Source organism: Sinohyriopsis cumingii, chromosome 18, assembly GCF_028554795.1.
Source record: "Sinohyriopsis cumingii isolate HCF-2022 chromosome 18, ASM2855479v2, whole genome shotgun sequence".
In the NCBI taxonomy this organism is placed as follows: Eukaryota; Metazoa; Mollusca; class Bivalvia; order Unionida; family Unionidae; genus Sinohyriopsis; species Sinohyriopsis cumingii.
In genome coordinates this window covers 82,420,922-82,488,466 of record NC_142978.1, presented here as the reverse complement: position 1 = coordinate 82,488,466, position 67,545 = coordinate 82,420,922, and the positions used below count along the sequence as shown (strand labels likewise).

General features: G+C 36.9%; 2 protein-coding genes across 3 annotated transcripts; one reads left to right on the top strand and one right to left on the bottom strand.

The window, feature by feature from the left end:
- The first annotated feature begins 5,576 nt into the window (after positions 1-5,576).
- Positions 5,577-14,442, top strand: LOC149777170 (uncharacterized). Of its 2 annotated transcripts, none has more exons than XM_089942786.1 (3): positions 5,577-5,666; positions 12,263-13,609; positions 13,947-14,442. In XM_089942786.1, exons 2-3 carry the CDS (start codon positions 12,278-12,280, stop codon positions 14,022-14,024), a joined length of 1,410 nt encoding a protein of 469 aa, XP_089798912.1. In that variant the 5' UTR covers positions 5,577-5,666; positions 12,263-12,277; the 3' UTR covers positions 14,025-14,442. The 2 variants fall into 2 exon arrangements, with proteins under 2 accessions (XP_089798912.1, XP_089798911.1); XM_089942785.1 differs by having other exon boundaries at positions 5,587-5,666; positions 12,260-13,609.
- A 20,015-nt stretch (positions 14,443-34,457) lies between these two features.
- Positions 34,458-55,996, bottom strand: LOC149777169 (uncharacterized). Its single transcript, XM_089941869.1, has 2 exons — positions 55,636-55,996; positions 34,458-48,839 (listed from the first exon to the last, which is right to left on the bottom strand). Exons 1-2 carry the CDS (start codon positions 55,917-55,919, stop codon positions 48,560-48,562), a joined length of 564 nt encoding a protein of 187 aa, XP_089797995.1. The 5' UTR covers positions 55,920-55,996; the 3' UTR covers positions 34,458-48,559.
- Between the last annotated feature and the right edge of the window lie 11,549 nt (positions 55,997-67,545).

Below are 67,545 nucleotides of genomic sequence, written 5' to 3'. Positions count from 1 at the left end.
TTACCGCATACATGTACATATGAAACCTCTCTCAGGTCAATATAGGACTCACGGTACTAATTCAGTTCCCAGAGTAAACCTAGGCAAACACCTGTGACTTAAGCATGTGCTTTTAATGGCACAACAAGAGTCAGGTGCTGATTTCAGTAATGAATTTTCCAAACTCAGGTCTATATAGCGACTGAAATTCTATCAATAAAACAATGTCTCTGTTTTTATTTCACTTACAACTAGGATTAGCTCCCAAAGACTCTTTTAACTCAAATCTAGCTTTCATTATCAACCAGTCCTGGCCAGCCAATATATATATATATATATATATATATATATATATATATATATATATATATATATATATATATATATATATATATATTCTCTATTGATAGACTGGTTCCCATTCATCCATATCATTGGTACAGTGAGACTGGGGTCGAGTAATCAGCCCCACTACCGTATTGATAATGACTGGTGATTTACGGACTAATATCTCCTATTCATTATGATTTACACAAATCGACATCGGTGTACATTTTATACACTTACTAGTATTTCTCGCAGCTATTGAGCTACATTCGGCTTAAGGATTCTTTTGGAGATATGTATATACAATTTCCGAATAAAATTATATGTTTGGCGACTTGTAAACCCACGTGGAACAGCATAACCCTCTGTCCTGTTGCCATTTTCAATATCGCGCTATATATGGCTGCTACCAAATATCGGTAAGGGTCTAAACCGGACGAAGGTGTGTTCAGGAAATATGTGTATGCAGCAAAATGTGCACATTTAAAAAAAGGTGACATCAAACCCATATACTGTCTATCAGTATTAACACATATTTGGAGGTTTGATTTACCGTGAGTCCAATACGCACCTATTATAGTACTTATTTGCCTTGAAGTAATGTATAGGCGATGCGATTGTTTTTCCCCGTTGTTATAAATGACCAGCGTTTTCCAACTTTCGTGAAGTTTATCCCTCCGACTGCATCATCCTTGTCCGTTCATTTCACGACAAAACGTGGGGCACGATAAACTTTGACAGCTTCGAGATCAATATGGAGCAAAACAGGGTTGCATCTTAGGTCCAACACTACGGCTTCTTCTCAATATTTCTTAACTATGCCTTCGATACGTAAATCGAATGAAAGGTGCGTGGTATTTCCAGTAAAGTAAATTGGTTCACCATGGTATTTGTTTCTGTCGTTCATACCAGAGTACTTTTTCGCTGTACCGCTTCTTAAGTAATTTCCATCAGTAAGGAATGTACGGAACTTCCTGAGTAATCTTTTAACAAATGTTATTTTATGTTAACAATATGTTTTTATTTTTCATTTCAAAAGAAGTAAAAGTAGTTTTACCTCGTTTTTAGAAAACATTTGTATTTGTCACAAATTAATTTTGAATATTACCAATATAATTACTGTTATGATCTTTTCATCACATTTTGACACGTGCCACTTATGACAACGTGATAGAAAAATTCGAAGTTATGAAAAATATTTGTGCCAAATCTAACTTTTTTAACAAAAATTCGGATTAATATTTTTAAATTTCATTTTTTTTCTTTATTTGATAGCGTGGGTTGATGTGTTAAGTACATGTATTCACTTGTAAGACTGCAACTGATTCGAAGATTTTGAGGAGAGCAATTGCTTTCTCCTTGAATTTTAATTTCTCAATTCCACTAAATATGTTCTCGTTTGTTGAGTAAGAGTGTTTTATGTTTTCATGTCTATTGGCCCTGTCTGATAAATATATTGTTATGGTGTTCGCATCCCAATCAAAGTTTCCATGTCTATAATATCAATTTTGTAGGTGGTAAAATGTAGGCTTCAGTGTCAACACTTCCTGTTTTTGTCAGTATATTCTCTAATGTCAGCACGATGTCTATCACAAGCGTATCAGCTCTAACTTAAGCTTAATCATCCCACTGTAGTTACAATTTATCGATTATACTTTATACATCAATGAACATACACATTGCAAAAACAGCTGTTATAAAGAACTGACAATTTCGTTTTCGTTAAGAGAGGGGGAGGCTGCGATTTTCTTTTGAGCTGAGATATTTTATTTCCATCTATCTCAAGAAAATTATTTTTTTCCAGTAATGTAATGGTTATAATATAGTGCTATTTGGCTATAAATCATAGCTTGGTATTTTTGCAGCTATTGACAGACGGACGCATTTTAGAATTAAGAGTAGCAGCCTCAGCCTCAGAACATTAACTTGTTGGTCCCTAATATGGAATTACGTCACAATTAATACTTCCAGTTCAGTACCCACGAATGTAGTTCTAGTCTATTTTTAGAACATTTTTTCCTCTCTCATTTTGGTGGTGATAGGAGAGTTTTATTTATGCATTTTTGGTAGGGATTTAAAGGTAACTGTTTATTCTTGATAATATGAGCTCAGGGTATTGTTGTCTCTGTGTATTTCGGCGACAGTGCACAGTGAGTAATAAGGCCTTGGTGATGATCCGGAAGTGAAATCTGTGTTCTGTTTACATGCTGCTATGTTGACAGTCCAGCATCTCAAAAAAGAGCAGGTCAACATTCGACAAGAACTTCACCGTGAAGTCATTTTTTAAGGTATTTTAGATTAACATACGATTTGCATTGATTGTCACACAGTGGAAAGGTCAGTACTGGGAAACAAATGTAGAGAACATATAGTAAAATTAATTGTGTTCTATGTCCATATAATGGCGCTATAGCGTGAATTGTATCGCGCTATCTTCAGAAATACCGCGGTATTCCTGCTCTAGATGGAGTGTGCCTATACACAAGGTCCGAAGGAAAGTTGCACAAATTCACCATTCAGAAAGCCAGGATCAATCGACGGCACAATCCTGTTCAGAGAACTTCTGTTCGCAGACGATAACGCTCTAGTCATTTCCAGAACCATATGGACTGTCTTTCTTATGGATAAATCATGTTCTCCTTCAATGTCAGCATTTAAAAAAAGGTCATCATGGCACAAGGCGTCGCATTGCAGCCGCCGATCACGTTCGATATCATTCAGTTGAGATGGTCAGCAAGTTCTGCTACCCATGCTCTACAGTGACCGACAACCTATATCTTGACGAAGCGATCAACGCCCGTTACGATGCCACCACCTTAGGCAAACTCACAAAACGTGCATGGGATAACATAACATTAAGACTAAAAGGTCTGCGTCATCATGCTACTGCTATATGGCAGCGACGCATGAAATACCAAAAGTTGTCAAGGGAACAAACGTATCCGTTTTCATCTCAGCATGCATCGCAACTTCGATATTTCTAGGAAGGGCAAGATCATCAACGCTTACGTCCTTGCTCAAACCAATCTCCCTAACACCATGTGTACTCGTTAAACATAGACGGCTGTGATAGCTTAGACACGTGCACATGATCCAAGATGGATGTATCCCAAAGAACATATTTTACAGAAAAGTTTACAATGTCAGGAGAGACGAGCAGGACGCCCAAAATTCCATTTTTGTTTTAATCAACACTTTCGTGTGACCCTCTTAGCCAACTAAGTTTTTTCTGACTCACTAGCAAATATGAAAAGTAAGGATATTAAAAAGATTAAACTGAATGTATTATTTTGAGTTGAAACTATTTTCAAAACACTTTAGAGGGTTTTAATGTTTGAAGTGCTTTATTTATTTATTTGTTTATTTAACTGTTTATTTATTTATTTTTTTATTTTGTTGCGTTTTATTAAAACTAAATGTACTATATATAACTGAAACTATTGTCAAATCACTCTACAGTGTTTTGATGCTGGGACGTATTTTCAAACTCTAACACCGTAAATACATGACGTACGCTCATATTCCTACATGGTGATTAAAATCATGTACAAATAAATTTAGATTCGATATAGAAAAGTTGGTAGCACCCCGATGCTACTTGTTTCAAGCTTTGGTTCTGATCTGTGTTCCAAATTCACTTATCGAGAACTTATTACGTGCGACAAACAATCAAGTAAATATTAATTCTTAAAATTCGTTTGTTCATCTTCACTGTTGTGACAAAGAACTACATGTATATAAAAATATGTACTAACGGTTATTTGATTTACACTGAATAATTTAAAAACCGTATTACCAAAGGAGCAGCGAATCAGACTTTTAATGTACCTATTTATTAATTCATAAAGTTCACTTATTATAGAAAGAGTGCATCTTGACTTTATGAGACATGTGTATATTTCAGTATTGAGAATAATCACCCATCTTTTCATGCTTTATGATGAACCATGCAAATTGCATTTGGGGAAATATAAAGATTCGTATGTACAGCATTTTGTCCCTATTCTATTTTCAGAGTAGATTGGTAGAACTTGGAAAGTATCGTGGAAATTCCAATTCTATTCTTGAAGTAACATCTTGTTATACTATTTAGGCATTGTTTTGTTTATATAACACTATAGTAGCTCTTCCAATAAACTCAACTACACTTTCTGTACAGTGATATTGGTTTTATCTAAAATGAAAGTGATATGAATTTTTTTATTCACCCATGTTTATATATCTTTACATTTTCAGTTGTTTCACCTTTCCAACATGTAAGCTTACAAAAAGTTAAATCAGTTTCAAATATAATCTTTTCAAATCCATTTTCTTTACATACACCGCAAGAGGTGTGTGTGTGTGTGTGTGTGTGTTTGTGTATGTGGGGGGGGGGATTTTTATTGTAGCTTTTTAAAAAAATCAGTCATCGCTACGATGTCTGCAGTGTGGCAGTTTGTAGTTTATAGATGTATATATGAAATATCAGTATATCTTTTAGACGATAGGGTATCTAATTCCTAACAATTGATATAGCTAAACTAAAGTGAGCTATATAAGGCTATTCGTTTCTTTTACACCATAACACGTTTATGTGTACATGAACATAATTTTCAAATAACGAACTAAGTGCATTGTTTTCCCACGTCGGATATATTTTCACTTCAATCAGCCATTTATGCTCTGTTTGAATGAACGCATTTGAAGCACATTACTTCCATATGCTATCACTCGTCGCAACGGTGAACTGGGACAAAGTAGATAATATATGTGAGCTTACTCACATTACACTCTAGACGTATTTTGCAATATGATCTTAAACAATGAATTCTTTTTTTTTTCTCGTCTAGTGATATTAAACTTCTTTATGAATTAGTAAACATAGTCTTCAGATTGGTTCTGTACATAACGGAACTAACCAAATCTGTATCTCATATTTTCAACATACTGACCCAGTGTACCTTATCGTTTACTGAGTAATCTTATACCCTAAAATGAAATACTTCGATCGATGTTCGACCTACAATATATCGTATACACTCGCTTATAAGACGAATCCAAATGCAAAACGTTCAGACCCAGATCTGCGGCATAATGTTCCGGCAGATCTGGATCTGTGAGCTTGTTAGAACTATCAGTAGAACGAATAACATAGACCACGATCTGCATTTGCATTACGCTATAGATCACAATCTTTATTGTTTGCAGTTTGACTCGACTTATAAGCGAGTACAAACGGTATATATATATATTTGCACTACGGAACTGAAATCGATATATTCCTGTGTCAAATGCATAACACTTTCTCTGAGTTTTTTGGTTCATACGGCGCTACACTGTGAAAAGTGGTTGTTAGCTATCATCACAGCGTTTCAGCACAGGTATGTTTACTTATCTATGGTATCGATTTGTACATTATATTTAAATGAACTGATTTTATAATCTTAAAACTGCGTGCACACTTTAGATTTTGTACATGCATTTTTGTTTAATTTAAGGGTGGGGGAAATGAAAGTTTCATTCAAATAGGGTTCTACGTAGACAGAATGTATGTTGTATTCATTGAATACAGTTACTGAAACAAAATAATTAAAGTTACTTACGAATCTAGGCCAAGGATGTTAGTAACGAATCCTGTTCAACCACAGAGAGCTATAGAGCTTGTATAAATGCCACATAAGGAATGCCCGACTACAGTCGAACCTTAAGCGTTCTAAAAGTTTGAATGAGTTTTTTTTTTTTTTTTTACAGTTTATTATTAAACCTGGAGAGGGTTACGCAGACTGATTGATTTTTAAATTTTTGCTGGAAATGGAACTACAATTTCCGGTACTATCTGGCGACACAAAAACGAATTGCGCGTGCGTTTTAGTATAGTGTACTAAATTGAAAATATGGAAAGTTAATAACAGTTACACAAAATTTCTCAAATTTTTTACTCAGAATGAGATTTTGCATTATCTTCCTTTTGGATATTTCCGACAATGCTTGAATTTTGTTAGACGTATATATAATGAAAAATATCACTTTAGTTTCAAAATTGTATACCTGGTAATCCAATTGTTCCTGTAACACTAGTTCAGTGGAGGAAAAACTATCTTTTCCAAATCAAGTAAAAGGAAAATTGTTGAAAAATCTCATTTTGAGGAAGAGCACTTGTGATATTCAGTGAAATTAAGACCAGAACTGGATGAGGAAACTTGTGTTCTTTTTAAGGAGTTTAACAAGGCTGCAATGTTTGGTTCACATGCTTTCCCAGTACAGAGAAGACAGTTTTGATATTTCTATGAACTATCTAACATGTTTTCTCTGTATCAAGAAGACAGTTTTGGTATTTCTATGAACTATCTAACATGTTTTCTCTGTATCAAGAAGACAGTTTTGATATTTCTATGAACTATCTAACATGTTTTCTCTGTATCAAGAAGACAGTTTTGATATTTCTATGAACTATCTAACATGTTTTCTCTGTATCAAGAAGACAGTTTTGATATTTCTATGAACTGTTCAACCTGTTTTCTCTGTATCAAGAAGACAGTTTTGATATTTCTATGAACTGTTCAACCTGTTTTCTCTGTATCAAGAAGACAGTTTCAACATTTCTACATAAACGTTCTTTCAAATGATACAGTATCCCACTTTTATACGGGCATGCCCACTTCATACAGGCCACAAACGACAGTGGTAGTGGGGATATTGTATTAATGAAACAAAAGAGCTGGTGTCGTCACTACTAGAAAATGGTATCACCTCTCCCCTTCCCTTCCAACTTGATAGTATAATTTAACATTATAACACATGACAACACACACACACACACACACACACACACACACATATATATATATATATATATATATATATATATATATAGTGAAATTAGGACCTGAACTCGATACACACACATGGACATGCATACACACACATGGACATGTATGCATATATACATACATACATACATATATACCCCTGACAATGTAATACTATTTCGTCTTGTCTAACAGTGTGACGCTCGTCCACAGTTATTGGTATATCCAGGACTCTGTCATTATTGATACGTTACCACGACATAGCGAAGACTTCAGCAGATGTTTCTGTAAATATCCAGTTACGTTTAAAATAAATATGTCGGTAAAGTAATCTGAAAGATTAATTGATAGTGTTTCCTTAGATTGGCATCAATGTTCATGTGATGTAATTCGTTTTAGTTCTAGATAACTATTTAAGGGCTCTATCATTATAAAGACTGTTGATTGGCTAAAACAATTCGAGGGTTATTGAATTCTAACCCCCAATTTATTTCAACCAATCTGCTCTTGTCTCGACACTATTTATTTCAACCAATCTGCTCTTGTCTCGACACTATGTGATTTTTAAATACAGTAAAATTGGTATGTAAAGAGTGCCTAAATCCAAGGAGAATACAACTACATCTTTATGGGAGACTGGCAAATTAGAGACACGAATTTTGAAAACAAGAGTTATACGTCACATTGGAGGAACAGTGATTAAAATCTCAATGTATTTGCAGAAATAAAGTCAACTTGGTGCTAACTTTTAGATCTGAACAATAGAGATTAAACTAAAACAAATACAATAAGATCAACACATTACCCTTGTACTGCGAATCAATTTGATGCAAAATATTGGTTACCTTACTTGAACAAAGTTAGCATAGCAAATAAAGTTAAGGAGATAAAAGTTTACTAAATTGAAACTCAATTTTCACTTACAACGTTCAGCGTTTTGTTGACAAAGCTTTAAAGTTTGATAGCGATGACTCTGTTAACAAATACTGAACACTGTGTGACATGAAATTTGACACAATCAATTCAACTGGACAGTTTGGATGGCAAAATCATACCTTGTGTATGGATGGCTAAATTTGGTTTTTGTATTTGGTTTATACAATTTGAAAGATAAGAGCGTTCAAGGATTAGTTAAATCTGTTTACAGGTTTCATATTTACTTTCATATGCAAAACTGTTGTATTCTGTTCCTTTATCTGGTGTAAACGTTTTTGATGCAAGTAATAACAGGATATATTTGAAATCATCTGACTTTGTCTGGAACAATTTTAGCGTTCCATCTCATTATAAATGGAAATATGACAAAGATATAAACTGATTAGTAACATAAAATGATCCCTTTTATTATAAAAAATAGTTTAACTTTGTAGAAAATAATAATCTATCATGCGACAGGTGAGCTGATAACTAGTGTTTTCTTTTTTAAGGTTAATATGCCATATAAAATAATTAATAGTAAAAGAAAACCAGATTTATAAACAGGTTGCAAAGCAACGCATTTTCAGAAATGTTAATCCAAAGTATATAACCCTAGGTAATCTGTATTACTTTACCTGATATTATCAGATATTATTAGAAAGGCAATGGCGTTCATACGTTTAGGAAAACAAGGTTACCATACAGATGAAAATATGATGGCAAAATTTCAACAACGCGGAACAGCTTCGAAAGCAAAATTTTAATATATTGTTGGTGGTACTTTTTTTCTTCTTTCTTTCTTTTGTTATTATTATCAAGTAATATGCTAATAAAATTAGATAATAAAGTTAGATAATATCATCAGATACAACATCTGTTTAAATAAATCCAAAGGTACGTTTACACACAAAGTATGCCCTTCCATCAATAATAATGCAGAAAGCAATGACATTTCAAAGACTGACCAACAGTCAGTAACAATATGACCTGAAAAGATGTAAATAACAGAAAGAGAACATAAACTGAGTAAAGTTTATGTTAAAGAATGAATGAAAGATGAATAGTCGTACTATAACAGTATTACAACGATTCTCGGACGTATAGATGACCCATAAGAAGGTCAAGAAACAATATGTATTTCGGAATAAAGCATTATTTATAATGATACTAATGGTTCCATGATATAGTTTACTTTTTAAATTAGCTTTCGATTCTATAATTGTGTTAATTGGTTTGTTTAAGTCTCCAACGAAAAATATACATGCACTAATGCCACATTAAGTCGAATAGCACGTGCAGCCTGATTAAAGAGCCAGTGCAGCTGTTGCACACTGCCAATAATTCTAGATAATGCTGTTTTTGTTATTTTCATTTGTTAGGAGGAATGATTTTATTTTTGCTTTATTTGTTTTGATTTGTTTGAACTGTTATTTCTTTTCATTTGCTCAAGAATTATCACTATGAAATCATTATTAAATGAAATATAACTTATCAGTAGTTCCTTTTTGTTGGTATCATTTAAAATGAACAAATGACTATCATAATCAGGCAAGTTGTGAATAAATACTCGCTTGTATTTTGGACGTTTAATCTTCAAACTGCATTCGTTACGTGCTGAACTTCTTTATAATTCATGGTTACCGATCCTTTGGATCGACCGATCATAAAAACAGTACAATTGGAACGTGTTTATCTGTTTTGATTATACGACACGTTTCACTTCGTGTCTAATGAACAGTTGCCATGTTTGTCCAGCATGAGTCAAATAGTTAATTACACCTGCAGTTTAAGTTTCCTCTGGCATAATAATACTCTCAAAATTACGATAAATAACGGCGGCATTAGTATTGATTGATTTTTACATGAACAAGTTATCATTGTAGTAATATAATGTTTCTTGTTCCGATAGTACTTCTGGCTTATGTAAACATTCAAGAATTTCTTACAGATATGTTCCTGTCTTTCATATCTGTTGATTTGGGATAATACTAATCCTAAACATCCGTTTACAACGTCATTGTGGCACCTTCCATAGTTGTATTCATTAAGAATGTATGTATAGGGTTTAACGGCACGGCAACACTATAATGACTCGATAATTCCGAGCTGAGTTCTAAAAATGTAAACATAAAATGAATGCAAAAGAAAAAGAAAACTTTAGGGATATAAAACCTTCAAAATTTAATATAAACATGTCATACTGCAAGATAAATGATAAAAGCTAAAGATGCTAAAATTCTGTAAAAGATATATAAAACAAAAGATTAAAGAAAAAATATAGAATCTTTCAAAAACAAGGATAAACATGTTTTATATAAACTACATATCGTAAAAGAGTCCAAGGTTTCTAATATGGTACATCATCATGCAGATTTTAATTCTAATGTGGTACACCATCATGCAGATTTTAATTCTAATGTGGTACACCATCATACAGATTTTAATTCTAATGTGGTACACCATCATACAGATTTTAATTCTAATATGGTACATCATCATACAGATTTTAATTCTAATGCGGTACACCATCATGCAGATTTTAATTCTAATATGGTACACCATCATACAGATTTTAATTCTAATGTGGTACACCATCATACAGATTTTAATTCTAACGTGGTACACCATCATAAAGATTTTAATTCTAATGTGGCACACCGTCATACAGATTTTAATTCTTATGTGGTACACCATCATACATATTTTAATTCTAATATGGTACATCATCATACAGATTTTAATTCTAATGCGGCACACCGTCATACAGATTTTAATTCTTATGTGGTACACCATCATACATATTTTAATTCTAATGTGGTACACCATCAAAAAGATTTTAATTATGTTCAAATCAAAACATTTTATAGTGTAAAAGTTTTAATAAAAAAAAACTAGAAAAGGTTCCTTTGTTAGTGGACACTAGCAAAGTTCTAGTCTGGGTTCACCATTTAAGAAATATGCATGAGTCAGGTATTTTTGTCCTATACACGTTCGGCGTAATAATACTTCATCTCCGCGATTCGTACTATATGAGGGATGCCACTCTACAATTACAGTTTCATTTCACATAGATTTCCAACTGTACAAAACATACCGACTTAATATAATATTGAAATCACAATATGTAGGCTTCAATTAAGACGGGGTGACTCCAAAATTGCCGAGGCTTCTTAATATGCCTTTTCGATAAACTTAATACATACAATATATATATATATATATATATATATATATATATATATATATATATATATATATATATATATATATATATATATATATATATATATATATATATATATATATATGTAGGTATCAGCCCTAAAGGCCAGCTGCATAGCAAAAACTGTCGGTGCAGCAACGATTCATAAATTACATTCCTGAATTCTATGCACCTTTCAATAATTACGATCTTTATTTGTTCACATATCAGTAATAAATAACTTGCATTGTGTTATATTTCTAAAACCTAAATGCAAAATCCTCTATATTTCTGAAAAACGCTGCTGCTTATTTGTCGATGTATGATCTAATTGGTATACCTATATAGTACAATTTCAATTAGGAGGTCCCCGGGGGGGGGGGGACAAGCGGTCTAAACGCTCTCCTTTACCGATCAATGTCATCTCACCGATGTCAGCGAGTGTTCGAGTCTCATGCTCGGCCGATGTGGGTATTTGAGAAATCTTGCCAATAGCTTTCCGTGGGTTGGTGATTTTTCCTGGGTTTTTCCCGATATTCTAATCCTTTCATGAGGGACTCGGAGAACTATATGGGCACCTAAGATGGAGTGGATACACAAACACCTACATTAAGGAGGCTAATCACGAAACTAGACTCCTCGATAGAACTCTTCTGCAATATCAAACCAAGAAAATCAACAAGTGTGTCCCCTTCGTTATAAGATTCTACCCTAATGCCCCAAACCTACGACGAATCATTCGGAAGCATCAGCACCATATCGAATCTTCCGATGTTCATATGGTACCTATAGCCAACCCGCTTGTTCGTTATGGTTATACACTGTTTTATTATTCTTTTTATTTCTAGTTGTAAATTCCCCTAGTGACTCTAACAGGTAGGAGTCCAGAATGTTTATAAGATTTTGAGTTTAGTGTTGATTTTGTATATTTAAGCTGTTTATTACCCTGACAAATAGTTTGTTTAGCTCGAAACGTTAGATAAGCGTTCTGAATTTTGAGTTCTTATTAATTTTTATGTCAACTAGTTTTAACTCTTCATTCCAGTAGCTCCGGCTTTTAGCCATGGCTAAATCCGTTCCAAGAAAGATACATTTAACATCCAAAAGGCGCGAACAAGAGAGTGAAGGAATTGCACTAGACGAGGAAAATATTCGTGATTTACGTGCAAAAGATAACGAGGATGATTGTGGTGCACAAACAGAAGGAAATGGCGATAATGATGATTTGAACAGAAAGAGGGCAAAAGGAGATGAAGAGAAAAAAAGCTTGACAGGGGACGAAACTGATTTAGAAGTAGTAAAAACTAAATATATCGTGGAAAGTGACAATGAAGAAGGTTTCAACACCGAAAGAGGTTTGGCCGTTGATAATCAGGTATCCAATGATGAATTTGAAGCGGAAGAAAATAACCAAGATGAGGCAAATGATGATGAATATGGCGATGGAGACAATTATGAAAATGGCATTGCTGATAACGAGGAATTACACAAAGGTTACAATCGCGGAGCTGGCAGTGACGACGATGAAGAGGAGGAAGGTGACGAAATCATTAAAGAAAATGAGCGTGCAGTCAGCAGAACCATGCAATACCTATCAAGTATTGGTGAAATTGAAGAACCCAAAAGGGAGTTTCACACTTTTAGTGCTAAACTCCGTGACGAGTTAGATTGCCTTCTTACAGGAGTTATCGTCTTAGGAAAATTTATCCTCGTAGCAGACAATGAAAACAAAAATGTTAAAAGATTTTCGTTCGGAGGGGCTTACGTGGATTGCATAGTCCTAGAAGATCCTTGTGGAATGTGTGTTCTCCAAGGAGGAGCAGACTTCGCTGTCACACAGCCCGATTGCCTGAAGTTTACAATTGTACTCGGCGACATTCCGTTAAGACGAAAATGTGACATCAGCACGGAAAAGAGATACGACTGCATCACCTCCCTTTCTGATGGTAATCTGGTGTGCGGTTGCTGCAAGGTTGGTAAGACTTGTGTTGATATTATCAATCTGAAAGGAGAAGTGCTGATGTCTCACAGAGAGAGAGAAGATGGATCCAGACTTTTCAGAAATCCAGCGGCTATTGCTACAGTCAAATCTGGGGAAATTATTGTGTCAGATTCTGGCTTAAACAGGTTAGTTGTTCTCACACAGGATGGATCGACCCAATATTTATTTGAAACTACCGGCCGCCCCAGTGGAGTTGCAGTCGATGGGTGTGGTTGTGCTTTTGTGGCCCATTTTGATGCCAATACTGTTCTACGCTATTCGCCTGATGGTTCAAAGGAAGATCTGTTGACTAAATGGGATCGGAAAGTGAAATCCCCGTTAGCATTGGCCCTAACATCTAAGTATCTGGTCTTGACAGAGGAAATGCCAAGTGATAGGGTCATCGTCCTTCTGGTAAGTATGATGTTACAGAAGAGTCAGCTTTAGAAATAGTCACGCCATATAAATATAGTTTTTCAGTATACGTTTATAATGAGTTGTATGCTATATTTACGTGTCTGAGGAGAGGAAAAAACAGGTAGATATGCATGCAAACAGAGAGGGATACACACCCACCCACCCACACGTACACACACACACACACACACACACACACACATACATGCATACATACATACATACATACATACATACATACATACATACATACGTCGCCTTTGACAAAATAATTGTGTCTGAATTTTTCTATACATATAAAGTCTCTCATTTCCGTGCGTTTCTTTCATTTCAGCTACCCCCTTGTCCGGTTCTGGATGCCACTAACGAGCTAGCAATGTCTGGCATTCATCTTTGGGTTAATCAAGCCTGACAGAAGACTGAATATACTTAATAATGGTAGACTTCGAAAATTAAAAGAAATTACAGAAACTACAAATATGCACATCTGATTTATCAAACGACATTAATGAAATATTTGAGATGAATATTGGAAAATAAAGCACGTTCCGTGGAGAGGGGCGGGGTCATTCAGATTGTCGTCGACCTTTTCCGTCGCAAGCTAGAAAGAAAAACACGATATCCGATGTAACTACTGGTCATTTTTATCTGCACTCAGATGCACTGCTGCTACTGCATCGAAAGTACCTAAATGACTTCACGATGATTCGATGATATATCATAGCAACGTACGCAATGGCTTGAGACTATAGAAATATAAAAAAAATTCTCCATTTGTTTTATTATATTTTGCAGTTCAGATTTAAAGTGTCGATGTTTTCACTTATGGTTATTTTTGTGAGATGTTTTTTTTTCATTGTCTGTCTTTCGTTATTAGGATCTTTGTTTCGTATCTAGCTGAATAGTCCTCCGCAAAAGCTTACCAATTTGGGAAGTATTACTGCAATTATTTCCCAGTCTCTCTTCAGAGAATAGAAGTTATTCGACTCGCCTCTGACAGAGACAAGGGTGTTGCGAAGCGTATTCCGAATGGGATGTACACAAGATTTACGCAAATTGGTAGTTAAAAAAAAGGCACGAACAATAGGACACGAGACGAAAAAAGATTTACTAGTGCATTCGTGCATTAAAGGGGATATTTGCTTCCACAACACGACACACAGCAACGAGAAGAATACAATACTTAAAGCCCCAAATGTATGTATGAATAAATAAAATATAAAGATTTTAACAATCAATTTTAGCCTTAATTTCAACTCCATCATTAGTTTAAGGTACTGGAAGAAACTATCGTGAAAATAGTACCACCGCCAGGAAAATTTTGCCGCTTTTTTCTTCATCTTATCTAATTTGTTACTTTACTCGTTAGATTTGATGTTTTGTTGATGGGAAGATCTCATGTAAGAGATTCATTTTGTTCTTTTGTCTTTATTTACTCTCTGTATAAATCATTACAAGGGAAGATAGGAGCAAAGTTGTTTCCTAGACTTTTATATGTAAATCCTTTCATGTATTTCCATCAATCTATTTACCTATCTACCTACCTGCCTGCCCGACGCCTACCTAACCGACCTACCGACCGCATTGGAGCTAAGGGAGGTAATTTTAGGCGCTACGATCAGTAACTCCGTTGTAACCGTGAGACCCCGTATACAAGCTCATACATAAATACAAGTCTGGGCTATGCGCCTATGGCAGGCATGAACGACTCGCACCGTGACTCTTGTCATCACTCGAAATCATGAAAATTTTATTGGATGTAATTACAAACTGAAAATAACCAGACCAGTGTGTTGGCCTGAATATGGAAATGACCAATGCATCCTTAAATGCAATACACAGCAAGAAATGCTCATACTATTGCTAAACGTCACATTCATGTAAATATTTAAGCAAAACCCCATACTTCTCCGAATGGATGTATTATCTGAAGGTGTTTAAAACCCAGCACTGTTTTAAACTGCTGACCCCACGTTCGAGAATAAGTATGAGATATTGTTGTTGCCAACAAAAGCGTATTGTCAAAGGCTGATACGGATATTACATAAGAAATGGTGTGGCAGCCTTATTTAAAAGGCACGATAGGCATATATCTCCAACTTTGATTAAATATTCATTTCCAAATGCTATTTGCTGTCATCGCTTGTTTTAATCATGGACCAATTTATCTAATTAATACTGTTACGTGTTTAGGCTAGAATAAACAGTAATACAGGAAGAGTGAAAACAACAAGCTTTTTTAAAAATTTAATAAATAATTTATGTCCCTGGAAAATTTCTGTAAAAATGAAAAAAGGAGAAGAACTTACGGTTTCAAGAATCAAATCCAAAAATAATCCAAGAATAATCCACGAATTAAATTGCAAAAAGTCCTAGTAATAAATGTTCTAATAATTTCAAGTTCGAATCCTGATGGAAAATCCAAGATGGATGACGATGACGTATGCTGTATTCAGTACTGTGCTTATCTACAGTTCCTTGTAGAAATACAAATAATGGCACTCCGGTGTTGGAAATCCAAATTAAATTTGCAAGCAGTGTCTTTCCAAAATTTCAGTGTAAGCACTCCTCAAAACATCCCCCCCCCCAAAAAAAAATTAATCCTTTTGAAATCCAACTGATCTGAAGAAAATTATAACTCAAACTCTGTCTACAACAAAATAACTTGACATCAGTGTAAAAAGTCCAAAACTGAGAAATCCCTCTCTACACATCTCTATTCAAACTAACAAATGCGCAGTAATGGAAAAACCGGAATTGCGAAATCGAAAGGCGGGGAGGGGGGGGAGCACGTTTTCAAAAATGACCCTGACGAAAACCAATCATTTTAAAATAAAAAAGAACTTGTTTACGAAGGTTGATAGAAATTCTGAAACAAGGTCGAGATTTAGATCAACGCCTGTTGTTTACGAAAGAATGATTCAGGTCAACCAATTGTCCGGAAAAATATCATCACCAGTGAATAAATTTACATCATAATAGCATATAATAGAATTTTTAAAAAAATTAAAACTGACAAACAATTAAATTAAAATAAATATGAATTAAATCAGATATATGTGACTCCTTCACCCATAAAAAGAACGATTTATATGATAAAGCGTTTTTTTATACCATATATTAATTATACATGAGTTTTATGAAAAACATAAGAAGTACTCTTATGAATTACAAACAGTGTAAATGAAATCATATTTCTATACACGGGAAAGTGCATCTGCTATTAAATTATCTTATCCCTTGATGTGCCTGATGTGAAGATTATATTCCTGTAACAACAACCTCTACCTTAGTAGTCTTTGATTTTTATTTTTCGTCTTGCGATGAAAGTAAGGGGGTTGTTGTCACCCAATACAACAATCGAGGAAGGAGATGAACTAAGGTAAACTTCAAAATGTTGTAATGCCAATATCAAAACCAAACATTCCTTCTCGATTGTTGAATAATTCCTTTGGTGCTTATTTAATTTCTTGGAGAAATAGCACATTAGATGATCAATACCACATTCATCTTCTTGAATCAAAACTGCTCAAACCCCAACATCACTTGCATCAACAGACAGTTTAAATGATTGGCTGAAACTTGGAGCTGTTAGAACCGGCGCACTTTTAAGTATGGCTTTCAACTTGCCAAAAGCCTCCTGACATTTTTCAGTCCAAAGGAATTTGTTTTTCTTACTCAGTACATTTGTCAAGGGTTCAGCAATTATAGAAAAATTGGAAGAAAAGTTTTCATAGTATCCGGCCATACATAAAAATCGCATCAGTTGCTTTTTATTTACAGGCACTGGAAATTCAGAGATAGCCTTGACCTTAGCATCTATAGGTTTAACTTGTCCATGTCCCACGATGTGTCCAAAAAATGTAACACTAGCACGGCAGAACTCACTTTTAGATAAATTGTCTAAACATGCATCTGTGAGTCTGTCGAAGAATTTCCGAATCGTTGCTAAATGTTCTTTCCAGTTGTCGTTATATATGATGACATCATCGATGTAAGCATCACAATTGTCTAGACCAGAGGCAATGATATTCATGAGGCGTTGAAATGTACTTGGCGACCCTTTCATCCCAAACGGCATTACTTTATATTGGTAAAGTCCATCTAGAGTCACGAATACCGAAATTTTCGTTGCTCTTTCCGTTAGTGGAATCTGCCAAAATCCTTTGAGAAGGTCAAATTTGGTGAAATACTTAGCATTCCCGATCTTACCAATACAGTCATCGATTTTTGGTAATGGGAATGTTTTTGTCACACTATTCACCTTCCAAACAAGGAGTGAAAGTGACCTCATCAAAAGCCTGACGAATGCGTGTGTCAGCTAAAGGAATACTTTCCTTATCAACATCATTCTCAAGAGCTTTCTTTGCCATAGCTTTGGTAACTGTACAAGCTGGAAAAACATCAGGGAATTGTTTTTCAATTGGATCGACTTTCTGATCGAAGCAATGCCAGTCAGTTACAAATGGATTAACCGCAACCTTGTCTCCAGCTAGGTCGTTGCCTAGTAATAAATGAATACCCTGAATGGGTAAAACAGAGACCATTCCGACTGTCACGGGTCCAAAAACTAAGTCTGATGACAAATTTACACAATGGAGAGGAACATTAACAAAGTCGCACTCTACTCCCTGAATAAAAACACTCTCATTAGAAGAAGACTTTTCAGAAAAAGGCAAAGTACCTGACAATAAAAGCCTCTGAGAAGCTCCTGTGTCCCTTAAAATTTTAATAGGGACAGGATTGGCCGAATCACCCAAGAGTGATATAGAACCCTTCGATATGAATGGTTCATAATTCTCCATAATAAAATCAGACTGGTTTTTATTAGACCCAACAAATATATTGCTTTCAGTACATGACCGTGACCTTGACCTCTATGAAATAAGAGCATTTGGAATAGGTCTGTCTTGATTCTGATGCCTTTTTTTAATTTGTAGCAATCAGAAATAACGTGTCCTTTTTTCTTGCAATATGTACACGTAGGAAGAGACAAAGATCGTGAACTTTGATATTTAGAAGTTGTGCCACTTTGAGTTTTAGAAGGGCTTGCATTAGGCTGAAATACTTTTCTGCCAAAAGACTGTTGAGTAAAAGTCTTATTTACAAAATGAATTTTATGAGCTAAAGAATACTCATCAGCAGCACGAGCAGCATTTTCGATTCGCGTTTCTTTGTCATGATATTGTTCTTACAAAATATGCTGTCATGAACAGTGTATTTCAATAAAAGCAGTATTACCCCTTGGGTACAAGATTGATGTCAGAACCGGGGTGGGGGGATCAGACTAAGTAAAAATGCGCGGGTCTCTGGAGCACAAACGAGGGTAAAGCGAAACAATTTAAAAGCTCGCTCACTATTGATGTTCCAGAAGTACGTTATTATTGTTATTAAGTAACAGTTGGGATGTTTTCAAGGTGACGAGGTGAAACCGATATAACATGGTGTCAAGAAGACTGAAACCAACCTTCTAGTCTGTAGAAGAAAAAAACAAACGTTCTTTATACACTGTCATGTACACGCACCTGGCCTTTTCGTCCGCGTGGACCGTAATAATTATCAGAATTAGTGACCTTTCGAAATAGGCCTTAATCTACTCAAATTTCCTAAAAGTTTCAATACAAAATGGTGTCGTCTCAAAGATTTCTGATAACAAAAGAATATCCGTCCGATGGTTTGTATATTAAAAGCTAATTCTTGTTTTAAAATAGCATTAAGATATTATCTGATCAATTGTTAAACTCACAAAATAAATAAAATCAAAATAAATAAGTCAACAAAGATCACGTATATTACGGACATTAATGTGAGCATACATTTAGGAATATGCGTATACAAACAGGTATATCAATAAGCGAAACAACAACAAAGAAACAAAGAAAAAAGGAAAAAGCCTTTCACAGTCCCTTGTTACTAATTGTACGCATTTCACTTCGTTTTGTGTCGCTTTTTCCTGTACACATTCTTTTCCTTTCTTTCGTTCTTTCTTTTTAACTTTTTCATTTATTGTCATTGTTGTTGTTGTTGTTTCTTTTTATTTACATATTTATTTTACGCATCATGCGGACATCATGGAACGGCTGTAAGAGATCTTCATGCCTGACAGTTACTCCAGGTCCACACGCATAATGTTCTATTTATTAGACGAAATTAGTTACAAAAATTAGGATGTCTTTAGATCACCTGAGCTTTTTGCATGTAACATTTTTTGGCTGTAAATAATAACCACTTGATGACAAACCGCTTTAACACATAAGAAGCAAAAGAGGATGTCTTTTTTTAAGTAAATCTATATTACTATACGAAAAATGCGAGGGAACAAACTAGTTATATATATATATATATATATATATATATATATATATATATATATATATATATATATATATATATATATATATATATATATATATTATAATAGTAATAATAATTACAGAATACACAAATCACATTCGAGGAGTGTCAGGCTAAAACCTAACCATGTATAAATTAGACTGAATGTGATAGCGACTTCTACTGTCATAGTGAACTCTTCTGTACGTCGCTCTAGGCCGATAAATCAGCCCTTCACCCATGATGACATTGATGTTGGTGTTAACCCCAACATCAATATCATCATGGGTGAAGGGCTGATTTATCGGACCGCTTCGGTGGCCTAGTGGTTAGAGCGTCCGCCTCAGATGCGGGAGGTCGTGGGTTCGATCCCCAGCGGAGTCATTCCTAAGACTTACAAAAATGGTACTAACAGTTGCATCGCTTGGCACTCAGCATTAAGGTTAGTTTAGGACTGGTCGGCCTGTTGTCAGGATAATGTGACATGTCATGCTACATGTCTGCAGCATGATGCCCCAGTGCTAGACATCACTATAAACTGCGACATGACTGATTTTGTTGTTGTTGTTGTTCTATGGTTTAACGCCATTTTTCAGCACAAGATAGGCTATACATGTCGGCCGGTAAAACTGGTGGAGGAAGAACACTGGAAAACCCAGGGAAGAACCACCGACCAACGAGAAGCTACTTGCAGGCTTTCCCACGTACCCACGCTAGCCAAGCCTTGGACTCGAACCCACGCAGACAGATGTGAGATGGCAGTGATCCGGAACGATGAGCGCTTTAGACCACTCGGCCACTGGGGCCCCGCGACATGACTGAAGCGATATGACTAAAAAAATTGTTAAAGCTACGTTAAAATTCCAAATCACACACACAGATAATTATTTTTCATAAACTTATTTTATGAAAGCATATCCAACTATTGCTGTACTTTCATTTTGGATACATATTGGGGACCCCGAATGGCCGAGTGTTCTAAGGCTCACACCTTTCCAGATCACTCACACATCTCTGTTCCATCTATATACCAATAGACAGCTAAGTCTTTATTGATGGCTGTTATAATGTTATTAGAAAACTTAGATTTACTGCAAATATAATATTTAAGAGTGTATTTCTGCCAAACAAGCAAAGTTGTCATTTATGTGTACACCAGATGGTATAAGAAACATGCCATCTTCTCCTTCTCTTCCTGATGCACAGGATTAACTTGTTCTATGTTGGCACACATCTCTGTCGGAACAGCCACAAATGTCAGTGCAGCTGAACCATGCTTTCCGGCAGATGCACATTGCGGTTTGGTGGTTTGACATCTCGTCTTGGTTCAGTCACACTTCACCAAGTAGAGTATATACTTTGCTGCTAGATGATGGCTAGACGAGTACAAAAATGATTAAAAAATTCTATGACTTTGCCTACTTGGAAAGAATTGATGCATGCGATCTCCTACAAATTAGTTCGATGTCTGCATGAAATAAAGGTGCACTATGTGCAGCATACATTTTTCTTTAACAACGAAAATAAACTGAACAAGTAAAAATCTATAAACAAAATTTAGAAGTTGGGATACTTCTCTGATCAAAATATTTGCATCCATTCATAAGTATGCAGATGTAAGTTAATACAAGAGGATGCCTGGAAATCACCAAATTATTTATAACAGAAAAACGTGAGTAGAGGAAGGTTCTGGCTCACCCAGCCCTCTGCGTTGTCTACGTGAGTGAGCCATGGAGGAACGTTAATTGAGGTGAAATAAATCACGTTAGAGGCAGAGCCCACGGAAGACAAGGACCCCTGTCCGACCGAACAGTTGATGAGAAGACTGATCATAGATCAGATGGAGTTAGCGACGTCAATTCGTACGATGTAATTTCCTGAGAGAGTTATGAGAGTCCGCAATGTAGAATAGTTAGGTTAGATTTTAATGTTGGATGAGGTATCTCCGTTGACCCTAATCAGCCTGGAGAATTCCGTGGCTGTGTCGGTAATGTTGTAGCCGCCTTACAAAAACCGATTGTTGCTCGTGGTGGCATTGAAAGAGTTGTTCAATATGTCGGCGGAGATGAGGGCGATTTCGTTCGACGACTGTTGGTCGAGTTTCAGCGGAGGATTATACCTCACCGTGGACATGACCGATTCCGAGTCAAACAACAGCTTGGTGTCATCCATGTCGTTTATATCAAGTCCTGGTACAAAATGCGATACTGATCCGACGTCACCAACTCTTGATATAGATGATGATTGAGGCTTTCCACCATCTCATTGTCGACCTCTACGAACACATTGTCAGCTTGTTTCGAAACGATCAGCAGCTTGAGATGAGAGACGATGTCGACGGGTATGTGAAAGTAACGGATGTGCCCTCCCCGATGGAGTCCTTTTCCTGTTGTTTTGGATAGACGTATTTTCAGTTATTGTTTCCATTCCTCGAGTTCCTGTTGCTCCTCCTGAGTAGTGAAGGGGGACAATATACGGATAATGGGAACATACATTACAGACCCCCACTAGGACGATATACGGACAATGGGAAAATACATTACAGACCCCCACTGGGACGATATACGGACAAGATTTATATGGACAAGGGAAATCTCAGTCAAAACACCTTGGGACTATATAGGGACAAAAGTATTGGAACTGTATAGGGACAAGAGGAATGGGACAGGTAAGGTGACGGCACGGTACTAACGATTAGCAATAATGTTGCAAGGAGCTGACCTCAATCGGGAGCAAACAGCGGGGAAAAACTAGAACGCTGGGCGGGAACAGGACTGGCGGGACATGAACAGAGACATAGTCAACACAGACAACAGATAACATATAAACAACTATACAACTAAATACGTTTTTAGGCAAGAAAGCAAATCTTCTCGAGGCATATGAGTGGCCCTGTAAACGGCCTTTGGGGTCTTCTATTTTTCTCCATTTCTTTCACCATTTCCTCACTTTGTCAATCATTCCTTTCTTCTTCTTTTTCTCTTTCCCTGGCATCCAGTCAGGATGGCCCATCGATCTAAATTTTTCCTGCACCTTCATCCAGTTTCATTTAGTCTGTCAAACTTCTCTTTTTTCTTTCTGCTTTATCTTTCCTTTCTTTCCTTAGACCACCTTTCTTTTATCTTCTTCACTTCTTCTTTCAACACTTTTCTCATTAGTTCTTCTACTTTCTTTAGCCGTTCCATCCCCCACTTCATAAAAGATCACTCTGTCCAATGCAGTATGTCTTCCAAAAAACACCTTACTTTCATTGCATTATCAAGGGCTTCCTTCTAGCTGCCAAATCTCACATACGGAAGTTGAATGAAGCCTCGTAACTGTTTGACTTCCTCTTCGATCATGCCCTGAACCAGATCCCTGGCTACTTTCAGACTGGTCACTTGACTTGTCACAAGGTCCTTGGTAACTGGATACCTCCATTCCTTCTCTAGCCTTTCCACCACATAGGCGGCATCCACCATCCATTACCAACTGTCCTTTAACTGGTTAAACAGTTCTATGGTCATCTTAGTTTATTGCGTGTAGAATGGCGCGAACGACGAACGCTTTGACTTTATATTTGTCAAGCACGGACGTGAAGGAAAAAAACCTTACACTCACTTCACTTATTATTCACTATCCATACACACGAGAAGGATAATAAAACAAACCCAAAATATACTATCAAAAACCCAATATCCACTATCCACACACGGGAAGGAGAAAAAACAAACCCTTACTATATTATCCTCATAACCATATTATACTATAGACTCACGGGAGGTAGCAAAACAAACCCCAATTATACTAACAATAACCACAATATTATTATTATTCACAAACGGAAAGGAGAAAAAACAAACCCAATTATGCCATCCACACAGAAGGGAAGGAAAAAAACACACACTCTTCTATCCACACAAACGTACGCGAACGCTTAAAAGCCACAAAAATCTACTATCCACACAAGTGTACGCTCACTTATGCAAACACACATTCTACTATCCACACAAACGTACGTGAGCTCAGACAAACACACACACACACACACACACACACACACACACACACACACAATCACATCAGTAAAAGAGTGAGTGTTTATAATCACACTACTCCTCACTATCTCAAATTGGCAATATGAATAGTCTCTTTTCTAGAGTATTGGGGTAGCCCTGAGAAGGGCTGTTTGTTTTTGAGCTCCAGGTGCACCGGGTTAATGGTGGTACCTCCATGGTCTTGCGCTACAGACACAACGTCGGCTTCAGTCATTATACCAATCGACTGTAGCTTCTGAGAGTGCGGAGGCAGCTTGAGTGGCCTCAGCACCCCAATCTTTCGTCTCTGGGATAGTGAAAACTTCACTCTGTCTTCTTCTATGCCTGACCCGAGGATGATGTTGTTGTTGACGTGGCTGCTGTCGCAACTCCTCCTCCCAGTTTTCCATCTGTGGGATTACGACTCTTGCTACTGGTGGTAATGGCTGTAGCTGATGTGGTTGTGGTGGTGCTGCCTGTTGAGGCATCCTAAGCTCAGGCTTGACCTCACACACAGGCGTCATCGTTACGTGAGGTAGAATAGTTGTTTCCTTTTCCTGCTCTTATTTCTTTTTCTTCTCCACCTCTTCTTTTTCAACGCTAGCACTTTCTTATATGGACTCCCTGGCCAGCTCATATAGCAGACGCAGGGCGCAATCCAGGTGCATCTGAAGTTCCATAAGCTTATTCTTCGTTGTTCAAGAATCAACAAGGGTAGCCAGACTGACGAGCGCTCCCTTTTTATTTGTCAAACACGGACGTGAAAGAAAACATCCCCTGTCACCAAAACTTACATTGCCCATAACATTACTCCAATAATCATGGCTCTCTAGAGTCATCAATGGAGGAGAGGAATGATCACGCAAGTCTTTATACCACTGATGCAACAGGGCTTCTTCTGAGATGAGACTCCAACCTTGGTCCAGATACTCGTCCAATTTTTCTTCTTGACTCAGCATCAGACATGTATCGTGTTGAATTTGACTGGGATGATCGTTTTGACATCCATAGCAATCTTTTTTGATCAATTCCAAAATTTTCTCAGCCATGTGTTTGGCAAAAGTAGAATCTAAATGTTCTTCTTGTTCTGGCCATCCGGACTTCATGACAATGTCCTTTTCGTCTTTGTCTTGGGGTTCTGCTTCCACGGTCTCCTCCCATTCCATTTCCAAAGATTCTCCACTATTCAAAGAGGGATAACAGTCTTCCATAGCTTCTAATAGTCTAGAATGACTTCTCTCAGATTGTTGATCTATATGGTATTATCGAATTCGGTATACAGGATGACGTTCACCGTGTTGTTTACGGGTATTGGCTTTGCAAACTGAAGTTCCACACAAATCTGGCCGGATTTTATAGGGTGGAAATGTTCCTCATCGCTGTCTTGTTCTGCGGTGAAATCAAAAGCCCACAAAGTGTAACCTTCTGCATAATCCTCGTACGTAATGCCGTGACTAGTTTTGGTTCCTAACTGTTCTGTGGCTTCGTACCGTGACAAGTACGATCTCAAGTAATTCTTCTTCTCGTCACTAAAGTCAGGTTTGAAAGGTCTGGTACACAAGGTTTTACCATCTCGACTGACTTCGATCTTGGAAACATTGTAGTGGTGAAACTCAAAAGGATCTTCCTCGAAGGCCCCATTGAAGGCTGTATTTTTGACGATACCAATGATCAAAGTTTGGGTAACTGCCCTTGGAACAGATGATCTTCGATCATGGATTGAAGTTCAGCGGGAATGGTGAAAGTGTTCACTTCCAAGCCTCGTATCGGATACATGGAGGTCGTTCTGCTCAAAACGTGACTGGTGTCGTTTCACACTTTAAGTAACACTTCCACACGTTGCATGTAGAGCCTGGCTTCTTGGATGATGGTCTTATAATAGACAGCATCACTTATCAAATGGAAAGCGGCACTGCTACGATTCAGTTTCAGGCGGACATTCACGCCGTTCAGCAAATACTTCTCTTGCAACCACATGTCTAAATGCAAATGATCCATCAGTTCTAAATTTTTGTTAGGGCCTATGATTTTGTTTAGTCGGGTATTGAATCCTACATTGTGGTTGAGGTCTTTATCTGTAATCAAATCGGTATCGTCAAACTCGCCTGCTGTGTCAGGTTTCCACACCACGCAAGCATCCAGATGGGTGTTCTTGGCTTCTTTTCCGTACGTCAAGTGTCCATGTTGCTACTGACCAGTTTGTTATTGAAATATAAATCTACTCCACTGAACAAGGAATGCATGAAATTGTTGACCGGGGCTAATTTATCTTCGTTCTTTATATCGGGACCGTCTGTCGACGTGTCGATCACTTTCACTTTCAAAATCTACTACGATGAGCATCTGATCGGTCAGCACTGCACAAAATGTCTGAGCAAAACAAATTTTGAAAACTTAGTATGGAGCACTATGGAGGACGAAGAGATGGATAATTTGAATGATGCATGATACATCCAGAGATACATGACCTATGTCATTATGGAAAATAAGGAAGATCTCTAGAAGGCCATCTTCAATTTGTTTCATCTCAGCATCGACATCAGCTTGAATCTCACGCTGGCCAAGGTTGTGGGCATAGGGCATGATCTCATCATCTCATCATGCTCACAGAAGGAAAGCAGAAAACGCTCTATGACACGGGCGCGCTCAAGATGACTTACGATAAAGAGCTCCTGTTCAAACACTGTATCTCATGCATGCACCAAGAAGACCTCCTCAAGCTGTTGTACAGACCTAATTTAAAAAAGAGTTGAAAACAGGGTTTTTGACATATTTTTTGCTATCCACCATGTCTTATGTCCAAATTACACAGTCGATTATCTGATTTATCTCCGTTGATATGGAAGACGGAATAGCCGATGGGGACCACTCAACGATGAGCTTCAAACCCGATACGATGACGGTACATCGCCGCTCTCACTCCATGAACAAACAAGAACACGATGGAATAGCCAGTCGTGCTAAACCTCACCACGTGTCTGATCTTTTCTGCACGCTACGTACCTCTATTTCCATGTTAGTCTCGTACGATTAAATACAGGATGTACTTTCCATGGAAAGGCTATTATTTCCTGCGTCATGCTTAATCTTAGCCGGAAACTCGTTGGAAATCTCTGAATGAGTTTTGGGTTTCTAAGTCGTTCTGGCTTTTTCGTAGTTATATTTAATCGATCAGATGTTTCCTCCACCATAGGGCTGACAAACTTGGAGTTTGGCCTCGAATTCCTTCCTGACATCCCAAGCATGGTTTCATCCATGGGCTTCCACGCTTGATCAGATCATAATGATGAGCTTCACTCTCTCTTGCAAGTTCAAATGCACTTCTCCGCGCTACACTGAGGCAACCACACACACTTCTGTGTCCCACGCAAAGGCTTTATAATATATAATATGGATTAAATTTATTTCCATGATAATTAAAGAAATGACAAAATGAACAAGCAATTAGAGAAATGAAATACAGGACCATATACGTATGGCATCTCTATCGTTGCAAGAATAGACCAGAATATTGTCCTAAGTAACAACGAGAAGCAGAATTCTACACCAGGTTGGTGCCGATCCAGGAAGAGATTTTATCCTTCGTCATGATATCGCTCGTCGACTTCGGAGCATCGCTCAATAGTTGTCGGGTACTAAAGTGTCTTATCCGAGATCCAATGCCGCTATGCACGAGCTAATCCATCGCGTCCAATTTGACCTCAGTGCGATGCCAAGGGGAGACAAAGTCGCTCGCCGTAAGCTTGTTAATGACTATAAGGTCATTTCAGGACGAGAGATCCTCACTACCCAGCAGTACATAAAGCAACTGCAAGACAAATACAAAGTACTCAGGGAAAACAGCTATGAGATTCTCAGTCGATCCCGTCGAGCTTATATCGAGTAGAAACTACCCAAAATCGATGCACAAGCCCTTCGATGACAACGCGATAAAATTAAGCATCTTCCACTTCCACGACCAACAGAAAAAGCGTACGTAGGAGCTGATAACCGATTCCTCTTTGACCATGCATTTATTATTCAGAGAGGAGTCGACCCACTCCTCCTACAGCGCATTTTACATCATACAGTGCAAGCAGTACTATGCACTCGTTCAGCCCTCAAACTCGGAGTCACCTTCAACATTCATTCGATCAAGGAACACAAAAGCATCGACGTATGGATCAAATCCAAATCACTTATCGTCCATCGCGCTGACGAAATTAGACACATCGTCTACCTGTCCTGGTCGTTTATCCAAAGTCGCATCGGAGACTATCAAAAGTAGGGATCCGCTTCGATCTTTGCTGGAGTCAATTCTATCTCATTCCAAACTTCCATATTCACCCCGTTACTTGGACGTAAATACGTCCCACTCCCAAAACAAATCATAGCTATCAAAGCCTTGTCAACGTCAAAAACAACGATCACCTTTGCCTCGTGTGGGCTATTCTCTCCGCACTCCATCCTGCAGAGGTCAATGTCGATCGCGTCTCCAAATACAAACCGTATTTTGATACTCTTAAAACCACGGCATCTCCTTTCCAGCAGTAGTGAATGACGTTCCTAAACTAGAGGAGCTCAACAATTGTCTCTCCTTCAACGTCTTCGGACTTTAATACCACCAAGCAGGCGATAAACAGTTCGTCGTCTATCCCCTACTGATCTCATCCAAAGCCTCACAATACAGCATCAATTTACTGCATTACCAAAACCATTTTCTCACCATTAAGGACTTGAGCCGAAAGTGTTGATATCAGCACCCCAACACAAAACTCATGGTTTTTTTCTGCTATCGCTGCTTACAGTGCGTTCCTCAATCCCAACGACTGCACGAACATCTCTTGTCAGGGTACTGCATAGACCCCAAGTCGTTTAGATGTCACGCGAAGGAACATTCAGTTCGAACATCACTGCAAGAAATACGCGTACACGTTTTACTTCGTTTTTGATTCAGAACCCATCTTTGAAAAAGTACAGGGACCTTTTCTAGATCCAGACCACTCTTTCACTCAAGTAGAACATAAGCATCTCCGCTTCGCCGTCGGCTATAAAACCTGCTGCTCTGCGGATGAACGTTTGTCTTCGACCTACCAACAACGACGAGGAGAAGACTGCGTCGTCTGGTTCTTTGAACAACTCGTCACAGAATGGAAACGCTTTCAGAACATACAAAAATGCAACACCCCTTGTTTCCCTCACCTCCTCACAATTCTAACACCACAAAGCAGCACAGCAGTGACACGTCTGTGAAGAGCACTTTAAGCCATATGATCATTAAGAGATCCACTGCCACATTACTGGTCACTATCGAGAAGCTACTCACGCCAATTGTAATCTACGCTTCAAAGATCATGACCTCTTTCCGGTCGTCGCTTATAATCTACAAGGCTACGATGGACATTCTATCATCGCAGCCCTCAGCCATCCACAAGTCAAAACCCTTCTCGCTGAAGCAGTGACACGCATCCAATGCATTCCCAACAATTTCGAAACATAAATGATGTTTTCGACTGGACCCTTTCGTTTCATCGATTCATTTCAGTTTAAGGAGTCGTCGCTAGAATAACTCGCTCACACCCGTCCTAAACTCGTACATCTCGAAAAAAAATTGGAACTCGGACTCCTCTCCTCCAACGAAAAGGAGTTTATCGCTATGAATACATCGATGCGTTGTCCAGATTCGTTACCCGCATTGGAGACCTTCCATTCTCACTTACATCTGCCCCACATCACAAAAAAAGAGTATTAGTACGCCAACCATATATGGAACGAACTCGGATGTTGCACTCTTGGCGATTATCACGATCTCTACCTGTAAAGGGACGCACTTCTACTTATGGATTCTTCAAACATTTCATTATACCATGTCGCAATCCATCCACGTAGGTGATTTTCACTGGATCACCAGAGAACAATTCTTCCATGAAAGACAAGCAGAATATCAAGATGACTCATGGGGCTATTTCGCTGGAGTCGATCTGGAGTATAAACATCATCTCTACGACGCTCATAACGATTATCCTTTATGCTCTGAACCACTCCTTGTCACAGCCTCCAACTTTCTCCAAAACAAATGCAACAAACAACACAATTCTATCTCATAGAAACCTCTGGTTAAAAAAACTCGTACCCAATCTTCATCACAAAACACAATACAAAATACGTTATCGACGCCTCAAACAAACTCTTCAACACGAACTCGTTCTTACACGCGTTCATCTAGCTCTCAAGTTTAAACAGTCTCCATGGATGAAATCCTACGTCGACTTTAACACCCAACAACGCACCAAAACCACCACGGACTTCAATAAATATTTCTTTGAAATAATGAACAACAACATCTTCGGAAAAGCCATGGAAAACATCCGACGCGGAAAGAAAATCGAAATCTTCAATACCTCACAACGACGAGATGAACTCATCGCCAACGATGCCTTCGTCAGCATGAAAATCTTTGACGAAGAACTCGTTGCCATCGAATCCAAAAAAACAAATCTAGTGCTCGATAACCCCATCTATGTCTGTTCAGCCGTTCTCGATCTCTCCAAAACGCTCATGCTCGAGTTTCATTACGATTTCGTCTGACGACACAATGGATATAAAGCCAGACTACTCATGACCAATACAAAATCATCCATCTAAGAAATTCACGCCGAAAATGTCTAAACTCATTTCACTTTCAAGACAATAAATAAAGACACTTGGAAAGTTCAAAGATGAAACTTTCAGCATACCCATTACATAATTCATAGGATTTCGACTCAAAATATACTGCATTGCACTCGAAAACGAGACACTCCCGGAAAAAACCAAAGGAGTATTAAAAAAAGCAGTCATCAGATACACTGCCACTATCGATTATTATAAACAGTCATTACAGGGAAATCTCCAATACTATTCCATCATAACTTTCCTATCGCAACAACATCAACTATCCAGCCTATTCGTCCACAAAAAGGGACTATGCTCCTTCGACGATAAACGATACTCCACCGATATCATTCACACCCTCGCCCGCTAACATTATCGCACAAAGGACCACTCAGGACAGTAGTAAAAGCCTAGGAGGGACCACACAGGAAAAATAGTAAAGGAGCTCACGCAGTAGTGGAATCCACAGAGGAAAACCATAAAGATCGCTCGATCATGCAGTAATAGAATCCTCACTCACCTAGACCATGCAGGTGAACCAGAAGCCCCATAACCCAGTAGTAGAGTACTTTGAGGGTTCCTCACTCACCTAGACCACGCTGGGAGGGGGCTAGGTGAGCCAGAACCCCCAATGCCTACTACTACTGACGTGTGTGCTAGAGGGGTTCTGCGATTGATATTCTTTCCTTGCATGTACTTTTGAAAGAGTGATGTATGTGAGATGAAGTTGTTTGCATTTGAAACATGCACAGTGGAGAGAATGTTGGCATACCTCTATGCTACTTTGATGTAATGTGGCTGACATTTTTTGGATGTTGTACTTGTGGAAATTGTACATAATCTTTGCACACTAGTAAGTAAAATGACTGCTCCCTTGTGCTCAAACATCAGGCTGAATTAGTCTAAAGTACCGTATATTTTGCAGTGATTAAAATATGGAGAAAGAATTTTGCTTGACTAAACAATACCAGCTTCTGAAAGTGCAATAATGAATTACCAAATATATCAAATGTAAAAAGAAAGTTATTAGCTCTTTTTTTAACAATTTACCTCTGAAGTTCAGGAGGTGAAAATGACCAAGTGGAGCTAGTAATTTTTTTAAAGGTACGCATGTGAAGTAAGACCAAGCTGTATACATTATAACACATATTACACCCATCAATCATACACCAAAATAATGGGAATTAAAAGGTTCTTTGAACAATATCAAAGTGTTACACGGGGGGAGTGAATGTCCCTCCGTATTTGGTTTTCGTTATCTAGGGGTTGACCGCCTTCGATGTTATTGCCCGGTTCGAGTAAATAGAAATATAAGTGGTGAAACTTATAGGTGGAATAGATAGAGATCTGAGCAGGTATATAGAACAAACCAACACGAGCCCCCGTACATATAAACAAACAATTTAATCAATTACATACAAACACTGTGAAAATTCATTACATCAGGAGTGTACTCTGCTTTTAGAAATTTAACTTTCACCGAAATACAAAGAAAACGCAAATAGATCTAAATAAGATAGCCAATCTGTTACTGATAGATTTAGTTCATCATAAGATCGAGTGAACAATCGAAGTCAACGTCTTGTATGATTTCATAACCTGCTCGTCCTCAGTCTGTTTTTGCTTCCTCTGTCGCTGTTCAGACCCCTTGGATCTCGGGATGATACTTTCTACCACCCGTCACAGGACACTCAAAATACTTCTTCAGAGATTAACACGTCGCAGGGTTGCGTCACAGGATTATATGTCTCACTGCACTTTTCTCTATGCTTCTCCGTATAGGTCTCAGAATAACATCCCTCATTCGTTCATACGTCTTTGGAGCTATTTTCTCCCTTTGCCGTCAACGTTTTTCCTCCCCCTAATCGGTAGATTAGTTCGTCGGTTCCTTTCGACAATCGTCCCCTTTTTGGACAACAGTTTTACAGAAATTTCTTGCAAATTTCCGGAGTCATAACCTTTGGATCTCCTCTTGTAGGAAAAGCTTAGACTGATTAAAATTCGATGCGGGCGATATTAAAACCTATGAAATTTTGTGTTGGAACACGCCCTCTCATTTAACGTACCAATCAGAATCAAACATCTCTGCCGCCTTTTCCCAGAGGCGCCAAAGTCAGGGTCAACTTGACCCTGGTAGTTTGAGTAACAGAGTTTCTGCATTCTCTCAATTGTGACAACTTTACCATGAAAATGAAGTTTTCCCCGTCCTAAACTGTCCGCCTGGCTGCTGTGTAAACAAATGTTTAATTAGGAACAGAATTCTCCCTCTAAAGGACATTACCGTACACGGTAGTATGGCGATATGATAAGCGCTTGTCTCCATAAATCTAATTAATGGTTGTCTGGTCTCAGCTAATATATTCTTGTTAGATCGACATAAAATTTGCCACTTAACACAAAGATGTATAAGGTCTTTTTTAATAACCAGTATAACCAGTGAGTAGATTCAGGGATATTCTTTTTCTTTAAAATTCTAACCCTATGCAAAATACAAAACTGTAAAGTGCCACCTTATTCACGATAGAACTTTGGTCCATTTCCAGAAGGTGAGTACAGAGTCAAGCATGGTTTGGTGAATAATTGTTCTTTTGGACCTCAGTACTGGCTCAAATGTGCAAAATAAATTGCTGTATGAAGAAAACGACACTGAAATGAAGCTTATCGTCGACCGGAGTACAATAATTTTGATTCAATGTCATCTGCCAGGTTAGATGAATCGCCAGAGAAAAAAAAACAAAGCTTGATGCAAAGTTTTAAAATCTGGCTGCTACAATACAAATGGTTGCAATGCAACACCAAGATGGGATATATCTAGTTTGCTATATATGCAAATATTGTGGGAAAAATAATCCCTTTAAGTCAGAAATAGATGTTTGAATTTGAAGATGTTTAATCTTACAGTACACACTGAGTCACCAGATCACATGCATGAGATATTGGCCCGGTAGTGAGCAAGTTTAATTTCTTGATCTGGTGCATATGGTGTAGGCAGCAAAGCCCTTTCTGATTATGCCTTCTTCTTTGCGAATAAGCTATCACCTCAAAGTTTCCATGTTTGGGATCAGAGTTTGAGTAGGTACACCTTACAGATAAATTTCTTGATAGCATCATTATGCAGTGAGATTGTGCAAGGCCTGCAAGTGCACTTATGCTGTCCTGGGTGAAGATCTGACAATGACCACTTAAGGGTCATGTACTGGTGACCTTTGAATTGGCCAATGGAAATGCAGCTTTCAAAAACCTGAAAGTGGATGAAATCATTCAGTAGCTATTGATGCTCTTCATCCACATTGCTCTTTCTCCAAATGTGAAGATATAAGACTTATCTGATTGGTTGATAAAAGTAGCAATTATGGTAATAACATAGGTTACCAGAACATGACCCCTGAGTGGTCATTGTCATATCTTCATGTATCACAGTGAAGATCTGATTTTAATCAGATATATATATATATATATATATATATATATATATATATATATATATATATATATCGACAGAGACAAAGAGGGAGAGAGAGAGATGACACTGTGGGGTGTGAAATCTGAAGTACATGGACACTAGTAAGAGCTTGTGTTCTGCTGACCTTGTTTGCCCTTCTCAAGCTTTTAGCTATTAGCCTTTGAGGGGTCCCTCCATTGGTCCAAAAGTTTTGTAAAGGGTTTATATATGTTCGTGTTTCCCCCTAAGGTTTGTGGATGTGTATTATTAAAAACAAATCATAAATTGTGATCCCCTCCCCCATCTTAAGTTTCATATCTGCTACAGATCTCTGATATTTCAAACCTACATCGTGGTAATCCATGAATTATGTACACAAGCCTGAACTGAATGTTTCTGAATACAGACACATAAAACTTGAAATGTGCAACTGTTTTATTTAAGATGCAACAAGAACAAGGCAAGCAGATATCAAATACATTTCTGTGTACAAACGTCTGTATAGCTTATCTGTATATACATTAAATTTAAAATATAATAACAAACAACGAACAACCTATGAAACTTCATCTGTGTTTTAAGTATTACAAACATCTTTCATTATATTTCATCTTTTAAATCTTGCTCTTTAAACAAAAGCATTTGGACAGCATCCAGCATGATTATCTTAAAGAACCTGGACTGTCTGAGTTCTAGTAGCAACACCTGAGTCAATTTAAAGTTAAAATAAACTAAACCAAAAAAAAGAATGAAAGAAAAATGTATTATGTAGTTTAAATATTAATTTTATTCTTGAAAATACAATTTTCGTTTTAATAAAGTTCTCAGTGTACATGTACAGTTACACCACAATGGCATACATCTTGCTGTTGAGTTTAACCTACCATAAGCATTCCCATCATATAGTCAAACTTTTCGGATGCCTTGGCATCTTCTTTAACCTTTCATACTGAAATTCCTTCCTGATTTAAATTGCAATCAATGCAGCCAATGTTAATTTGCATGAAATCTTTCTTATTGCCTCAAAGATGTTGCCTTCAAGTGAAAAATGTATTTAATCTCTCTTGCAGCCACTGAGAGTTTTGGTGCATAACAGCTATGAGATGTAACACCCATGATCCTCGACAGCTTCATATATTAAAACTAAGAGTTTGATATCAGGAAAAAAAATTGCATTTAAAAATTATACATTTTTTTTCATCAAATACAACAAGAGTCATGATAACTTTTGTAGTGTTTATCCAGTACTGAATTATGGAAGTGGGACACTAAAGTGCAGATCCATAATTGATAAAATATTGTAGAGTTTAGTCACATTGTCATCCATTTCTGCCAAGCTAAGCATGTAATTTTAATTTAGATTTTAACCATGAAAATATTTCTACGCAATCTCATTTACAATTAAATCACAATCTCTTATTTAAATTGATCATAAAATATTTAGAAGTTCAATGTAAAATAAATCGTATTTTGTACCTATCTGAAAAATGTATTAATAAAATGCCCTCAAGGAAAAATTAATATATACGAAAACTTAAGAATCAACTATACAATACAACAAAATTTAACTATCCAATGCATCAGTACACCGGTAATAAACATATCGATAACAATCCCAAAAATGTATGGAAATAGCAAAGAGCTATTAAGGCTATTTGTCACTAAGTATTCTTCATGACATGTTCAATGGTGTCGTCTTTCAGTTAAAAACAAAAAAAAATGTAATTAATGATGAGCATAATGTCTGGCAAGTCAAAGCAACAGAGATCTGAAAGTGAAAGACAACACAGTATACCGTACTTTCCGTAATTCATTATACATTCTCATTTTTCATACACCATCAATCCATTAAGAATTAAAATAATTTTTGTTCACTATGTGGTACATGAAGTATTTTTGTATTGAACCTTTGCAAACTTAAAGCAACATCATTTGTAAACCTGACAAAAATAGTTCATAAAAGGTATGAAAAATATAAAAGGACAACATTATGATAGTCGAGGAAAAGTATATTTAAAATTTCTACATGTTAAACATAGGAAAAGACCCTGATCTCATGACTAGACCACATTATTATCATAAAAATATACACTGTTCATCAATCCCCCATTTTATTATAATTCTGAGAAATATCTACTAAGTACAGCTGTCCCCCATTATAACGCTCCTTGTTATAATATCACTGGGTATAATGAGGTACTGCTATGGACGATATTACAAAAATTATACCAATGTATAACAACGGTTGAAAGAAAACAAAATGAAACTTAAGTCTTATATCATTTCCTTTTCAAAACACTATTATTTAATATGTTCTGATAGGGGCTCTATACCATGGTTCCCTATATCATGCTATTCTCAGTATACCATGGTACTCTGTATAACACAGCTTGGTACATAATGTGGTCAGTGGTGATGGACCCTCACTACCATGTTCTAATGAGGGAAAGCTGTATCTTTTTCTGATAATAAGCACATTCTCTATATTTTTTCTTACAAAGTTATTGGCTAACTCCCTGGTCTGGATATGGGAGAAATATTGTAGAACATGTATTTGTTTAAAGTTACTGAATATATCAGAAGTCTTTTGCATTCACCTCAGGGAAAGTAACACCTATGTCTCATCATTTGCTAATGCAGATGAGACAATGCCTCTTTCACTTCTACATGCCTATGAAAAGTACTGATCTATGCTCCACACAGCAATACAGCAACAAGAAACAATGGTGATGGTAGAATTGTATCCAAAACACTGATCAACCCTCTATGAAAAAATTACAATAATAACTGGAGATGGTCACATCTTTTTTCCAAATATAATATTTTATTTTTTTCTTCATTTTTTTGTAAGCTGGATGAAGAAAATCACTCACTCCTCTGTGTGCCTCATGGCACTTACGGTTGTGATCTGGGGGTGGGGTTGGAGGGATTTCGTGATTTTCCCGTTTTGGTCAAATACTATGCAGATTTTCTCCATGCAAAAGATAGAATGTCCTAAATAAAGGTTATGATATCTGAGTGTTCTGATCCAGAACAACTATCACCCTGACCAAACAAATCTGTCATAATTGAGAGCATGAGGTAGGGATCTTGAGCTGAGCTTTATCTTCTGTTAGTAACAACCATATTCAAAGATCAACATTTCAGAATAATCTATATTTTTTTTAAAAAAACATGTTTATCATATAGTGCTCAACATAAACAATAATTCCTTGTTTGAAAATGGCAAAATTTCTGCACCTAAATACTGTGGATTCATATGTGATCATGGATATAAATATTGACGTTTGTGTAAATAATGGACAAGTTTTTGAGTGCTTAAATTTCTGTGTTCCTGAGATGTCTGTTTTCAATAAAGGCAGGACACCATTAATGGACAGGGAAATTCATCATTTAAGGCAAACTCAAAATCTACAAAAACTGGTCAAACTAAACACAACATAGACCCTAATCTGTCATCACATAATATGCCAGTATATCAGGATCCAAGTTGATTGTTCTACTGGAAACCTATCTGCAAGTTTTCTCATATACATGTACCTACATTGGTTGAGTCAAGACTCAAACTCAGGCAGACAGTTGAGATATGAGTCATCAGTAAAAGCCAGTAGCTTAGACCACTCAGCCACACACAGCCCATAAACAGCACTTGGCCAAAAGACCTTTGTTAGTAGCAACTGCCATACCTGATTGCACATTGCATTGTTTCTGCAAATACAAAGGGCTTAATAGAAAGGTGTTCATTGTGAAATCAATTATTGTTTCGTTGTTTTATTATAAAAAGGTGAAGAATTTTTTTCACTACTGGAAGAGTAGTCATATTTGATAGTAAATGGGCATCTTTTGTCAAGACAAAAATATAAACTAGTGAAACCTCTGATGTCAGCATGATGTCAAATTTGGTCTTACTAATTAGGTTGTTTCTTGAAACAGTTTAAAGTACTTTCCATTTCCTGTAATAACAGCTATTTTTCACAGCAGATTGATACATCATTTACACTGAATGAAAAATCTACAATACCAGAATCCAGTCATATGAGGTCAAATTCTGTGGAATGTGCTCTCAAACAAGAATCATTTTTACAGGTTTTTCTTATTTTATTTTTAAAATGACCAAATCCTGATGGCAGATGTTTGCACCACTTGCAAAAATGTCATAGATCTTGTTGCCAGGATAATCTGTTTCAAATTTAGTCATATTTTTCAAGATTTTATTTTAACAGCCGTTTGTGTTTTTCAATTTTAATACTGGTGGCAATATCTGATGGTGTTTCAGCATTTGGACAAACCTGAAAGGCCTTGAAGCCAGAAAGCCAAAACATTTGATTAAAATTTGTCAAGCTCTTTCAAAGAAGAAAAGAATTAGTTCATGTTGATGGACGGATGATGCAAGCAGAGGCATAACCTCACCTGGCTTTCAGTCACTAAAGCTGAAAGCTTAACAGTGTCTCTTGCCCTTTCAGTCACTAAAGCTGAAAGCTTAACAGTGTCTCTTGCCCTTTCAGTCACTAAAGCTGAAAGCTTAACAGTGTCTTTTGCCCTTTCAGTCACTAAAGCTGAAAGCTTAACAGTGTCTCTTGCCCTTTCAGTCACTAAAGCTGAAAGCTTAACAGTGTCTCTTGCCCTTTCAGTCACTAAAGCTGAAAGCTTAACAGTGTCTCTTGCCCTTTCAGTCACTAAAGCTGAAAGCTTAACAGTGTCTCTTGCCCTTTCAGTCAGTGGAACTGAAAGCATGAGCAATGTCACTTGGCCTTTAAGTCAGTGGAGTTGAAAGCTTGAGCAACCTCACTTGGCCTTTCAGTCAGTGGAGTTGAAAGCCTGAGCAACCTCACTTGGCCTTTCAGTCAGTGGAGTTGAAAGCCTGAGCAACCTCACTTGGCCTTTCAGTCAGTGGAGTTGAAAGCCTGAGCAACCTCACTTGGCCTTTCAGTCAGTGGAGTTGAAAGCTTGAGCAACATTTCTTTGTACCACTGATATTCAAGCTATTTGACATATGAAGTGCACATGGAGCAAAACTAATATATCATTTGTGACAAACTTTCAAGCTGGGTTAGTGTTTCTTTCTGGGATTTTCCCGGGTTCTTCCTCCACCATTAATACTGGCTAACATGTATAGCCTATCGTGTGCTGAAAAATGCCATTAAACCCAACAACAAACTTTCATTTGATGTACAATCTGAGATTTAAACATCCGAACAGGTTTAGAAAATCATAATTTTGACCTTCTTTTCACTCACCTCGTGCACACCTTATGCCTTATCTAGGAGTTATATATAACCCTGTTTTAACACTGTATATAAAAATATCCTTTTATAAACATTCAAAATATTCTCTTGACCTTTCTATTTACATTTGAATACTCTCTAGGACATGCAATGGGTAGGGGGAAAGTTAGTGAGAGAAAGCAAACAATAATTCTAACCACACACTGGCAAAGATATTCTGCCCACAAATAGCAAAGGTAAAGAGGACAGTTTCAATAGATGGTTAGACAGCCAGACACACAGATGGATGCATCATGGTTAACAAGTTTGTATGTATCTGATAAATGTTCAGCTTATATGGGAACACTTCAAAATTTCAGTATGATGGCTAACTGATGGCATACAATAAAACGGATGCTTCCACATTTGTAAATAGTACAAAGCAACTTTATAAAGCTCAGGCCAATATGAGTATTTGAACAAATATCATCCTTTCTTGGTAATCAAAAAATATTGCAAACAATAAAAAAAACAATTCTGCTTTTCTCTGCTATGCAGAGAACGGTCTTCAAATTCAACACAAATAAAAACACATAAGAAACACAATCCAACATCAGTCTATGTACAAATTAAATCTGGATGGTTCCGAGACACAAAGTTTCTGTCAAAACAAGTTACTTGTAATGCCAAGCAATTTGTCTGCATTCAAATACTAGTAGGTACGATAAATAAATAAATTTATAACATTCATGCTAATGTAAATGAACCTCTATGAAAAAGTGCAATCTTTTACCAAACTTGGCAAAAGTACATCAATTGAAAAAAATTAACTAAATTTATTTTGGTAAGACACATATGCCCACACTGCATATGCAAAATAGTTTAAGTCAAAGAAGTCCAACATGGTGAAACTCAAAACAATTATTTAAATCACATAAAATTTAATGTTGGGCATCTTTATAATGAAATCAAACTAGATTTTAAACTTCATTTACCTATGTCTAGCAATTTCTGAGTAAAATCTGACCAAAAGGTATGCATCAAAAGCAACACACTTATAAACAGTCAAAATACATTAGAAAGAGTGCTGTGAATGATGCATTATACACTCACCCCATGTTTAATAGTCCTCTATGTAGATAACTGAAAAGTTTGTGCTGAAATCACATTTCATCTTTCAGTGACAGTTACCTGGTCATTGGACCCCACAAGTGATAGGCTTCTACCTTATCTCGTGTATATGCAATCCACAAAGATTGGTCTGTGATGTAAAACTAATGTGACTCTGCAATAATTATTTTTCTTCCTTCAGTCTCAGTAGCTTTGGTCTTTTGACCCCCAAATAAGTAGGCTTCTTCCACATCCCAAGTACAAGCCATCCATAAAGTCTACTAACCACAGATGATGTTAGACTCAAGTTACCGTGCAGAAATTATTTTTCTTCTTTTAGTCAGTTACCCTAGCTCTTTACATTATTTCCACAAAATAAGATTCTTCCTTAGCCCAAGTGCAAGTCATTCACAAAGAGTGATAAATGGTGGAGAACTCAAGTTTGTATGCAAAAACCATTTTCTTCTTTCAGTCACATTGACCTTTACCTCCAGAATCAATCAGGTTCTTTTTTACACCAAGTGCAAGCTGTCTTAGAGTTTGGAAGTTAAGCTGTGAATAAATCAAGAAATTGTATGGAACCCATTTTTCTTCTTTCAGCCAGTGATACTGAAATTGATCTTTGAGAATTTGACCCTCAAATCTCTCTGGTTCTTCTTTACCCCATGTCCAAGCCATTCACTAAGTTTGTTAACTGTAGATGGTGGAGAAATTGAATTATTGTACAGAAACAAAACTGGTAAGAGATGGATGGATAAACAACATTATAATACATATTTAAAAAATGTGATATTCTGATCAGATCATCTGCATCATAATATAAACATGCTAATACAATTCAAATAGTCATTGTCAAGTGCTTTTTCCATGAAAATCATTCAAATAATATGAAAACATAATCAAATAATCTGCATATGAATAAAAACTTGACTACTGTATAAGTCGAATTAGCAAATTTGGTAAATTTTCCATCCTTCATCTACATATACATCAATGTTAAGTATAAGACGTGACTATATCATCACCTCCGCTTCGTCTTTTTCACTCTGTTCCACACAGCATCGTAAATTTTATCTTATCTGTAACTCAATAACCTTTCCAGTCTAAATCATTAAATGTAATTAAAAGTACCTAATTAGTTTCACATGATGTATTTTAAATGTGTTATGTACTTTTAGCTACATATAATTATGTGTACCTAAAATTATACTGAGTTACAGACAGGATAAAATTTGAGATGCTGTGTGGAATTAAATTATAACAAATTCCAGTTTCATAAATATTAAAAGATCACTGTATGCTATTTTAGATTCCCAGCAATAGGGAAACTGCAACATTAATGCTAAAATGCTTTCTTCACATTTTTGGGGGAAGAGAGATACATAGAGATGCATATGTATTCCACCACATTTTATCTTCTTGCACCTTGTGATCAAAATAAAATATGGCCCGATAGATATGAGAAAGAGATTCCAGCTCTTCATGGGTTGTTTTGACAATATTGCCCCTGTTGAGCTGAAGCTTTTGTCAAAGAGAGAAAACATTAATAAACTAAATAGTAAATGTAAACTATGAAAATACATACCATACTTCTTCAGGGTTTAAATATTCACAAAAGTTATATTCATACTGACTCCATTTAGGTTAAATCCCAACAATGACCATTTCACATGCTAATTTTCTTTGCAAGTAAAACAACCTCTCCATTGCCAACAAACAAGTTTTTTTTTTTTTAAGTGCATGTACTCTTCTTGTACTTAGGTGGCAATTATTTTGATCTTTGCTTATGCAATATGTAAATGTAATTGCTGTCATTCCTATTGGAAAGTTCAAAATATGTCACTGGTTGAGAAATTTACATGAGTAACCAGGAGGCGTTTCCTTTCAATATATGGTAACATATACATAATACTCATTTGTAGCCTCATCTCCCTATTGGTAGCCTCACTAATCTGATCTGGTCTGCCGAATCTTGACCTCAAACAGGATTTGCTTAAGAAAATCTGACTACAGCTGTAACATATTTAAATTAGCATGTAAATACCACTACAAAGCCAAATAATTCTTGGACAATGGAATTGATAACTAAAACTAGAAGAAATTGCTTACTTAGTGGTATTAATTGATAATGGAATAAGGTACATTACTTATGTACATGGTAGATAATAGACATCACAGTGGTCTCGGAAATGCTTAATCACACGTATCTGGATGCAAATTTTTTATCTGGGACACAGAAAATCACTGAGGCAGGAGTCCTCTGTACACACAGAATAAGTGGGTGGCAAATTCAAAGACTTGCCAGTCCTGCTTCAACCACCTGCTGAGTGGGCAAATGTGTTGATCAATTGATCATTTCAGCTGTGCTGATATTTACAATTATGACAGAATTCAGTGGCTGTAAGGCCCCCAGATGTATATGCTGTCATTATAAGAGTACATCAAAAGAACATGACCCATTAGCTGGGCAGCAAGTTTAAAGATTTAGACCAGTTGCTGAGTGGTGGGAAAATGTGCTGATATTGACAGTGACTGAATTCTGACATAGGAAGACCCATAGATGTACATGTGGTCATATTTTAAGAGTACATTAAGGGAACGACATAGCTTTCAATATCTCGTTCATTTCATTGTGTAGCTGAATAAGTAGTGCATATGACCTTGAAATCAAGACATGTCAAGACTTAGAAAAATGCTGTTTGCAAATTTAGAGAACAATTTTGGGGTTAAGGGTCAAAGTGACAAAGATTGTAATGAGATTCAGAAGAGTGCTAAAGTTGCTAGAATTGATAGTTTAAATCAAACAGTAGCCAAGTTTAAGAAAGTATGTGATGCCTGGGGTTTGTGTTTGGAAAAAGGCCTTTCCTTGAATTGACAAAATTCAGCCTGACTCTAACAGACAAACAAGAGCTATATGTCAGTGGAATAAAGAATTTGGAAAGTTAAACTCAATGACAACTACTGGTTCTTCTCAAATGGAAATTTAGCCACTTAAGGTATACCCAATATGCTTATGGGAGGGGACTGCAACTTTTGCTGGTGGAACTCCTAATATTACTCCTGGTTGTAAAATCCTAGCAAGAACCTCTGCATCAAGTAATTGAAAAATTACAGATTACTGTACAATCTCTCTCTCTCTCATAATGGGGCATAACTTTTATTTGATCATGAGGTGCAATAAGAAAATTGTGATGGAATATCCGTCTTTGTCATGGTTATTCATCTTCTAACTTCTCAATTCTAATGCACATATATCAAATTTAAACAACATATATTACAAACAACGTATACTACTAATACATGCTGCTTTAGTACAATTAGATCTGATGTTCGTTAATTTTTAATACCTAAACTCATGTATAAAATCCTTCTATATTTTTTCATACATGATCTCTTCCCCACTATGAAATATAATACGTTATTTTTTGTACTTTTTAAGAAATATTTTTCCATATGAAAAATTATGTGACACATGATAAAGCGATTCAGATGAATAAATCCATATACAAGTTGATCCGTAGTATAACATGAAGCAAAGATTTTCTGGTAAAAACTTATCGTCTTACAGGCCAGCAAATGTGATACATGTACCAAATTTCTTTTTGTCCATGTCATGTGAGTTTTGTGCTAAGTTCAAACAAAATTCAAGACAGGTCGATGGAAGGACAGACAAAACCAAATCAAATGCAAGCAGTGGGGCATAAATATCCGCACTTAGCCACTACCCTGAGTTCGTGAAACAAAACTATACTGTATAAAACTAATGTTAATCATCAAAGTTTAGCAAAATATTTACGAAAACAATTATTACCCTTGGGATAAGACCCCTTTATAAAATGGACACCTGTTCATAAAATATACTTTCATTTTCCAAGCATAAAGTTACCTTGCTTGTCCTAAAAATCTCTTTATCACATAATGTTCATCCTCATTAGGATCAAAGCATCATGTTATAAAAGCTACTTAATACCCTGTGCTACACTGTGTAACACTTAGCAACATTACACAGAAACATCACCAAGTAATAAAAAGTCTTTAAGGTTATGTGATAAACAGACTCCTAAACTTTTCTTACTCTGTCACAAAATTATAAAACTCATTAAATGATGCAAAATGCCACTCATGGTACACAATATTATTAAACTCTTTTCCATATACTTTATTTCAAATGAATGCTTACATATGATCCTCTATATAAGACTTTCATTTGTGTGAATTACACCAGTCTTACGCAGCCTTGCACAGACATAGTAAAGTCACTTTTGACCAAAATTATTGGACAACAGTCTTGGGTTTTAAGATCTGAAGAAGATAATAGTGGTTTCCACATCGCAAAATGAGTTTTACAACTGACCTTTCAGGAATGCCTCTAACATGGATATTTGCAATAGCAAATGCACCAATCATGCTCTCAAATCCCATAAGAAAAACAATGATGTCTCCATTCTACCATAGTTTGGAAAATTTTATAGACAGATAATGATAAGTAATTCATCAACAGGCAAGATTTTAATGCTTCTAAATATGCATTATTCTGTCCACGATTACTAAATAAAATAAAACACAATAATTACAAGCATCTGTACAAACAAAAACACTGGCACATATATCACAAAGTCTCACATTGACTACTAAGACGTACAAACAGTGAACACAATCCAACAAGTAAAAATAAAACAGATATAATTTTGCAGAATCTCAATAAATATGAAATTCAAGTGATATTTTGTTTAAACTGAAACTCTGTGACCTAATTACAGCCATTCTTTTAAAATTCAACTCAGAATTTGGGCTGAATATCAGCATTTCACTTCCAATATACCATTTATCATGATATACAACTTCCAATACACCATGTATTATTAAACACAACTTCCAAAACATGATGTATCATGATATACAACTTCAATACACTATGTATCATGATAAACAACTTCCAATACATGATGTATCATGATACACAACTTCTAATACACTATGTATCAATGATATACAACTTCCAATACATTATGTATCATGATACACAACTTCCAATACATGATGTATCATGATACACAAATTCCAATATGTGATGTATCATGATATACAACTTCCAATACACCGTGTATTATTAAATACAACTTCCAATACACAGTGTATTATTAAACACAACTTCCAATACACTATGTATCATGATACACAACTTCCAATACACCATGTATTATTAAACACAACTTCCAATACATTATGTATCATGATACAAAACCTCCAGTACACCAAGTATCATGATACACAACTTCCAATACATGATGTATCATGTTATACAACTTCCAATAAACCATGTATCATGGTACACAATTTCCAATAAACCATGTATCATGATATACAACTTCCAATACACCATGTATCATGATATACAACTTCCAATAAACCATGTATCATGATATACAACTTCCAATACACCATGTATCATGATATACAACTTCCAATACACCATGTATCATGATATACAACTTCCAATACACCATGTATCATGATATACAACTTCCAATAAACCATGTATCATGATATACAACTTCCAATACACCATGTATCATGATATACAACTTCCAATACACCATGTATCATGATATACAACTTCAAATACACTATATGTATTAAAGATACACATTTAAAGCTATCTAAACATGTTTACATGTCAATTATTGTTGTCATTCAATAAGGCTACATTATTTCCAAGTGGAAACACTATCTTATAATCTGCACCATTAGTTGTGCAGACAAATATAATAACGACTAAGATAAGTAACTACATCGCCAAGTTTTTTTAACTCCTGTAGTGTGCAACTGACATATTGAAAACGACTATTTATTTATTCTGTTTATAGAACATATATTTGATAAGTCAAGCATTTGTTGGAATTTAAAATATCTTATCAAATTAATACAGATGAGTGATTATCAGTTATTGTATTAGTCTGTACATTTCATTAATACATATTGATAAATAAAGATATATGTAGATGTAAAATCTCAACATGGGGCCCAAATATGTTTTATATTCCTGTCACACAAATAACATTGAATACTGCTGAAAAATTGCTTCATGTTATAAGTTATAGATGACAATTAAAAAAAAGTTTTTGTATAAACTGTTTTGTCCAATGTTAAGTCTGCTCAACAGTTTGACAAAATTTTGGGAAATATTTACCAGGTATATCTTCGATACTAAGCTTATCCCATCTATTCAGAAAAATTTGTTAAAATGCAGACTAAATGTTGACTGTATCATACACAGTATTACACAACATGACAAAAAGGGCAATAACTCTGAGAAAAATTGTGAAAGCAATGAGATTTGTCCTGTCCATATGCAAATCTTCAGGCAAGGAATATAATATAACCAAGTTGGAGCGACCCTTCAAAATCTGAAGGAATAATTCTACTGACAAGATTGTGCCATAGTCATACACTACATTATGCTACAAGAAAAACAGGAAAAATAACTCAAACAAAAATTGCAGGAGCAATGTGTTTTGTCAATATAAACATCAGGTGAGGACAATAACATATTTAATGGCAATCCATCAAAAAAATGCAGGAATAGTTATGCTGATGAGATCTTGTCATATACTGCATTATCCTATTGACTAATTGGTTGTATTGTGGTGAAGTGAGGGTTTACAAAAAAGGAACAATGACCAGTACAGTAAAACCTATCTCAATCAGTTACCTCGGGATGTGAAAAATGTGACCCTATTAGACAGGTGAATACTTAATATAGGTTCACTTACATAGTAATTTATTTCTGGACTTTGAAAAACTTGATATTTAAAACAGATGACTGTCCAATATAGGTAACCTATAAAGAAGGTCTGTCTGTATATGTAAATAATGTTGGCAGAAAGGATTATTTAACCCTTTACCTCATAGAGTGTATGGCTTTTTAGCCCTTCGATACACATGTAGGAAAGTTACCCAGTGCAGTGTGCTATAAACAGAACACGTTACCTATTCGACCCATACACATAGGCCTGCCTGTTAACTGTTAACCAGTGTAGTGTATGATATGTTTAACAGCAATTTTAACCATTTTCCATTTTTGGTACACATCTATTATGTATGGAAAAATTTAAGAGTATAGTCTGATCGTCATATCTGTTAATTATTTTTCACAGAAGAATTTTTTATGTGCTTTAAAATCTTGAGAGAATTCGTTCACCGTTGAGTCAGTGAAGCCGCATGACCAACCATAGCTGCCATTTCTCATACTTGAAATGTACAAGTTCTTTGTCTGTGTCTACATCACTAAGTCATCTGAATTTAATAATTTATAAAAACTAATTGCTGCCTACATAAATATCAGACCCTTTACTTAAGTTACTGAAGCTTTCATAGTTGTGATTCTAATTCTGACAAGTACTGAATAAAATCCACGACCTCCATTTTGGAGTGAAGAATATGACCCAGTTACTTTAAACAGCAGATTTCGGCCAGAGCATAAACAGCGACCACGTGATCTGACGTAATGGTCATTCACAGCAATGAATGAGGTATCTAATAAGAGGCTTTCCCCGAAGGTGGCGCTACAAAAACCCGCTAAAAATGGCCAATGTTTACAGAAGGCGTCAAAAGGCACTTGTATGCAAATCGGGTAGAGGTGTCCATAGGCGCATGTATGCGAATGGAATAGAGGCGTCCAAAGGCACTTGCATGAGGTAAAGGGTTAAGCACTAGTATGTCCTACAAAACTGACCATTAAATATAATAGATTTAGCTCATGAGACAGGACAGCTGCTGCTTTTATTTTAGAAGTGATCAAGATTTGTGCGAATGTACATTAATCATGGTTGGACAAACACGATTCCAGGTTTGATCCAAAGAAATGGCACATGCAAGGGTAAACTGACATTAATCTAGATTTGTCAGTTTTCTCCTTGTTCATCATGAGTACTTGCAGTACTGGAAACTGCAACAACAGTACAATCCAAAAGATAATATGAAATTAATTTAAATCTACCCTAAAATCATTCCTTGCAGAAGACTAAAATAAATTTTTTACAAGTCATGATGTTTCAAACTCACCTCTTAAAATCAAGCACGTATAAATTAAGACTAAAACAAGTGAACCAGTACATACAATGTCATCTTACATCAGAAAGCAAATCATATCATTATTATGACATGAAAATGCAATATTTGGCATAATGCAAATTTTAAAGCATTGTTATTAATGGCTAGAAACAATCATTCTGGCATATTCTAAAAATGTGTCTTCTGATATACTGTCTTCTACAAGAAAGGCCTGATGTCCAAACTGCTTTGCAATTTGAATGTTTTCTCTGTCATCATCCAGTAGAACTACCTGACGAGGCTTTATCTTGAGCTGCTTTTGATTGTATAGCTCTGTCAGAATTGAAGTTATGTGTGCCTGTTTGCCCAAAAACTGGTGGCTGTGCTTCTCCCTGAACTCCAATGTATTGGCCTGGATCAAAATTCTCTCCCCTTCCCTGCAACAAAAAAATACTCCAGTCAACGGAAAGCAATGTTGTAATAATCATCTCATATATATGTGGAAATCTCATATGGGATGGTTAAGCTTATACTACAGCTCACACTGTGTGAAAGATACTGTACTGACATTAGAGGGCTTGTTGATACAATAGAAGTGTTGAGATTGTACCCAAATTTACAAGCTAACTATTGATAGGGAAACTTTGAGTGGGATGCCAACACCAGGGCAAGATATTTATCAGAGATGGCCAATAAATATCCACTAAACATAAAACATGTGCATGTACCCAACAAATAAGAAAATATTTAGGAAGTTAGGAAATTACATAAATTTCAAAACAGAAGATAACTGCTCTCCTGAAAATATCAGGATGATCTGCAGTCATACAAGGAATGCAAGTGCTTAACACATTATCATACACTAATAAATAAAATAAAAAATGACATCTCTTTTTAATCTGGAATTTTTCCCAAAGTTTGGATTTGGCCAAACTATCATTCACAACAACCCACATTGGCATACATGAGTGTGTCAAACAAACCATTAAATGATCATAAATACAATTATATTTGTAAAATTCAAATATTAATTTGTATCAAATGCAACTGTTCTGTTAAAAAGCAATAATCATCAAAATTATTTTGTCAAGAAAGTGAAAATATGCTGTTAATAATTGTTGTTGTTCTAGGGTTTAACGCCATTTTTCAGCACAAGATAGGCTATACATGGCGGCCAGTATAACTGGTGGAGGAAGAACACTCGAAAACCCAGGAAAGAACCACCGACCCACGAGAAGCTACTGGCAGGCTTTCCCACATACCCATGCTAGCCGAGCCTTGGACTCGAACCCCCACAGAAGTGAGATGGCAGTAATCCAGAATGGTGAGCGCTTTAGACCAATTCGGCCACTCAGGGCCCCTACTGTTAATAATACTTTGTGACAACATTGCTAGGGAATTTTTGGAAAAATTTTACAGACAGAAACTATCCACATACCAGTACAGTGAAAAAGTAGTGGTATGTACCACCAGACACAAATTCAGTACCATGGTAAACCAGTAATTAATACTCTGCTCCTGTCATATAAATGTGTGTGTGTGTGTGTTTTCTTTTATAAGCGTTTATGTGACTTGATGGCCATATTAGATGTTTAAGCAGAAGCATCATTTAGGACCAGCCTGACAGCACAAGAAGTCTTCTGGTGAAAACCCCCACGTCAATATGACTATCTATTCCAGTGGACCATTTTAGTAATCCAGTGTTTGAGTGAGATCGATAGGTCTGTGGCTGAAGAGGAAGAAGTACACCCTGAATGTTCTACTGCAGTGGGGACAAGGGGATAGCAGCAACATAGATGATGGTGTCATTGGCTAGGGCCTTCCTGATAAGCCTCCATTGTTCTGCTGCAACTGTCCTGTTGGCCATGGAAGCTGCAGCATCTTTTCCAATGGAGAAGCACCACACACCCCTGTCCTCATGTCAGTGTTTATGCCAAATCCTTCAAAGATGTCTTCAGAGTATCCTCTGGCCTCCTTTGGAGTGTTTTCCTGGTTTAAGCTTGCCATAAGTCTTTTTCTGAAGCAAGTGGTCTAGCACGCAAGCTGCATGGCCTACCCATCATGAGTGTGACTGCTTCAAGATAGTGCAGATATTAGTTTTTCTTGGGTAAGGACCTCAGTATCATGGATTGCCACATGATGTTAGAAATCTTCTGAGATAAGCTGTATGGTTCCATAACAAAATTCTCACATTTATGGCTAATCTGGTGCTCATACTGATGTCAGGTTGGTATCATTTTAATAACAAATCTTTTGGTAAAACCCCATGTTAATATGACCATTATTTCAGAAGGAGTAGCAAAACGAAGATTTTCAAGATATCCAATGTTGTGGTCAAACTTTATCTCCATGAGGCAAAATTTTCATTTAGAACCAATTGGACCATGGGATGAATGTGTGCACAAAATTTCATGGCAATCCTCTAAGTTGTTCAGGAAAAGTAGCAATGGGTGGCAGTCTACAGTTTTGTATTTTGCATGGGGTTTTTAAAGAAAAAGAATTTCCTTGGTTTTCCTCACTGGTTATTCTTGCTCAATCATTTCCACAATTGCTCCTGTAAACAAATACTGTTTAAAACCAAGACAAATAAATGTACTCGTATAGATTGGTCATTATCTAACATCATTAGGTAGAATAGATATTTATCACATCAAATTTGTCTCACTGAGTTATTTCTGAGGCTCAACTAACATTCCAAGATCTTCATTTCCGAGCAGTCAGATTTGTATTTTGCATAGGGTTAAAATTTTAAAGAAAAAGAATTTCCCCAGCTTTCCTCACTGCTTATACTGGCCATTTAAAAAAGGACCTTGTATATCTTAGGTATAATTCAAAGAACCTCAATTCCCTTTATTTTGGTGTATGATTGATGGGTGTAATATGGGTTATAGAATATACAGCTTGGCCTTACTCCAGATGTGCACCTTTCAAAAAAGTGCTAGCTCCACTTGGTCATTTTCACTTCCTGAACTTCAAAGGTTAATTGTATAAAAAAGAGCCGATAACTTTTCTTTTACATTTTATATATTTGGTAATTTCATTCATTGCACTTTCAGAAGCTGGTATTGTCAACTCTGGAAAAATTCATTTTCCCTATTTTAATAGCTGCTATGAATAGCGTTCTTTTATACTAATTCAGGCTGATTTTTTAGCACAAGGGAGCAGTCATTTTAGTTAGCAGTGTGCTTAGATCATGTACAATTTCCAAAAGTACAATATCCAAAGAAATATCATCCACATTACATTAATGTAGCATAGAGGTATGCCAACATTCTCTCCACTGTGCATGTTTTAAATGCAAACAACTTCACATCACATATGTCACTCTCTCAAAAGTATATAATAACTGGTGAGTGCTCCCTATATCATGATAGCAATAGTGCACCTTCACTAGCCTTTGTGGATCAATCAGATATATCGGTGCTTTGTCTAAGTGACATCTATTGGGTTACATAAGTTGCCTCCCTTAGTATGTAATGCCAACAAACCAATGACGTGGTGCACTGTAAATCGGTCGAAAATGGTGGGGGTGACTGACCTAAAACAGATACTGTGGAAGTTTAACACTGAACATATGACTATGTACAAAAGGGAAGACATTATGGGTGTATTTGAGAGATAGGAATTTGTGCAAACATGGACAGGCACTGTTAAATTGTTCATTTATCAAGCCATTCAAATTGTGCGCTCCCCTTGACTTGATCATGTAGAAACAGTGTTAAAATTTGAACAACTTAATTTTGACTGGATGCAGTGGCTTGCTGCTGCATCCAATGAAATTCAAAGAACCGAAGCACATAAATATCTGCTTGATATGCCAAGGTGTAGATAAGGTTATCTTCTTTTAATGACTTTAGGAAAGTTTGTATCGTAAGTTGGAATGGTATTCAGAGGTCTCAAACACACTTAATCACATGAATTTGAATGCAAAATATTTATTGGGAATGCAGAAAATTACTTAAGCGGGAGTCATCTGTACTCATGTAAAAGGTTGGCGGCAAAATTCAAAGACTTGCCTGACTTGCTTTAGCCAACTTCTGAGTGGGAAATGTATTGATCAGTTAGCTGTGCTGATATTTACAATAATAAAAGTCAGTAGATGACAAACCCACCGATGAGCATGTTGCCATTATAAGACTACATCAAAAGAACATGATGCAATAGCTGGGCAGTAAGTTCAAAAACTTTGGCTGCTGGGTAGAAAAGTATGCTGACATTTACAGTGACTGTATTTAGAAGCAGAAAGACTCAGACATCTAAATGGGGTTATTTATAAGAGTACATCAAATAAACAACTAAAGCTTTCATTATTTTGTTCATTTCCAAGTGTAGCTGAACAAGTAGTACATGTGACCTTGAAATCAAGACGTGCTGAGACCTAGACAAAATGCCATTTGCAAATTTAGATAAGTATTTTGGGGTTAAACGACAAATTGACGAAGATTGTAATGAGATTCAAAAGAGGCTAAAGTTGCTATAACTGAAAGTTCAGATGGGACATTAGCCAATTGCAAGGAAGTGTGTGATGCCTGGCTTAGTGTTTGGAATAAGACCTTTCCTTGGACTGACAAAATTCAGTCTCACTCTGATAGACAAGCGAAGAGCTATATGTCAGTGGTATAAAGAATGCAGAAATTAAACTCAGTGGAAACCACAAATTCTTCCGATCTGCAAAGCTCACATCCGGGAGGGGACTGCAACTTTTGCTGGTGGGACTACTATTTTTACCGATGTGGGAGTCTATGACTCCTGGTTTTAAAATCCTAGCGAGACCTCTGGTATTAAGTGCAAATGAGTTTTAAGGTTTTCTTAAATTATAACTATTTCTTGCAAGCCTGTATGCATGTTCTTTACAATAGCTAAATTATTTTAACTTTTTTATGCATATGATGCTTATTTTGCTTCAAATATAGCTGCTTTTATTATTCAGAGCTGCTAGATCCCTACAGCTAAAGGTGAAGTTATTTTTTTATGTTTGTATATATGCAAGTGGCTGCATAGATCACATAAAATTGTGAAACTATATGATAATGGTTTGTACCTGTGGTATACATATTTCAATCTCTAATATATATGAGTGCATGTATGATGGTGCATTGTTACGTACATTTAATTTACAGTTTTTTATGATTTTGTTTTTGGGTTTTTTAATTTTATTTCATTATATGCTATTGATAATGTAACATTATGTTGGGCTGACCTTGTCCAAAATCAGTGACAATTTTGTAAACTCCTTTTTTTTTCCAAGTGAGGATCATTATCTAAAGGTAGTCAAGGACATTGCATTTTTTTTTTATAGCTAGACTAAGTGATGATTGTCATATGTATAATTGTGATTTTGCTTATGGACTTTCTAATTATAAATAAGATCCTTCTAGTACAATGTACTTTTGACACTTATCCAGTGTCTCTCTTTATGTCTTACTTTAAAATATAAATATTGTTTACTTGAAAATTAGCCATTTGTACTTTAAGATGTCAGCAGAATCAACTGTATTGTTGTTGTGTCCAGAAATTCATTTGGGCTGGAATTTAATTTGTTCAAATTATATAACTGCAGTGATTCTTCTCTGGAAATACAAAGTGCTCTTCAAAAATAACATTCTTGGAAATAGAGAATTGAATTTATACTGAAATTCCAAATAAGGATTTGATTCTTGGATTGTATTATTGTGATCCAACAAAAGACAGTTGGCGCATCAGCATTATATGGGCCACCACAGACACAACACCTTCTGCATTTGATTTAATTTGAATTTCCACTAAAGTTTATTCTGAACTTTAATTAATAGGACTTGTGTCTGTAATTCTAGGAATATTTGGGATTTAATTTACAATACTGTAAATTCCCTTTTTTTATTTTCACTATGTATTCAAGGGAAATAAATTATTCGTTGAATTTTACAAAGCTTGTTGCTTCTTAATCTTTTCTATTACTTTTTTAGGACCATAGTATGTACATGTTTACAGGTAGGTATACACACATGTATGTTAAATGCATATCCTCACCCGCAAATTTCTGAAAAATTATGTATGGATGCATATGTGTACTTCACAGAGTTTTGTGTATTTATGTATTATTGTACATACAAATGTTTTGTTCTGCATGAATGCTTATATTTTATCTTGTGTATGAATAATCATGAAATTACTATTATAAAATTAGTAAAAGCACTACTGATCCAAAGTTTTATATGTAGAATGCATATACAACAACTTTAAATAAAGATTATTCTAACAACTTAGTCTTTGCTCAGTCACATGGCTCATTGTGAATGTAATGTATGAGGCAATTATGAATGTTCAAATGCTACAACTCCACCAATTTTGTAAGATGTTAAGGTGGAATAGCTTTGGCATAATATTCACCATACAACTTGTGTCATAATATCATGTCTTCTGACCATATAATTTCAAATGAGTACCGACAAATTTTACAGTGCAATGAACTGTATAGATTATATAGATTATATATAGAGAACTGGACACAAGCATTATCCAATTTAATCGTACAGCCCATATGTTTGACTTACCAGGTCAGTGCTCAAAGAAAAATTGTTTTAGAGAGCCTAGGGCTGGTGACTTAAATAAACTCACAAAAGCTGACTGAAATTCCACAGTCCTAGACTGCGATTTCCACATGCCCAAAATTTCCGGTTTTAATACCGTCACACAATGTTGCAATAGCTACAATTCAAATATACATTACATAGGGCTCAAAGGGGTTTTAAGGTAATGCAAGTTGAGATGAGAGTTCATCACTACACCTCACTAGGGACTGGATGGTAATGGTGTTTAAACTTTTCTGCTGTATTCTCTGAGTGAATCCTGGTCATAATCATTTTGATGTATGTCAATGTTTTGTTTGCAATATGTGGAAAGAATTAACAGGGACACACACACACACCTTGTTTGTTTTTTTTGTTGTTGTTCTTTTTTTTTTTTTTTTTGCAGGGGTGCTTCACAAAGTATAACTCCGTCAACCAAGAGTTCTGAAATTGTTTTGTTGTTGGGCTTTGCTGATAGTTAATTGAATTACACTTAACACTTTTCCAACAATTGCAAATACAAATAAATACATCGAAAATGATACAGTATTTTAAATAATGATGTCATGACCAAAGTGTTATGATGAACCTTAATCGTCTCCAAACTCTCTTCACATGATGTGAGAAACAAATAATCATGTACTGCCGTGGTTATTTTAGTGCAACGCCGACAATTGCGACATACCGTTTAAATAAACTTTTCATCATTTCTCGTATCAACCATGGCTGCATGAAGTATGTTACAATGCACACATTAAGGTCTTTTTCTAATGCAGTTTCAATGAGATTCTTCATACAAGGACGGACATATTCAATGAGTTTTTCGATACTATCTTTCCAAATGCCCCCAGAGTGAATAGATATCAGCGTGTTGTCGAAATCTAAGGCTAACAGCTTTATTCCCTCTTTTGTCAATGTGTCAATAAAATATGCACATCCTGAGGCCCTAGATTTGTACTTTCTGCTCATTGTGTCTTTCTATAAGAGCAGACTGCAGTCACAATGGGGCAGATGTCTTGTAGACTAGAAGTATCAAGCTGCATTATTGTTGTATTTGCGCTAAATGAACCTCCCTCAGTTAGAGAGCTTTTAGGAATGGCGGCGCGAGGGCGAAATCCAACTCGAACCCATTTTACAGGCGAAGAGAGTGCCATCCAGGGGCGTACCTGAAGTATCTGGCACCCTGGGCGGATCCTTCCTTTCTCAACCCACAAATAATTTTAAAATGTAAACACACAGAAAAATATATTATGTTTGCAAATAGAAATTTAAACAGTACAGTGCTGTCAAAAGCACATTGGGAATAACTTTACTCTGGCGAATTTTTCATTTGGTTTGAAAACTTGTACTGGTATTACAACTCTCCCGATAAGACTTGTTTATTTTTTTTTTTAAATTAAAAAAAATTCAAGACCCCTTTGGGCTACCTGCCCCCACCCAACCCCCATTAGGCCTGCATACTACATAGTCCGAGTTTTCTCTGACCCTTGTCACCCCATTTTTGATATTTGGACATTTATGTTGGTGTGTACCCCAACATAAATGTTCAAATTTCAAAAATGGTGTGTGTGTGGGGGGGGGCAAGGTCAGAGGAAACACGGACTACATACTACAGTAACTCACCGGCCGAGTTAAGCTGCCAACGTTACGCGCTGGACCTCGCCAACTATAAGGCTGGGCCTGCATATTTATTTTTAAAAAAATTTTAATGTAGAATTTTTTCTGTAATAAAATATCAGTAGGTGTTGCAAACTGGCAAACTGTTCCTAATTATAAAACCTACGTTTTCGTATACATCGCTGATTAGATAACTTACGTTGTCCCATATATCGCTGCCGTATCCTTAAGCAGGGACGTCATTTTAACTTTTTTCGGGAGGTGGGGGCAAAACTTGACGGGCTTGTTACTTTTCGTGTATATGCTACAGCCTACATGTACGAGCCAGTGCTGTAAGATGTGTGCATATTGGAAATTTTATTTGTCGTTAGCATGCGAAAGTTGCAAATGTTTGGGAGAATATATGACCGACAGTTCTCGCGGGACCACGAGAGTTTTCGGTCATAAATTCTCACAAAAGTTTGCAACCTTCTCATGTTACCAACAAATAAAAATCGGATAATCCCCATTGTCATTTAATATAAATTAGGTTTTGATGAATTTATTTATACATACATACTTCCAAGAAATTCGAAACGATTTGCTTAAACAAAGGATATCATCGTCTTTCTTTCATACGGCCGAAATCATCAATTACCGTGTCATTTTAAAAAATAACAAAAAAATTAGTGCATCTTCATGGAGGCATGCAATAACCAGCAGATCACTGAGTCGTTGATCCCCAGATCTGTTTCTGAGGTAAGTTTTCACTCGTTTCATGCAGCTGAAAAATCGTTCGTTTTGAACTGATGTCACCGGCAATGTCAGGACAAGGTCAGTTGCTTTTAAGAGCTCACTGAAACCAAGTGGAAGATGACTCAAGCATGTTCGAACTTCGTGAATAGTCAACGATGTTACATCTTTATCCAATGATTGGATAAAAGACTTTGCTGAAGACAGTTGTGTGCGAAGCATCATTGTATCGCTAGTGGGATATAGTTTCACAAGTTCGTTGACTGTATCCGAGCATTAAAAAAAATGCGTGCACTTGGGTTTAACGCCGACACGCTCTTTAGAACACTACAGTTAACTGTAAATCGAGCATCGAGTTCAGAAATAAACATGTCTACACACGCAAAAAGGACTCCGGTACGCATTGAATCATCAGTACTTTGAGTCGTTTCTGTAACCTTCTTCTTACCAGTTACTGACAGCACAAAATACTCCGATAATTTCTTTGACATCACCTGAGCTCTGTGTGGTATATTACTGTTGTTGTCGTTGTTCAGTGGGCTTCCAGTTTGAACTCCAATTGCATAAGCTTCTTTCACAATACTATCCCAAGTGTAATTGCTTCGAAATGACATCAGAACTTTTTTGGTGGATTCTAGCAACATAGGGCAGATAAATAATTCTTGAGATCACGAAAAAACTATTCCAAGTAACTTTTCACCCACAAACAAACAACGAAGAAATGATATTGAATGCATTCGTTTTAGCAGCCCTTGAGCTTCTGCTGTTGCCAAACTGTCAGCATTCTGTAAAGCAGTGGCTTCCAACACATTAACAATGGTTTAAATTCGAAGCTTTATTTTGCGAACGGACCGATACCAATAAGACCATCGAGTTTCAACTGATCTTTCGAGCTCCAAGACTTCCAGATTATCCTCAATTTGTCCTTGCTCAAATAGTTCATGTCGAGGGCCACTAACTGACAAGAACACATAGACTGATTGTATGATCGAAAACATGTCTGCGATCTCGGGTATATTTTCAACTGTGTTGACTAAAACTATGTTCAGACGATGGGCGTGGCAGTGTATGTAGATGACATGTGAAGCAATTTTTTTAATCCAAGCCTGAACACCTCGAAGGCTGCCACTCATGACCGAAGCACCATCGCAGCACTGAGAGTAGTGAAGGGGGATACTATCGCGTCAATGGGAATTAGTATTACAGACCCCCTTGGGAACATATAGCGTCAAGGGAAATTTAACATGGAGAAAAATCGTGGGAACATATAGCGTCAAGGGAAATTAACATGGAGAAAAATCGTGGGAACATATAGCGTCAAGGGAAATTAACATGGAGAAAAATCGTGGGACTGTTGAGCGACAAGGGAAATGAACATGGAGAAAAATCGTGGGACTGTTGAGCGTCAAGGGGAATTGAACATGGGAATAGAGTGTGGGTCTGTCTAGGGACTAGGGGAATTTAACATATGGAAATTGAACATGGTGGGTCTGTATAGCGTCAAGGGGAATCGAACATGGTGGGATTGTCTAGGGACAATGATGGTAGAGGGTCAAACACAACAGAGACAGAAACATACATACACTAGTACAAGCGTGAGATTTATATATAAAGCATTACCAAGACCTGAAATCTTGCTGGGGTGTTCAAAAATTTGCATAATTGTAATGATGCTATAAATAGCTATAATCAAGGAAATGCTCAACGACAAAATGGATGTGACTAAAAGTAACGCTAAAATGACGAAATTGTCCCAGAATTTAAAGGAAAATAAACATATCCCCGAAAATTAAGTTACAATGGTTTAGACTAAAATGGATAAAATTAGTAACTACTTACAATATCAACTTCTGTGACGATCGTGGATAAATACCTATGTATCTATAATCAGCTGAAATTCCTATGAAATCCCACTATCTATTTATAGCTCCAACTTGTGGGTTTTTCCTTTGGAAAATCCCACTATCTTTTTATAGCCTCAGCTTGAGTGACGTTCCTGTTTATGAATTCTAGTATATATGTATAGCTACAAAATGTGGAAATCCCCAAGTCGATATTTATAGTCTCAAAATTTCCAGCGTCAGTGACGTCACTGTACTGAACACTAGGGGATAAATGGCAACAGTGTTGCAAGTGGCTGACCTGAATACGCGCTACTGTAGGTAGGTAGGTAGAGTGTATCTGATAGGGATAAAGTGAGTTTTATAGGGACAAACAGAGCCCAATACACACACACACACACACAACATACGCGCGCAGACACACACACACACACACACACACACACACACACACACAGAGGGAAGAGGAAAAAACAAACCCCAAATATACTATCCACACTCGGGAGGAAGAAACAAAACAACCAAATATACGATCTACACAACGTACGCTAACACACACACACACACACCACACGCGCACACAAACACACACACACACACGCGCGCGCGCGCGCACCACAGAGGGAAGAAGAATAAAACCATTATACACTATCCACACGGAGTGAAGAAATAACCCTTTACATATACTATCAACAGAGAGTGAAGAAAATAACCCATTATATTCCATCAACAAAGAGTGAAGAAGAAAAAGTTTTTTGAAAGCACCTAAGCCCTCACCTGCAATGACCAACTCTGCCAAACACCTACACCCCACCCCACCCCCACTCCCAAACACTACAAAACCCATTTAACCCGTTATTTTATGGCATCAGTGTGTGCTTTAGGAAACATCAAGACACAAAAATGATGGATGAATAGACTGACTATTGTTTACGAACTTGCATGCCTAAAGAGCGTGCGTGAAGGAAAACATCCTTCCATTTCAATTCTAACTAAAACATGATCCAAAGGGATAGAGAGAGGCGAAAGAGCACAATTTCATAAAGTGTGAGTAAAAACAAAACACGCCATCCTTATTATACAATGTCAAGACCAAGAGACACTTACGTTTTCTTTCTGGTCTATTCTCTTTTAGAAGGTAGTATGAAATTTCACATCAGGGCCAACGCATCGGCTCACATTGTCAATTTTTCCATTTCCATGTCTTTACTGGCACAAGTTCTTCATCATCTTCAATTTCTTCTTCATCTTCTTCTGAATCCCTCTTCTCTGTTTCGTCTTGTGTTTTTGTTTCTTCTCTTTTCTCGTAGGGCACTCTGAATTCCAGTGTCCTTTCCCCTGACAACGATATTAGATATCTTGACTTTTGTCTCTCTTTCTTAGACGAAGCAGGTATTTTGGAGACAAATACCCATTTACCTTTGCAGATATAGCAAACTTCATTAGCACACACTTTCGTATGACTCTCATCAAATCAACGACCAAAAGAGTAAGTTTTGTTGCCACTTTCGCCTGTGAATTATGCTTTCGTATGACTTTTAGCAAATATTTGACCAGCAGGTCGATCTGTGCTGACTCTTCCATCTTCGTGATCGTTTGAGAGCGGAATGAATACTCTGACGCTAAGACACTCTCCTTATATACAGGGACCTGCTGCGTATGAAACCTAGTCAAATGTAATTTTGCAATAAGATGAAACGATTTCATTGAGGAAATAAAAGGCAATGATGTACCGTATCGCCTCACACAAAACCTGAAGTGTTTGCTCAGATCCGTGTCAGCAATTTCGAAGACGACATTACTGAGCTTTCATCAATGTTCTCCAATTATGCTACAAAACCACGAGTCCTGATTCACGCCAAAAGAAATTTCGTTCGGTCCATAAAAAATAGTATCACATCTGAGAAACGCAAAAACGAACTTCCAGAAAACTGAGAACGACGGCTTACACCTACAACGTAAATGCATGAGTTCAAGTAGTGCGTAAAACTTAGTCAAATTAAATTTTTATAGTCAAAACGAAACGATCTCTTTTCGAACAAGAAAGCAGACACCAAGCGACAATGGCAATCCGTGTCACACAACACTTTTCAAAATGTATATGATCAGAGGTTTGTTCTAGCGATCTGCACGGTTAAATTAAATGTTGATGTATTTTGCAATAAGACGGACACAATTTCCATGGGATCGCCCATGGTACGATTGTTCGTGCATTAGTTTAATTTTTAAAAATATTTTTTATATAAATCGCCTATAGGATAGACCCAGTAAAGCATGGCCATTCTCGTCACTGTGTGAATAGCTACTCAAGTCAATTCGAAGTGAACGCGGTAAGAAAATAAGTATAGATATTCGTCCAATTTTTCTTCTTGACTCAGCATCAGGCATTTATCGTGTTGAATTTCACTGGGATGATCGTTATGACATCCATAGCAATCTTTCTTGATCAGTTCCTTAATTTTTTTCTGTCAAGACTATAGCATAACAGGAAACTAAATGTGATTCTTGTTCTGGCCATCTAGACTTCATCATGATGACTTCTTCGCCTTTGTCTTGGGGTTCTCCTTCCTCAGGATCTTCACATTCCATGTCCAAAGAATCCCTACTATACAAACATTGATAAAAGTCTTCCATGACTTCTAATAGTCTGGAATGACTTCTCTCAAACTGTTCGTTTATATCGTATTGTCCAATTCAGCATACAGGATGACGTTCACCGTATTATCTGGGCGTAGATTTTCTGCAAACTGAAATTCCACACGCATCTGGCTGGATTTTATAGGGTGAAAATGTCCCTCTTCGCTGTCTTGACTTACAATTCGTTAGAGAACCGTTTTCGAAAATGGAGTTTCACTGTAACTTTCCCTTTGGAGAATGGAATATTTTGTCCCAGATCTCCTTTTATAGCAATGTTGACAGTGTCTAAATACTACTTACTGACGGGCAAATAGTGAGAATGTACAAATTCACGGTGTACGTGATAGGTGTTTGCACCTTCCTGGTCATTGTTTGTGGTACTATCCACTTTGAAAGGAATGACACGCAGTAACGGCACAGAGGTGTGTCCCACCACGTTGTACTCCACCACATCGGAATACACAAAGATCAAATTAAGTCCTTGGTTCAGTTCTACCGGGTTTCCAAAAGCTCTGTAAAAATCCATATTACTTTTGATCTTGGGGCTCATATTGTTTGCGACCATTTCTGCATGTCCACCCAAAATTTCAAACAAACTACCATTAAACCTGAGGGATAATATGTCCGTATCTTGAAATTTGATCACGAGACGATGAGCCACTTTATGGTACTCAATCTTCACACTTTTTTTGGCTCTGTTCAGTGCTTTGCCAAAGGCTAAGTTGAACCTGTCCGCAATAGTGTCCACCAAATGTTCACCACTAACATAATAACCTGAAGGAATTTTCAAGGCGTAGATAATGAAGGCTGGATTGCTGGCTGGTCTTGTGTCCCCTAAAAACCCGATTTTGTTGATTTCTTCCTCCAATTGGGCATTCAGGATTTCCACCTCGAAAGTGTTTTGCTTTTCGGTGATGTTTTTGATTTGTGTTGGGTGAATGATTTCCACTAAAGCCACTTCCCAATGGGCTTCGTGATCTAGCTGGATGGTCTGAGGTAATTTGACCGTGTAACAGCACAACGTGCTCTTGGGAAACACCTCCATGGAACTGTCACTGGGTAAGGTTAAGTAAAATTGGTTGTTATTGCTCATAATTCCAGAGTTTTGTGGCTCTCCGAGGCGATACTGGAAGTTAGAGGAGTGTCTCCGCCCAAAATGGGGTTGTTGTTGTTGTTGTGGTTGTTGTTGTTCGACTGGTGACTGGCACTGGACACTAGGTTCCCGTGGTTCCCGTTCGAGGAGAATTTCAGGGAGGGATTAGGAAGCAGGTAACCGATGTAACTGCTCAATACAATGGTCCACAAGTGTTTGTCTCCTTGTTGCAAACTCAAATTGGCAATGGCTGCACCGATGACACAATACACCACGAAGGTTTGGCAGAAAAAGACGATTTGCGTTTTAGGCACACGTTTTTCATACCACACCCACAAGGGTTGTGTTTGTAAATCTTGCAGAGAAGAATTGGGTGAAGGAGTGATCGCAGTAGCTGAATCTGTGTGAAAGGGCATGATGGTCACTTCTTTTTATAGTGCGAAGCGTCGATGCAAGAATCAAAACTGGGTGGATATCCTTTCCAACGTACTTTGACTTCTTTGACACGTCGTTTGCCCACTTTACGGTTTCTGCGTTTGCCAATGCCTTTGATGTCGTACACGTCGTCTTTTTTGGTGACACGACTTGATTTGAAATAAGTACGGGCTAGCGTTTTGTTGAGTACTTAACACCCATGGCTGTCTTGCTGAGCACCTTTTCCCTCCTTTACCACGCTCGGACAGAAAAATGAGTGTGTGGTGAGACTATTCCCACTCATGTTTAAAGCTTTTCAGTCAGGTTGTTAAGGATTAGTTAGTCCTACACCTGAGTGGCTAAATTTAAAAGTAGTCTGTGAGTACATAAAAGCCTGGGGGATGAGGCTCTCTTTCCTTCCCCAGGAGTAATTAAAAATCACGCGGTGCGTTATTAAACCAGTGATATATGCTCCATTAGAGCGAAAATCACTTTAATTCAAGTAAGCAAGCAAGCAAGTTCGGGTACCGTCTCTAGCACTCTTGATGACACCAACTGTCTGGGTTATTTTCTTTCTTGCAAGCCCCTATGTTCCACTTCTGTTTGTGATAATAACTTGTGATACTTCACATTTTCTAAAGTGGAAATCTTTACAAGCCGTACAAAATACAAAACTTATATGACTTTGGCTTTTGACACTTGCACAGACTCTTCACTTTATAAGTGTCACGAGAAAATTGTATATCCAATTTTTACCATTTTCAAAAACACGCACACACTTGCAGCTTGATCAGAAATATGTACATCTTGTTTTGTGGATAAGTCACAGACAAGTCCAAGTCCATAGGTGGTTATGAACGTTAGGAATATCCCCTCATTTTTTCATAAATATCAAAGCTTGTATGTGCATTTTCCATTTTCCACTCTATATTAGTGCTTAGATTTGTTCCAAAAAAGAAAAAAGAAACGAAACAATTTATAAGAAAAAACAACTGAATTTTGAATTCAGGTTTCTCTCTGTTTATAATTTTTTTTCAAGTTGATGGTGCGTGACAGAGTACATTCGCCTACCTTTCCAAAGTGAGAGCCATTTCTTCACATGTCACTGCCTTTGTTAAATTCGGTTTCATTGGTTAGTTATCGTTAATCTTTAATTTTTTGATGCATTTCTTTTTGATAGAAGATTTAAGGCTTTCTAGTGTTGTAACGGTATTTATATTGTTTAGTCTGTTGATGAAATTATCTATAGCAAAGTGCTTAAGATTTTTTCAGGTTTTTTATTATTTCAAGCCCTACAAAAGGAGACCAAGCTTGTCTTCAAAGAGGATTGAAGCTCTAAATTACACGGGCGGGAAGGAAAACATCGTTATGTTCATTCTAATCATGCTTGCCGTATCTCTTTGTATTTTAGAGGTCATATTTCTTCTTAAGTAAATACACGCATCAATAGACAGACAGATTGGGTCATCATCCTTGAGTTTCACTGTACTTTCGGTTCTTTACTTCATACAAACCCCAAATTTATTAGTTTGAAAAAAAAGATAACATGCCCCTCAATACTGTAACACATCTGTTCTGACTCTACCGATGTGAGTGTGAGTGTTTATGTTAAAATGTTTAAGTGAGATATAAAAAAAATGGTCAGCTTGAAAACGCGAACCAATACTGTGACGCTCAGTATTTTGATGTGGTAAGAAGAAATGGTACAACACAGACAAAGAGGGCTTGTAAGTTCACATTTCAGTCTGTCTGTACTGTAATGGTTGTTGTTGTTGTTGTTGTTGTGGGGTTTAACGCCATTTTTCAGCACACGATAGGCCATATATGGCGGCCAGTATTAATGGTGGAGGAAGAACCCGGGAAAACCCCGGAAAGAACCACCGACCCACGAGAAGCTACTGGCATGCTTTCTCACATATCTACATTGGCTGAATCTGAGACTCGAACCGGCGCAGACAGAGGTGAGATGGCAGTGATCCGTAACGGCGAACGCTTTAGACCACTCGGCCACTCGGGGCCCCTACTGTAATGGTAACAACGCAAGAACATAGGGATTATTATGCCACACAGTCCTAGAACAAAACAATGCATCACCCGTTGTAAGCCATTTCATTGGCTATACTTATTTTCTTACCGCGTTCACTTCGAATTGACTTGAGTAGCTATTCACACAGTGACGAGAATGGCCATGCTTTACTGGGTCTATCCTATAGGCGATTTATATAAAAAATATTTTTAAAAATTAAACTAATGCACGAACAATCGTACCATGGGCGATCCCATGGAAATTGTGTCCGTCTTATTGCAAAATACATCAACATTTAATTTAACCGTGCAGATCGCTAGAACAAACCTCTGATCATATACATTTTGAAAAGTGTTGTGTGACACGGATTGCCATTGTCGCTTGGTGTCTGCTTTCTTGTTCGAAAAGAGATCGTTTCGTCTTGACTATAAAAATTTAATTTGACTAAGTTTTACGCACTACTTGAACTCATGCATTTACGTTGTAGGTGTAAGCCGTCGTTCTCAGTTTTCTGGAAGTTCGTTTTTGCGTTTCTCAGATGTGATACTATTTTTTATGGACCGAACGAAATTTCTTTTGGCGTGAATCAGGACTCGTGGTTTTGTAGCATAATTGGAGAACATTGATGAAAGCTCAATAATGTCGTCTTCGAAATTGCTGACACGGATCTGAGCAAACACTTCAGGTTTTGTGTGAGGCGATACGGTACATCATTGCCTTTTATTTCCTCAATGAAATCGTTTCATCTTATTGCAAAATTACATTTGACTAGGTTTCATACGCAGCAGGTCCCTGTATATAAGGAGAGTGTCTTAGCGTCAGAGTATTCATTCCGCTCTCAAACGATCACGAAGATGGAAGAGTCAGCACAGATCGACCTGCTGATCAAATATTTGCTAAAAGTCATACGAAAGCATAATTCACAGGCGAAAGTGGCAACAAAACTTACTCTTTTGGTCGTTGATTTGATGAGAGTCATACGAAAGTGTGTGCTAATGAAGTTTGCTATATCTGCAAAGGTAAATGGGTATTTGTCTCCAAAATACCTGCTTCGTCTAAGAAAGAGAGACAAAAGTCAAGATATCTAATATCGTTGTCAGGGGAAAGGACACTGGAATTCAGAGTGCCCTACGAGAAAAGAGAAGAAACAAAACACAAGACGAAACAGAGAAGAGGGATTCAGAAGAAGATGAAGAAGAAATTGAAGATGATGAAGAACTTGTGCCAGTAAAGACATGGAAATGGAAAAATTGACAATGTGAGCCGATGCGTTGGCCCTGATGTGAAATTTCATACTACCTTCTAAAAGAGAATAGACCAGAAAGAAAACGTAAGTGTCTCTTGGTCTTGACATTGTATAATAAGGATGGCGTGTTTTGTTTTTACTCACACTTTATGAAATTGTGCTCTTTCACCTCTCTCTATCCCTCTGGATCATGTTTTAGTTAGAATTGAAATGGAAGGATGTTTTCCTTCACGCACGCTCTTTAGGCATGCAAGTTCGTAAACAATAGTCAGTCTATTCATCCATCATTTTTGTGTCTTGATGTTTCCTAAAGCACACACTGATGCCATAAAATAACGGGTTAAATGGGTTTTGTAGTGTTGGGAGTGGGGGTGGGGTGGGGTGTAGGTGTTTGGCAGAGTTGGTCATTGCAGGTGAGGGCTTAGGTGCTTTCAAAAAACTTTTTCTTCTTCACTCTTTGTTGATGGAATATAATGGGTTATTTTCTTCACTCTCTGTTGATAGTATATGTAAAGGGTTATTTCTTCACTCCGTGTGGATAGTGTATAATGGTTTTATTCTTCTTCCCTCTGTGGTGCGCGCGCGCGCGTGTGTGTGTGTGTGTGTTTGTGTGCGCGTGTGGTGTGTGTGTGTGTGTGTGTGTGTTAGCGTACGTTGTGTAGATCGTATATTTGGTTGTTTCGTTTCCTCCTCCCGAGTGTGGATAGTATATTTGGGGTTTGTTTTTTCCTCTTCCCTCTGTGTGTGTGTGTGTGTGTGTGTGTGTGTGTCTGCGCGCGTATGTTGTGTGTGTGTGTGTGTGTGTGTATTGGTCTCTGTTTGTCCCTATAAAACTCACTTTATCCCTATCAGATACACTCTACCTACCTACCTACAGTAGCGCGTATTCAGGTCAGCCACTTGCAACACTGTTGCCATTTATCCCCTAGTGTTCAGTACAGTGACGTCACTGACGCTGGAAATTTTGAGACTATAAATATCGACTTGGG

Bases quoted from the DNA above. Each gene is read 5' to 3' on its own strand.
- LOC149777170 (XM_089942786.1), top strand. From the start codon at position 12,278: ATGGCTAAATCCGTTCCAAGAAAGATACATTTAACATCCAAAAGGCGC. The intron at 13,610-13,946 runs GTAAGTATGATG...CTTTCATTTCAG, and splicing joins ATAGGGTCATCGTCCTTCTG to CTACCCCCTTGTCCGGTTCT.
- LOC149777169 (XM_089941869.1), bottom strand. From the start codon at position 55,919: ATGAGCAGAAAGTACAAATCTAGGGCCTCAGGATGTGCATATTTTATT. The intron at 48,840-55,635 runs GTATGTCGCAAT...TTTTTGTTGCAG, and splicing joins ATGAAAAGTTTATTTAAACG to GGAAGGGGAGAGAATTTTGA.